This window comes from Lactuca serriola, chromosome 3 (genome assembly GCF_051521515.1).
Source record: "Lactuca serriola cultivar US96UC23 chromosome 3, Lser_US96UC23_V15, whole genome shotgun sequence".
In the NCBI taxonomy this organism is placed as follows: Eukaryota; Viridiplantae; Streptophyta; class Magnoliopsida; order Asterales; family Asteraceae; genus Lactuca; species Lactuca serriola.
Genome location: NC_136410.1, coordinates 122,719,162 through 122,791,250, shown reverse-complemented (window position 1 = coordinate 122,791,250; position 72,089 = coordinate 122,719,162). Strand labels below are relative to the sequence as shown.

General features: G+C 37.4%; 1 pseudogene; it reads left to right on the top strand.

The window, feature by feature from the left end:
• Positions 1-26,642: 26,642 nt before the first annotated feature.
• On the top strand, positions 26,643-53,917 carry LOC145095682 (large ribosomal subunit protein uL2mz, N-terminal part-like; annotated as a pseudogene).
• The last annotated feature ends 18,172 nt before the right edge of the window (positions 53,918-72,089 follow it).

Genomic DNA, 72,089 nt, shown 5'->3' with positions numbered 1-72,089 from the left:
GTGTCGGCTCCATGATGATAGATGAAGATGGATGTTGAGTGCTCGTTTTTCGATCAGTAAATGAATTAAAATCTTCTTTTATCCACAGATTTTAAAATTTAGATCTTTTTTTAACATAAAATGATAAATTTATGTTTATGAGTGTAATAGACCCAATATTTCCTAGTTGGTATTTTTTTCCATTAGTTGAGTTTTTGACTTGCCTTGCATTGACTCTTCATCTCTTATTCCATAACATGATGGGAGTTGGACTTTCTTATTATGAAGTCCAAAATTCTTATAGGAATTGACGGTTCATTAACTTTTTTACAAGCTAACCTAAGTTTCTTAGGTCCCCACCGCCTATTCTACAGGTTGATGGGAGTTGATTTTCTTTGCACGCAATCCAAAATATAGCACTACGTGCTTCGCATATGAATTGACGGCTTTGTCATTGCTTTTCATCATAAGTGCAACTCGAGATTCTTGAGTTCCCCTCCTCCTATTCAACAGGTTGGTGGGGATTGGACTTCCTCTTATGAAGTTCAAAAATCTATAAGAAATTGGTAGATATTATCTTATCTATACAAGATTGCCTAAGTTTCTTAGGCTCCAACCACTTATTCTACGAGTCTTGGTGTGAGTTGGACTCATCTTACAATGTCCAAATGGTTTCAACATGGAATTGACGACTTCAAAAGAAGATAAATCCATCACGTTGAATTAAAGGAGAAAGAAACATGTTTGAAATATTGACCATGTCTCTGTGTTTTCATCATATCCGGCTCCTCGTGACTCTGATTTAGGAAATTTTTTAAGATGTTCTGGAGACTAGACACAATTATCTACTAGTTTGAAGTTTTGAGTCTTCAGAGATTTGGTCATTTTCAAGTTTAGAATTGGCGTGGAATTTGTAGTTCGTTAGCTAGCTGTATAAAAAACAAAGTTGAAAATATAGTTTGAACTAAAGTTCAGAGAATATAGGCTAAAGTTGTACTATGCTGAAAGTTGAAAGCTAGGGGTAAAGATGCACAATTTATGAAAGTTGGAGGTTCATTAATTCCATTATGCACTATATAAACTGTTATTTAAGTGAACCATGGGAAGGGGTAAAAAGAAAAGAGAAACCTAATTGTTGTGATTTTCTTGACGCTACCATCTTCTTCATCTACATCGATTATCATCTTGCCAATTCCATCACAAGAACCACCACCTTTAATTAGAAACGAAAAAAAGGAAGAAGGGTACTTTTCTTCCTTTCATTGAGAATGCTTTAATTTTGCATTAATAATGTATCCGCGTAATTTGTATTTCTCTTTTGTTATTGATCAGTTCAGTTTTATGGAGTAGTAATTTTTTGGGTTTGGTTGACTAGGGTGAGATGATAATTTTAATGTAGTTTATTTTGTTTGATCCAGTTTTGTTGAATTCGAATATCATATTCAAATGTGTGCTTATTTTTAAAATATGATGTTTGACAAGTAATTTTGATATTTATCTAGCATTTGATCAACATTAGTTAGGGTTATTTTCCTTGTTTAAAATTTAATATTTACATATAATATTGATTTCAAGAGAAGCTTTGTTTGTGATATCATTTAAATATAAGTGTGTGGTTTTGTTATTTCGTTTTAACTTAACACAAACATATTTTAAGGAACTTCTAACAAAACCTTAAACTTAAAGATTTTTAAAATCGCGAACAACATAGAGATATTAGTGAATGCTTTTAAATAGAATCATGAGAGTGAGAGTTAATTGATAAATTTTATTGGTGTTAAGTTATTCGTTTCTACAGAATTGGTTTGACAAGTTAAATGAATTAGAAAACCCATTAAACATATATAAGTCAACTAAATCTCAGTTTTCTCATAATTTTTAATTAGTTGAATTTTTGTGTGCTTGTTTAGTCTGTTAGTTTAGTTTACATTATTACTTTGCAAAGTTTAGTTTACTTTATTTTAATAGTCCTTAGTCTATTTTAATAAAACGAAAACACTTTTTCCAGCAAATATCTAGTTCGCTCTACCTTAGGATAAGATAGTCTCTGTGGATTCGATATCGGGTATTATGACTATATTACTTGCACGACCTCGTATACTTGCGAGTATGCGTTTTCATCAACAAGTTTTTTTCGCAGTTGTTGGGGAATATTTTTTCTTCTAAGATAGAAATTTAGGTAGTTATCAAACACTTTAACATCTTGAATATATTTTACTTTGCTTGATTGAAGATTAAGATCACTTGAATTTGTGATTGATTGGGAGATTGAAAGAACTTTGACAGGGTTGAGGAGACTCCAGATTCAAGAAGAAATGTGGATAACGAAGACGAAAACAATAATGGAAACAAAGTTTTCAAAGAAACAAACCCGCCCATTGTCAGCGTAACAATTAATGCTGACAATATCAAATTCCACTACAAGAAAAACGCAATTTTGCTACGGAAGAAATCCGTTGCGAGGGTTTGCAACGAAAATGATAGTTCTGTCACAAATGTGACAACGGAATGAAATGTGTGGTAGATGGTATTCCGTAGTGTAATTCGTAGTAGGATTCTATCACTCAATCCGTGGTAGTTATTCCATCACAAATTCCGTGGTGGTGATTCCCTAGCAACTTCCGTGGTGGTCAATCCATAGTAAATTTCGTGGTGGTCATTCCCTAGTAAATTCCATGGTGGTGATTCCCTAGCAAATTTCATGGTGGTCATTTCATAGCAAATTATGTCGTGTTGAATCCCTAGGAAATTATGTTTGATGGCTTACTAGCAAATTCCATGGTCATGAATCCATAGCAATTTTCGTGATGTATATTATATACCAGATTCCGTATGGACCAATGGATAATTGATTTATAAATTATATCCGAATTAATTTGTAGTAATATATGAAAAATAAAAATAACAAAAAAAATCAAAACCATTATATCATAAAATAATACAATAATTAGTTATTACATCGAAAAAAGATAGTTGCTAATCTAAAATAAATATTTTGCAATAAACATATATCAACCTACTAGTTTTGTTCTTTTGTAAAGATATTAATAAGATCCAATGTCGTTTGATGTTGTTTTTCAAGATGCCCGACCCTTGCATGGTTTTCTTCTTGCTGAGCGTTCATTGTTTCTTTAAGCTCTTCGTTTTTTTGTGTTTGTGTAGCAACAAGCTCCCTCATTTCTTCTATTTCATCATTTTTTTTCCGGAATGTAAGATACATCCATTTTACCATTCCTATTTGGAACCGCCTGTGCAAAAGAGTCTAATCCATAAAGCCTTTTTTTTTATCATGACTACCAACAACAGCATAAAATAACTTGTACTCCTCAAATTCAACACCTTCAGCTTCCAACTCTTCCCGTTTTTCTATATAGGCCGCCTGCAAAATAAAATTAATATAAGTTAAAAGATATCAAATTTATGAATGATATTATGGACTAGCTATAATATAAAAGTTTAACACTGAAATGAATATTACATGAATTTGTCTATCTTTTTCATATTTGTGAAAGTGACTCCATCGTGATTCTCCGTGTGTGTATATAGGAACAATTAACTATGGGGTGGATCACGTCCTAATTTCCTCTTCTGCATAAATACCATATAAAATGTCAAATATACAGATTACCATATAAAAACATTGATACTATGTACCATAAAAAAATTACCAAATCAGAAGCTATCTTCAAATGACTTGCGAATCCAGCGTTACGTGTAGGTTTTGCTACTCCATCAGCCACACCGTTACACCTACTTTTCTTGTTCTTCATATGAGCTGGTTTAAAGCCATGTTTGTTTTTTTGGACTCTGCATGTTGAAGAGATATTGACCATAACTTTGTGCCGCTTTCCTTGCCCAAGCTTCCATCACCAGAGAGTCTATTGTTTCATCCCAACAACATTTTTTCTACACATTAACAATATAAACAAAAGTTTAAGTGTAAGTGTTTACCAAACAACAACTTATCACATATAGTTAATTACCTAAAACTCCTCCCAATATAATTTGTGCATTTCTTTTCTTACTTTTGAAGGGTTTTGAGCATTCTAACACTCCTAAGGTGTTCATTCAACCCTAGAAACCGTGGATCTATGTTTTACTAAGATATGTGCAAATTTGATTTTCCAAGGTTCTTAACTTAACTAGCATGGCATGGGGAACTTTGAAACATAATAGATAGTAGAAGAACATACCTTTTTGTTGCTTGGATTCCTTGAGAACCTTGTGATCCTAGCACCTCAAGTGTGATACGTCAAATGTCTCACACAACACCAAAACACTTGGAATAACCTTGAGAGAAGTTCACTAACACCTCAAAATCGGCTAGCCCTTTTGTTATATTCTTAGTGGCCGATTTTTCTTTCCATGGAGCTTCTTATATTGTGTGCCACATGTAGGGTTACTCCATGTAAACCCTAATGTGCATGGATTTTCTTATTCCATGATATGTGGTTTATAACCTCCATGGACTATCCATGGAGCACCTTATGCATTTTAGCCTAATTCCATAAACCATGGATCGTTATCCCACTATACAAAAATGGTTGATTTACACAGTCAACCCAAATATTTAATTAGTCTCCTTTTGGCAACTTAATTAATTCCAAATTAATTCTTGATCAATACTAATTAAGTAATATTATTAATATATTAGAACTAATAATATATTAATAAACCTAAAGTGTCCTTTCTCTCATTTAGTCTATCCAAGTATTGCAATGCCGTGCAACCAAAATGGACCATGCCAGCCCGGTGAAGTACATTCCAGAAATACTTATGAACTTAGACACCTAATCCAACAGTCTCCCACTTGGATAAGTCTAATAACCATAAATGCAAGAATGACTTCAGGAACCGATCAGCAATTGTAGCTCTTTCAAGGTATCGCGGAACTGAGATGATGATGATACGCCATTTAAGAGAAGTGATCATATAATCCTCTATTCTAGATATCAGCCGAGCAAATACACGGAACCGTGTCTTACTTATTGTCGAGCTGTTTGTTTCCCGGTTTCCGATTTGTTTGACATAGAACTAAATTGAACACATCAATTTAGTTCTAACCGGGCCCGGTACATAGGTCAAAATAATCATCGAGGGGCCCAGATATCACTTCTAATCCAAGAAGGAACAAATATACTTCGACTAATATGCTTATTCTACTACTAGTTTAATTATACACAAAGGCATATTTTATAACATCAAGTTACCAATGCGTTTTCATACAATCAATGTATAACCAACTCATAGTCAACAACTCATATCTCTAGGTTTGAAGACTTGTATGATATTACCATCTCACGATCACTCGAGATAAATTCCATGAAGTGATACAAGTGAGCGTGGGTTGAATCCAATACTTAGAACTTATGAGCACTCATGAGTGTTGTTGGGATTAAAACCCTAATTGAGATTTGATGAACAAGATGCGGAAAATAAGAACAAACACAAATATGAAGATTATGTCGAATGATCACTCGATTTATTCAAACAAAAGGAATAAATTACACTTAAAGCATAGACTTAAAGAATCTAACACTACATAAGAAACCTCACGTGCTGGCTACATTTTGCCTCCCTCTCTTAACCCTAATTGTGAATAATACATGACTATTTATAGGGAAAAGACAAGTCTTGGGCTTTTAACCTAGAATTCATCAAAGGGGCCCATTGTCATCATCCATGGAGTGCTTTGAAACCCTACAATCTCCCCCTCAAAGTATGGAATGGATGACAATGCTTTAACTTCCAAAACAAGCATCTAGCAAATAAAAAGATCTGCAATGAGGAATAGATGAAGCAATCCATGAATCTTGATTCTTCAATAGTCTTCCAACACGGGCTCTAGGATATATAAACCAAGCACTGAAGTAATGTCGTTAAACTTCATTTTTAAATGTAATCCCAAAGAATCTTCATGAAAACCAAACCCGCCATAAAAACCCATTTCAGAACAAAGAAACCGAATCACTTCTTGTCTTTGAAGAGCTCCCCCTCCAAGTCATAATGATCTTCAAATAAGCTAATGATATAAGTCATCAAAAAATATCATGTAACAACCCAAACTTTAAGATTCGAAATGCCGCTTGATCGAGAAAATACTAGAAGTCGGAGATATAATAAGTCCATAGCAGAGCTCGATAAAGAACTTCCGCTGTAAAGGATACTTCTCTTTAAAAGCGTTAGCAGAGCTCGATGAAGAACTTCCACTGTAAAAGCTACCTTTATAATTCTACCACAAGCTTTATCAAAGAAACTTCAACTTTGAAAAGTCACAAATCCAATTTCGAATGGCCATACCAAATTCTCCCCCGATTTATAATCAAAAACATGATTATAAAGCCTTCAAATGGTCATGAGAATGATCTTGAATGGATAAAATTTTACTATGCTCCCCCGTGACAAAATGATATATACAATAAAGTATAAAATCCAAAAAAAGTCGAGAAAATTTGACGTTATCACGAAAAACGACTTTCCGAACCGCCAAGACTTGGTGGAATCATTATTTTGCTGTTCACGAAAAAATATGAGCGTTGAAAAATCCAAAACTGTTCACCAGCCCTTAAAATTGCAAATTTTTCGAAAAATGGACTGAAATAGTCACTTGCTGAAAAACAGGGACTGAAATTGTAATTCTGCATCAATACTTCCCTTTATTTCTTACAAAATCTGGAAATCGTCCATAATCGCCATGTTGTGAAAACAATAGGGACCAAAAGTGTCGTTTCGTTGAAGTTTCAGGGACCATTAATGTAACTTGATATCTTGTTCCCCAATTTATGTGTGATAAACGAATGTGACTGGAACGTGATTACAAACGAATGTTCACAAGCGAAACTACATATACGATTCCAATATCTACTTTCGTTTCAAGCTCAAATAAACGAATCCAAGTTCGTTCCAAGTTCATTGATATAAAACCGAAACCATACTTCCGATTTAAGCCCCAACATTCCAAGCACAGTCTCGTTTTTCGTTTCTAGCACAAACACGCGACCAATAAATCGTTCCAGGTTCGTCGATTATACCCCAAAGAGAATCCATAAAAACGAATCTAATCTGAGGCGAATGTTCACAGGTTTAGCGTTCGCTCATTATTCACCCTGAACCACGGTCAATTTTGACTTTATCCTTTGACCCATCTAGTTTGAATCGGAAGCCAGAGTCCAGAATCATGATAAACAACAAAGAGACCGACTAACATTAGCAAATCGATTCAGCCTTCATATCCGATTACACTCATAAATGAGTGCACCGCTCATAACTCCAATTTTGACTTTTCTGTTTGACCATTCAAATTGAGATTCAACACAGTTCATCATATGACCCCAGAAATTACGTTCAACCAACACCAGGACAATACTTCATAGATCGATTTCATTCAGAGATCATCAATAATTTTAATGTTCAACAAGAAACGAATGAAATCAAATCAACAGAAAGAACGTGAACAAGAAAATCGATGAAAATTATGAACTTGGACAGAATCAAACAGAAATCAATTCATCATAATTGATGAAGACAAATCAATATCCTTTAGTCGATAAGGATATAAGCATCGATTATTAACCGTGATTGACCTTGAGAGAACAAACAAGTGGATGAACTGAGTAATAGTAATCGATACATAAAGCAGATGACGGACACCAGAACTCGAATATAATATTAGTGACAAAGATAACCTGGATCGACAATAGACATACGAACCATGAACAGTGACAGGATAGTTGGGCCAAAACAAAAGAAATTAATCGACGAAGCAACCAATTTATTTTGTACAACACAACTGATCAAGATCAGATCAAAAATACGAGCATGAAACAGATTGGATTAAAAGAAAATTACCCTGATGAACAGTAGATTCAATGAACAGTAGATAAAAAAAAACTTGATTTCAAACTACCAGAACACCAAAATCTTCAATAACTTGTGCAGAAAATTATCAAATCAAGAACCAATACTTCAAAAATCAATAGATTTTCAAAGACCCGCTCTTATACCACTTGGTAGGATTAAAACCCTAATTGAGATTTGATGAACAAGATGCGGAAAATAAGAACAAACACAAATATGAAGATTATGTCGAATGATCACTCGATTTATTCAAACAAAATGAATAAATTACACTTAAAGCATAGACTTAAAGAATCTAACACTACATAAGAAACCTCACGTGGCGGCTACATTTTGCCTCCCTCTCTTAACCCTAATTGTGAATAATACATGACTATTTATAGGGAAAATACAAGTCTTGGGCTTTTAACCTAGAATTCATCAAAGGGGCCCATTGCCATCATCCATGGAGTGCTTTGAAACCCTACAAGTGTTGTAGAAACTCTTGCTATGTCCAACAACTTAGAGATCTACAAGCCAACTCATGACAATCTTGATTCATATCTACTTCCAACATATGACCGACTGTGGAGAATTTGAATAATGTGATATACCATAACATAATTATTCTGGAAGTCAAAACATGCAAAATTGAAATAATAGTAAACGATTGACAAGAGATAGCAACACTTATACTTATAAATAAACAACTTTTATTTATCATCTAACGTCAATTACACTTTACAAATTTCAAAAGCTATCTAATTCTAAAACTAATATCATCCTTTAGCCCTATGCGCCTCGCATGCTGAAGATGCTTATCCCTACCCAGTCCCTTCATGAGGGGATCTACTGGGTTCTCATCTGATGATAGCCTCTTTGCTACGAGGAGCCCTTCTTCTATTCGATGTCTGATAAAATGGTATTTGCTGTTGACGTGTCTGGATCTTCCATGATCCCTTGGTTCCTTGGCCAAGGTAACTGCACTTTCACTATCACAAAAAATTTCCATAGGCTCCTTTATAGCTGGTACAACTCCAAGGTCTCCAATGAAGTTCTTTAGCCATATAGCCTCCTTTGTTGCCTCGCTTGCTACTATATACTCTTATTCGCAAATGGAATCAGCTACTGTCTTATGCTTGGAACTTTTCCATGTAATTGCTCCTCCGTTTAAGGAAAAGACCCAGCCTGACTGAGAGCGGAAATTATCCCCATCAGTCTAGAAGCTAGCATCACTATACTCTACAACTCTCAAGTCATCAATACCACCGAGGGTAAGGACCCAGTCCTTAGTCCTCCGTATTTACTTGAGAATGTTCTTTACCTTAGTCCAGTGAGCCTTGCCAGGGTTCCCCTGATATCTGTTTACCATGCTTAATGCAAAGGCCACATCAGGACGAGTACAATTCATATCATACATGATCGATCCAACAGTAGAAGCATACGGTACTTGACTCATCTCAACTACCTTAGCCTCTGTACTCGGGATCTGAGTCTTACTCAATCTGGTGTTACACTGGATCGGTAACTCTCCTTTCTTGGAATTCTGCATGCTAAACCTATTCAGCACCTTATCCAAGTAGGTACTCTGACTAATTCCAATTAGTCTCGTACTCCTGTCTCTCAAAATCCTTATCCCTAGGATATAGACAGCTTCTCCAAGGTCCTTCAAAGCGAAACACATCCTAAGCAAGGACTTTACTTCCTACAAAGTTGGGATGTCATTTCCTATGAGTAGTATGTCATCCACATACAACACCAAAAAGCTAACTATACTCCCACTAGCCTTGACATATAATCATGATTCATCTTCGCTCCTCGAAAAGCCAAACTCTTTGACTTTCTCATCGAAACAAAGATTCCATCTGTGAGGTCCTTGTTTGAATCCATAAATGGATTTCTCAAGCTTACACACTCTATTTGGGTACTTTATACTGACAAAACCATTTGGCTGACTCATGTATACATCCTCAGCCAACTTTCCATTAAGGAAAGCGGTTTTGACATCCATTTTCCATATTTCAGAATCATGAAATGCAGCAATGGCTAACATAACCCTAATAGACCTAATCTTCGCTACTGGTGAAAAGCTATCATCATAATCAACTCCCAGAGTTTGAGAAAAGCCCTATGCAACCAGTTATGCCTTATAAGTCTGTACATTACCATCCATGTCCTTCTTCTTCTTGAAGATCCATTTGCACCTGACTGTCTTACGATATGGTACATTGTCAAGCAACTTCCAAACTTGATTTTCATACATGGACTGTATCTCGCTGTCCATAGCCTCTTTCCATTTAGCAGTCTCAGGGCCTGCCATGGATTCCTTGTAGCTATTAGGTTCATCCAGACTTACCAGTGTGCTATCACTAATAAATGTATCACCTTCCACAGTAATATGGAAACCATGGTAATTCTCAGGTGCATTCTTACCTCTCGTGGAACGCCTCAGAGGTACAGACTCGTCAGTCGGATCAACAGGAGTTTCCTCCTCGGGTTGATTGCTAGGGTTTGAGGTTCCTTCACCACTTGACTCCTAAATTTCTTCAAGGTCAATTTGCCTCCCACGGTTTCCTTGGCTTATGAACTCTCTCTCTCTCTCTCTCTCTCTCTCATGACTCCCTTCCTTGCTACAAAGACCACATTATCACTGGGTCTGTAGAAGAGGTAAGTAAAGGATTTATGTGGGTTTCTGATGAAAATACACCTCTCACTTCGAGCTTATCATGATTCTCGCGCCTCATGAAAGCCTCACAACCTGAAATCTTGATGTGGTCCAGATTGGGAACTTTATCAGTCCACATATCGTGAGGTGTTTCGGCAACCTTTTTAGTAGGGACTAGATTAAGAATATGGGTGGCAGTCTCTAAGTCATACCCCCAAAATGAGATTGCTAGCGAAGCTCGACTCATCATGGAACGAACCATGTCCAACAAGGTTCAATTACGCCTCTTAGCCATACCATTAAGCTGTGGTGTCCTGGGAGGTGTCAATTGTGAGACAATCCCACATTCCTTAAGATAGTCAAGGAAGTCTGTACTAAGATACTCACCACCTCAATCAGATCGAAGCATCTTAATGTTCCTGCCTAACTGATTCTCCACTTCCAGTTTAAACTCTTTGAATTTTTCAAAGGTTTCTGACTTATTCTTGACTATGTAGACATATCCATATCTACTATAATCATCGGTGAAAGTCACATAGAAGCGGTTAGCATCCCTTGTGGCGGTTCTGAAGGGTCCACAGACATTAATATGTTTGAGATCCAACAGACCCTCACCCCTATCAAAAGAACCAGTGAAGGGTGACTTTGTCATTTTCCCAAGAAAACAAGATTCACAACTATCATCTGACTTTAGATCAAATGACTCTAAGACTCTATCCTTTTGGAGTTGGCCTATGTGTTTCTTGCTTACATGTCCAAGACGACAATGCCATAATGATGCTTTATCCAAGCTATTGGAAGAATCAATACACAACACATTATTTCCTAGGTTATCTACAACTAACACAGTTTCATATACACTATTACAAGGTAATGCTTTAAAATAAAGAAAGCATTAATACCACCACATTCATTATCAAAAGAAAAGGTAAACCCTTGTTTGTACAAACCATGAAAGGAAATAACATTTCTCGCCATTTCAGATGAGTAACAACATTTTTTCAAATCTAACACTAACCCACTACTTAGCAACAAAGAATAAACTCCAATCTTGGTGACAGGTGAAGCTTTCCTATTCCCCATGATCAAGTTTCTAATCTCATGCTCCACATTCTCACTTTTTAGTCCCTACAAATCAGAACATATATGAATACCATAACCTGTATCAAGGATCTAAGAATTAGAATAGGGTGAGTTATTAGACAATATAATGTAAATACCTGCATGGTTGGGTTTCACTTTCCCATCCTTAACATCTTGCAGGTACTTTGGAAATTTTCGCTTCCAGTGTGACTTTTAATTGCAATAGAAGCATTCAGCCTCTTTAGCATTGGCAGAAGGAGTGACAGAACCTTTCTTGGTTCCACTTGAAGAGGAGTCATCAAGGGACTTTCCCTTGGTACCCTTTGAAGGGTTCTTTCTCTTTTTTTCCTTTTCCTTTTCCGATTGCCAAGACAGTGGTCGCAGTAGGAGTAGGAGTAATAACAACCAACTTACCCTTAAGACCACTTTCGGCAGTCTTCAAGAGTCCTTGAAGTTTGTTGGGTGTAACTTCCTCCTTGTTCATGTGCTATGTCATTCAAAATTGATCAAAACAAGAAGGTAAGGAGTGCAAAATGATGTCAATTGCCAACTCCTCGGGAAAGTTCACATTTAGCTTCAGCAAATGGTCTACATACCTTTGCATTTTCTGTAAGTGGCCCTTGATGGGTTCACCAACCTTCATTCGGGTTGTTATCATGGAGGAGATGATGTCATACCTCTATTAGCGAGCACTTTGATGGTAGCGGTCCATCAAGTCTTGGTGCATATCAAAAGGGTAATAGTCCTCATAGGACTTTTGTAGCTCGACTGTCATTGTGGCCAACATGATACATGCCACTTTAGTGTCATCTCTCTCATGAGTCTGGAATTTAGCGATCTCCTCAAGAGTAGCAGACGACTCATTAAGTTCCTTAAGCTTGTTATCGAGGACATATTCCTTGTCCTCGTAACGAGTGGCCATCCTGATGTTCCGGATCCAATCCATAAAGTTGGAACCATTGACGATGACTCTCCCACAAAGTTCCATGAGAGAGAAGGAGCCAGTAGTGTTTGAGCCAGAAGCAACATTGTTGGAAGACATCTGAAAAAGAAAGACAAGTTTATATTATTTATAAAGATAGTCCTTAATAAGACACCCAAATGTAATATTATGGCTAGGACCCAACACAATATTTAATAACTTAGAAGAGGGATGTTGTAATCAAAGCTATAAAATATTTGAAGGTAAGTGAATGACGATTCACCAATTTCCATCATGAAAACACAAAATAAATTATTACGTTGTAATTGGTTTTGAAACTCCTAGATTCTTTTGAGATTCATTGAACTTTTCAATGGCATGTTTGAATCTCAAGTGTGCCCTTCAAGTTTTGTGACTGGGATGTTGGGGATCACAAAACAAGGTGTGAAGTAGCCATGCAAATTACTTGGTACTCTTAATGTTTATCACTCAACCGATATGCTAGTTAACCACACGCGCTCCACCGATCTATGATAAACCTTAAGCTACCCTTTTCTTACCTTGTTAAGTCCAGGTTAGTGTGTCAGTTAACCACACATGCTCCACTAACGACTTAAGCAAAGTGCAAATTGTAATTTCATGGGTTAGCACCTTATTAACATTTTCCTAAAGTAACTATGATTGAGAATTTATAAAAATATTTAGTTACTTTAAAGTCATCGTACTTTTAATGAGGATTCAAGTCATTTTCCAACCCATTCGGCAAACGACCTTCCACCAATCAAGGAAGTGGCGGGTGAAAGTGGACACCCATTAAGCTGCCATTTTATGGGCAACAACCTTATACCCCCCTTATAGACCGGCTTCGTGAATAAGGCCTACTAACGATAAAACGACTTGTTATTATATATATATATATATATATATATATATATATATATATATATATATATATATATATATATATATATATAAAGTATAAGGGTTTAATTTTAACTTTTAAAATTCTAGGGGTTGGAACTAAAGTTTTTAAAGTGACTTTACATGTTCCAAAACTTGAGGGCAAGTTTTGTAACTTTCAAAACTTTTCATCTTTCATAACTTCTGAGTTAATGGTTTATTAAAATGCGAGACTTTTCATTTTATGTAACATATGTGTTTATTAATGAACTTAAAAAGAATGACTTTTGGTAATCTATAACTTGAGGACAAATTATGGATTCCATTAAAACCCATCAAGATCAAGAATTAAACTAACAAACTATTTGCAAATAATTCCTATGATCTTCTAAACTCATAAGTTCATGAACATTCATATTAATAATTTCAAGAATCATAAATAACAAATACAAACTTGAAATTTTGATAATAGCCATTGTAAATGGATTACCATAACAATTACATCATCTAAAACAAGTTTTATAAGACCAAAACAGTTTAGGGTAATGTTTCTAGTCCATTTCCAGTAGCAATACTCGAAAAACTGCATCCCGGGCCTCCTACTCGTCGAGTGCAAGAACCTACTCGATGAGTAGGATGAATTATCACATGGACTCATCGATTCCCCCCATGAACTCAGCGAGTTCACTTAGCAGATAGCAGATTTTTGAGTTTTTTCAACAAGTTTGCATCAAGTATCAAGAAAACAAGCATACGCTCTGATACCATTGAAGGGTTTTGAGTAGTCTAACACTACTATGGTGTACATGCAACCCTAGAAACATTGGATATGTGTTTTACTAAGATACATGAAAATTTGATTTTTTAAGGTTCTTAACTTAACTAGCATGGCATGGGGAACTTTGAAACATAATAGTTAGTAGAAGAACATATATTTTTGTTGCTTGGATTCCTTGAGAACCTTGTGAGCCTAGCACCTAAAGTATGATGCCTCAAATGTCTCACACAACACCACATCACTTGGAAGAACCTTGATAGAAATTCACTAACACCTCAAAATCGGCTAGCCCTCTTGTTTTATTCTTAGTGGCCGATTTTGCCTTCCATGGAGCTTCTTATATAGTGCGCCACATGTAAGGTTACTCTATTTAAACCCTAATGTGCATGGCTTTTCATATTCCATGATACATGGGTTTATAACCTCCATGGACTATCCATGGAGCACCTTATGAATTTTAGCCCAATTTCGTAAACCATGGATCATTATCTCAGTATACAAGAATGGTTGATTTACATAATCAACCCCATATATTTAATTAGTCTCCTTTTGACAACTTAGTTAATTCCAAATTAATTCTTGATCAATACTAATTAAATAATATTATTAATATATTATAACTAATAAGATATTAATAAACCTCAAGTGTCCTTTCTCTCATTTAGTCTATCCAAGTGTTGCAATGCCATGCAACCCAAATGGACCCTGTCCACCGGGTCAAGTACATTCCAGAAATAGTTATGAACTTAGACACCTAATCCAACAATTTTTCCTCAAGTGTACCCTTGTGGATCTAGTCTTTGTAAAAAGGACCGACTAATAAAGTGTGCACAAGGGCCTGGTGGCGTTCGCCTACAAGTAATCATGTGATGTGTTAAGTTATGAATTGATATGTACGTGTAAACCAAAAGGTTATACATAGAAATAGTTGTAATTAACATTTAATTGGTAACTCATGTTTTTTTTTCAAACATGAACAGTTAAAACGTCCATCTAGTCCACAATCTTCAAAGGAATTGTTTTCACCTTCTACACTTTCCACTACAGATCCATTCATGGTTGGTTGTGTTGGTGATGAAATGGATTATGGGAAAAGTGGTGTTGATGGGGTATATTCTAGGGTAGGTGTTGGGATAGATGTATATGTCGAGGATGTGGTAGTTCCTTTACTTAAGGAGGGTGTGGTAGTTACTGTAGTTGGGGAGGATGGTAGTGTGATGCAGGTTTTGAGGTTGTGGTAGTAGATATAGGTGTTGATGATGTGGTAGTGGGTGTCGGTGTTGAGGATGGTTAGGGATGGCAATGGGTACGGGTATACCGGGTTTCGTGTTCCCCATCCCCATACCCGAATCCCGATCCCCATCCCCATACCCGACCCCATCCCCATCGGGGATTAGAAATCTATCCCCATCCCCATCCCCAATGGGTATCGGGGATCCCCAATGGGTAATCGGGGATTTTTACCCATTACAAAATTTTGAACTTTTATGAAAAATAACTCACAATTATATATTAACCAACAAAAGAAAAACTAACAGAACTAATATAAAACACTATAATCACTGAATGTCTTCAAACACGAATAATAACATTCAAGGTTATAAATTAAATCATTTTTTTTTTTGCAAAAAAGACATTAAAAGTCTTCCCAAAACTATACGTTTGATTATTAAAAAACCTTACTTTGTCTACTGAACATTTGCTTATGCATTATTAAAAATAAAAACATAAGTAACTATATATATCGGGTACCCATCGGGGCCAGTTTCGGGTACGGGTATGGGTACCCGACATGTAGAACCATACCCATCCCCATCCCCGCCTTTTGTATTCGGGTAGTACCCATCCCCATCCCCGTCCCCGGTCAACTCGGGTTAGGGTTTCGAGTACCCATCGGGTATGGTTTTTTTTGCCATCTTTACGGATGGTTTAGATGATGTAGGTGCTAAAGTTTTGTTTCTTGATGTAAGTGTTTAGGATTGTATTGTTCCAGTTTCTGAAGTTTTAGATGTATTTTCTAAGAACGGTGTGGATGTTGTAAGTGATGCTGAGGATGTGGTAGTCATGGTTGATGTTAATGATATAGGTTTAGGGGTTTTGTTAGTAGATGTTATAGGTCCTTTGGATGTGGTTGTTGGTATTGGGAAGTCGATTTCTTCTTCTTGTAATTGTTTGTTTATGAATTTTACTGCTGAAATCCTGTTGCGTTTCATAACCTGTGGTGCAATGAATTTAGTTGGCTTCACACCGGATGCTCCTTTTGCTTTCGAGTTCGACATCTTTCTTGCTTAGAAATTAACAAAAAAACTGTAGTCAATACCAATGTATTAAAGATGATAATCTACTGATGAGAAGAGAGAAATAAACAATAAAAATAAATTATATATAAAGGCATTACTACGCATTCAAACTACTGAATACAATCAAAACCAATTTACTTTTAATTTAAGATGATAATATACATGAAGATGATCGGAGAACAAGAAACGATCATCACGATAACAGTAAATTAAATAAATATAAATTTTAGATGAGTGACAACATATATCGCCAAAGTCAGTGCACTAACATATAATGAATAGAGATTTCGATCAATTAGCCGCCGGAGATGATGATTACAGAAAATGTAAACCCTATTTATAATCAGTAAACTTACCCTAGTATGCAGCCTAAGCGTGTGTAGGTTGGATGGAAAGGAATTACGAAATATTTTGAAGCTTCGATAATGAAAAAATCGAACTATGCTAATTACCGCTAAATATTTAGTAATTCAAATTTATTAAAGTAGTTCCAGATTGATAGATAGGGTATATACATCTAGCTAACGTCAAGAAAGAACATAGACTAACGAGGTGTTCATAGTATAATTTTAATTTAAAATTAGAAGCGAGGATTAACATTAATAAACTATACATCTATGCACTTTTATGTTTAAACCAAATTTTTTATATAAAAGACGTACGAGTCATGTCAATATATATGGTAGTTGTTTATGGCGTCATGGTATCACCCATGGATGACATATGGGTCATTGGTCAACATGGTAGTTACTTATGGTGTCCATGGATGACATATGGGTCATTGGTCAACATGGTAGTTCCTTATGGTGTCCATGCATGACAAACGAGTTATAAGTCAACATGGTAGTTTCTTATGGTGTCCATGGATGACCTATGGATCATTCGTCAACATGGTAGTTGTTTATGTTGTCCATGGATGACATACCGGTGATTGGTCAACATGGTAGTTGCTTATGGTGCAATGGTATCACCCATGGTCAACATAGTAGATGCTTGTGGTGTCCATGGATGACATACGGGTCATTGTTCAACATGGTAGTTGCTTCTGGTGTCCATGGATGACATACAGGTCATTGGTCAACATGGTAGTTACTTATGGTGTCCATGGATGACATATGGGTCATTGGTCAACATGGTAGTTGCTTATGGTGTCCATGGATGACAATCGAGTCATAGGTCAACATGGTAGTTTCTTATGGTGTCCATGGATGACATATGGATCGTTGGTCAACATGGTAGTTGTTTATGTTGTCCATGGATGACATACGGGTCATTGGTCAACATGGTAGTTGCTTATGGTGCAATGGTATCACCCATGGTCAACATGGTAGTTGCTTGTGGTGTCCATGGATAACATACGAGTCATTGTTCAACATGGTAGTTGCTTCTAGTGTCCATGGATGACATACAGGTCATTGGTCAACATGGTAGTTGCTTATGGTGTCCATGGATGACATACAGGTCATTAGTCAATATGGTAGTTGCTTATGGTGTCAATGGATAACATACGGGTCATTGGTCAACATGGTAGTTGGTTATGGTGTCTATGGATGATATATGGGTCATTGGTGATCAACATGGAAGTTGCTTATGGTGTCCATGGATATACGGGTCATTGGTCAGCAGGTAGTTGCTTATGGTGTCAATGGATGACATACGGGTCATTGGTCAACATGGTAGTTGCTTATGGTGTCCATAGATGACATATGGGTCATTGATTAACATGGTAGCTGGTTATGGGGTCCATGGATGACAGACGGCTCATTGGTCAACATGGTAGTTGCTTATGGTGTCCATGGATGACATACGGGTCATTGGTCAACATGGTAGTTGATTATGGTGTCAATGGATGACATACGGGTCATTGGTCAACATGGTAGTTGCTTATGGTGTTCATGGATGACATACATGTCATTGATCAACATGGGAGTTGCTTAAGGTGTCCATGGATGACATACGGGTCATTGCTCAACATGGTAGTTGCTTATCGTTTCCATGGATAACATACGGGTCATTGGACAACACGGTAGTTGCTTATAGTGTCTATGTATGACATACGGGTCATTGGTCACCATGGTAGTTGCTTATCGTGTCCATGGATGACATATGGGTCATTGATCAACATGGTAGTTGCTTATGGTGTCCATGGATCACATATGGGTTATTAGTAAACATTGTAGTTGCTTATGGTGTCCATGGATGACATACAGGTTATTGGTCAACATGGTAGTTGCTTGTGCTGTCCATGGATGACATACGGGTCATTGGTCAACTTGGTAGTTGCTTGTGGTGTCCATGAATAACATACGAGTCATTGGTCAACATGGTAGTTGCTTATAGTGTCCATCAATAGCATACGGGTCATTGGTCAACATCGTAGTTTCTTATGGTGTCCATGGATGACATACGGGTCATTGGTCAACATGGTAGTTGCTTGTGGTGTCCATGGATGACATATTAGTCATTGGTCAACATTGTAGTTGCTTATGGTGTGCATGGATGACATACGAGTCATTGGTCAACATGGTAGTTGCTTACGGTGTAAATGGATGACATACTGGTCATTGGTGATCAACATGGTAGTTGCTTATGGTGTCCATGGATGACATACGAGTCATTGGTCAACATGGTATTATGGTGTCCATGGATGACATACAGGTCATTGGTCAACATGGTAGTTGGTTATAGTGTCAATGGATGGCATACGGGTCATTGGTCAACATGGTCGTTGTTTATGGTTTCCATGGATGACATACGGGTCATTGGTCAACATGGTAGTTGCTTATGCTGTTCATGGATGACATACGGGTCATTGGTCAACATGGTAGTTTCTCATGGTGTTCATGGATGACATACGGGTCATTGGTCAACATGGTAGTTGCTTATGGTGTCCATAGTATCACCCATGGATGACATATGTGTCATTGGTCAACATATATCATATGTTCCGGTTGTGTATTAAAATAGAAATTGCTTTTTCTTTTAATTATGAATTTTGAACAAACGACCCACTACAAATAAAATGACATTTAGAGGGATAGAAAAAGTGCCACTAAAAATCAAAAAAAGTGCCACTAAAAGCCCCCCTGGACAATCAGCGGCACAAAGCAAAAGTGTCACTAAAAGAGCTCCCACTAAAGACCTTTAGTGGCACTTACTGGTTGTGTCGCTGCAACGTTATTGGGTTTTAGTGGCACTTTTTTTATGCCACTAAAGTACTTGCAGATTTTAATGGAACTATTTTTATGCCATTATTTACATGCTAAAATAAATGTTATCTTCATACTTTTAGTGACACTTTTTTAAAAAGTTGTTTTAATAAATTTAGGCCAATTTTTCATTAATTCTAAAAGGAATATAAAATAATAATAATAAAATTAAGATACAAAATGGAAACACAATATCATTATGTCAACTCAACCTTATCTAACAACAATACTTCCAATGTATATAAAATACATGTTTTTAAAAATCTAATAAGTCTAAATATTATGCTAGTACTTAAAGCATAATACTATCAACTAATACTTATTGGGGAAAAGCACAAAACTTGATTAGCCTCGAAATTTGTATTATTTCTCCTCTTGTTTATCCAACTTCCCAGCAATAGCCTATCATGTAACCATAATATATCATAAAAACATATATAATTATAACCAGTAAACATGACTTAAAAAGAAGAGTGACTCCTTTACATGATATAAAAAAACACTTGCAAAATTACTAAAATGCCTACCTTCCCTTCCTTAGCATGCTTTCAAAAATAATTCACAACTCCTGCAACCAAAATGATGAATCAAGAATATAGTCAAAACATATAAAAATTGGTGAATAATAGTTAAGGTGTATAATAACCGGCTGTACAAATTTTCTAAACATTGCTTTGCATTTATTGGGTACTTCCAAAAAAAACTATTTAATTGTCAAAACATATAAAAAAAATGAAGTCAGACCAATGTCACCATCCAATCCACTTAGACATCAAAATGGAAGTACCGATTCACATAAAAATGCACAAAGGTTAGAAATTACACCAAATGCACATCAATGTTACATACGATTTTAACAACATATATTTAAGATTTAGAATTTTGAAATAGCTTCAACTGTTTTGGCTTATCTTCAATATCACATAATGGAAACTAAATGATATTGGCCATCTTAGATATAAGATAAAAAAAGTTAATTATAGCAACTTATTGTGGTTATCATTACAGCAAATAAAATTAGACAAATTTACCATCAATAGGACATATTTACCCATGTACAATGAAGTTGACATATTTTCTGTTGTATAGTCAAGTTGACATATTTTTTCTTAGAGATTTAAGTTGTCACTTTTGAATCTTTCAAGTCTCATTACTCAATGCCATATCCTAAAGGCAACAATTGCTAGAATTCTGAGTAATCTTCCAGTTAATGAAAAAAAAGCTATGTAGGAATACAATATAGTTGGGAACCACAAAAAGAAGAAACAGAAAACGAAGAAACCAACTAGTCAATTAGATTCGGGTGTCATATCGATTCGTTGTTGGATAGAGAACAAGATGAAATTGATGATAAGCTATGTGGAGCTTCAATTGGTGACGAGATATCGAGATGGATTTAGTCTGCATTGAGCTTCAACCAATGACATGTCTGAGATTTAACTTGCAATCAACGACGAGATGAGACGTAGGAGCGACGAGGGTTTTAGAAACAAGAAGGGATTTTGTTTTTAGGGAATCTGAAATTTTCAAATGTGGTTTGAGCTTTGACCTAGGAGCACAAAAGGGTCGAAGAAAAAATTTTAGTTTTGATTGTTGGGTGGAATAACAAGCGGGCAAAAAATTAGAAGTAAATAAGTAGCGCTGTAAATTAGAATTCTCAATATCATACGGTGGCATATAAAAATAAAAATATAAAAATATGTGCCACTAAAAACCTAATATAGTGGCACAAAAGCAAATATGCCACTAAAAGATTGTGCCACTAAATGTAATTTTATATGTAGTGATCCTTACTAATTAAATATGAGTCATTGTATGTATGAGGACAATTTGGTAGTAGGAACCACCACCACCACCTAGATTTGAGGGATGAGCATTGTTAAACGGGGCAGTGACACGTGGATTGGCAAGTCTTGTTTCTTCCGCAGCAAGGATGGAATACATCACAAAAAAGGTAGGAAAAGGTTTTGCCTGTCGAATGATGTTGGCAAGGCCCTTATAGTTACTATACAATCCGTTGAGATCATAAATGACCACATCTATGTCCTTAAACTTTTCTCCTCAACTTTCAAGAAGATCAGTGAGTTTCTTGACTTTGTTACAATAGTCATGAACAATTAGTTCCCCCATGGTGGTGCATCGAAGCTTATTTTCTAACTACATGGATGTGGTTTCTTTGTTGTCATTGAAGATAGAGGACATTGATAAGTAGATCTTGTGTGGACATACGTGAGGAGAGTAGGCATTGGTGATGAGACTTTGGGAGATCATATTAAATAACCAAAATTTTACTAGATTATTGAGTTGCTCTCATTCTATGTCAGTAGGTGGTTTGTTTTGTGCATCATAGGTGATGAAATGAGCAGTAAAGAAGTCACCCTATGGATCATAATTATGACTGTTGATGTCCAGAATCAAGGGAACATAGGTCTTGATGTTTATTATTCTGTAAGCCTTGTGAGGGGGTTTAGAGGAGGTGTTATTGTCTTCTGGCATTGCAGTATGAGAAAAGGGATATCACGTTGGAGAGGGGGAGAGAATAATGAAGACAAGTGGGATCGGATAGGGTTTTTGGAATAGGAGTCTTTAATACCATGCTAAGCCATATTTTCCTATGAATGTAATATTCATTAATCGAATGTATAAATACAAAGCCGCTTAGGCCGATACATTCAAGGCTTACAACAATGGTATAACTAGAAATACATAATAAAAATGCAGTATAATGTGATCCACTAATAAAATTTTCCCTTTTGGTAGCCGATATTCTTACAAACATCTCAGTATTCAAAACATAGATTAATCCGCCCGATTTCCCATTTTGTTTTACAACTTCGAAATCAAAATTATTGTTGCTCCAAAGATAGTTTATGGTGTCAATTTTAATGTATTCTGTCATAATATAAAGTACTCCTATAAAAAATATTTTGTTTTCTCTGCATAATTCTGAAATCTAATTTCCATTAGCAGCACACCGCACCCCTAAATATTTACTTGGAGAATATTCGTTGTTTAACATGGTGTATACCTTTTCCTTTTTTGATTTCATGTATTATTTCATTATTATCTTGCATCACAAATCCTATCATATTGCCAATTTCCATGTTTTTCATTACTTCTTCGGGAGTGGGGCAATACCTTTGAGACAAAAGTAGAAGTGAAAATTTATGTTTTGCTTTTTATACTCTCCTTTACCCAGTGTATCTTAGATTTAGAGTGAGAAATTTCCATTGTGTCTCTTTAAACCCGAGATACTAATTGAACTTTATATTTTCCATGCTTGATTGTCTCATCCATTCTCCTCCCTTCAATTTGATTATATTTCCCGTATTTTATCTTTTCTACCTTTTTCTCCTTTTTTTGCTTTTCTCGAAACTTTCAAGTCTCCAAGGAGCATGTAGATGTTCTCCATTTTCAAGTTATTTGTATCTTTTTCATTCTTCGATTCTTATATATATTAATGTAATCTAAATCTATAGATAATGGAAGATCTATGTGACTTAGCATATCACCAATTTCTGAGTTTTGACCCATGATCTTTCGTTCTTGTTCCTCCTTTGTTACCTATATTGATTCCTTGATATGATTTGCAAACCTCCATGTGTTTTTCTTCCAGAACACTGATTGAGTTTTACATTTTTACGTCATGTGTAATATAACTTCTTCCCAATCGCGTATCCACTTTGGGGTTTTCCTATAAGGTTCAAGGAGTGGTGTGATCCATGTTATACTTTTATTTCTTCCACGTTGGTGCCATGTTACTTTTGCTACAACATACTAACATCATTCCATATAATGGGTTACGTCGGTTTGCCATTTATGCCAAACTTTTTCATGAAATAAGTTTTAACAATTATTTTTTAAACTTTTTTCCATTAATTTAAAATATGAAATACATAACAATAAATTAAAAGATTAACTTAAAAAAATAAAAATAAAAACTAAAAAACTTATAAGTAATACACTTTAAATGAAGTCTTCATCCGAAAATTAGCCTTTTAAGTCTTATACAAGTTCCACGTTAAGATCATCATGGTCAACCGTACAAATATGTTGTTTCAAGTCTCTATAAAAATCTTGATGTATCTTAACATTAAGTACAAATTATTTTCTTGTCATGCATTCATCACCCTACCAACCTATAGTGGTTCTGTTGATGGAATGATTTGTTTTCTTCATACTCACATATAATATTTCCTTCATCTTCTAGAATCATATTATGTAATATGATACACACACACACACACACACATATATATATATATATATATATATATATATATATATATCACCTCACTTATCTTTTTCTCATTGACAATCATAGTAGGTTTTTAGTATTTTCCAACGTTTATTAAAGCTTCAAATGTTTTTTTAACATCTTTTCCTCAACTTTTCGTGAGTTGTCTTTAAATCTAACCTATTTTTATAATTAGTACATAACGATGTATTAACAAAAACAAAATGCTCAATATATTATCTCATATATAAAATAATACATGTACTTGTAAGATTAAGACAATCCATGCACTGTAGAAGAATAAGGCAGTCACATTATATATGACGTTGAATATCGACGACATATTAGTAACATTGTTATCATTAAGCAAAACCATAGCATTAAAGAAGGCATACCACATACACAAATCATGTGAGGCCACAACTTCAAGTATGCTCATTGGATAGTCTTGATTACTTTGCAAGTATTGACCATGATATGCATTCGACCAATTTCTCCATTCAAAATAGAGACAATCCATGTTTCTTAAGTTTCTAGGGAAGTCATGTATGTATGTATGATAAGCATGTAATTTTTGGATATCATTGTAACTAGGTCTATGCAAAATATTGTGGTCCATATAAGTTCATGACATACTTACATGATTTATGAATGCTTTCTTGTGCAGGCATTATAAAATTCTCATGTAGTCTATTGGTGGATGGGGGAGTGGTGGCATATACTATCATACGAAGTGTGGTTGTGTATTTTTGTAAAGGGCAAAAACATAATGTACCTTTTTCCTATGGACATTCTTGTAAATATGAACACAATTCCATGAAGTCTTTCACTATCCACTCAAAACATACGTTTGTGCAATCGAAACTGTTGTAAGAAAACAATACCTTTGAAAAATTCATACTCGTCAAAATAATCATGCATGAGATGTTGGTGGACAACTTCATAGTCTTTATGTATATATTCTCCATTTTTCTAGCTCACATTTTCAGCTTCCTCCTTTTGTAGCTCTTCAGTGCTGCTAGCCGTTGTTTTAGAAGTGCACACCGCCGCCTATAGCACCCTATAAAAAATGCCTCGACGATGAAGATGAAGGCATTTGGAGTGAGTAGATAAGAAAATTTCAGTGTGGTATAATAATGTATTAGGTTTATATTTATATAGTTTAGGAACTGAATATTTTATGAATAAAATATATTTGTCATTGGTTTGATAAGAGAGAGAGAGAGAGCACCATGTTCCCCGAGAGAGAGAGAGAGAGAGAGAGAGAGAAACACTACAAGAAAATCACTTTTTAGCGGCGACGTTATTACCGGCGACAAGTACCTTTAGCGGCGACACTCTCTAGAGTCGCCGGTAATAGCGTCACCGCTAAAGGGTGATCACCCGAATCCGCGTCTTCCCCTTTCGTTACATCTACACTGTTCGATGAAATATCTAATCCAACGGTTAGGGTACCATTATCCCAACTAACCTAATACCGGTGACATATGTATCGCCCCTAAAGCTTAAAATTGTCGCCGCTAATGATGCACTAAAAAATGATCGGCTACCCTTCCCTCCAGATTGTCGCCGCTATTGATAATAGTCGCCGGTAATAACCTAAGCGTCGCCGCTAAAGGCTGACGCGGATAAAAAAACGCACGCAGAACTTCATTCTTCTCATTTTCTTTCTGTTTGCTGCCTCTTCTCCTTCGCGCCTTACACCTTCTACCGAGTTCTTCCTCAAATTTCTTCTTCCATCTTGATTTCTCCATATCTTGTGTCATATTAAGTGTATTAGGGATTAAGGTGTGATTCGGGACCAATTTCTAAGTGGAGTTCTTGAAGAAATTAAGGTAATTTCATTTGAAAATTTCTTTGATAATTTCCTTAATTGTTAATTTGTTTGTTAAAACTGAAAAAAGTGTTGATTAAATTTCCAAGTTTTGGTAATTTAATTTGTATGTTATCCTTGCAAATAATGTTAAAGCGATTTGTGACATTTTGGATGGCTCCTAGGTTTTGGATTTGTAGTTTCATCGGGTGAATAACTGTTTTTCCAGCTATTACCGGTTGATTTCCGTCACTACAGGTTCTATTATTTCATTTTTTTGTGAATTTGATATTTGTATATGAAAATTATGTGAAAATTGCCACATGTGAAGACACTGGAGGATATGAGGAAGATTCAGATTAGAATAGTTCTTATGTAATGTGTATTTGTAATATGTGTTTGTAATATGAACATTATTTGGATTTCTAGTTTAACTGGAAATGTGTATTACTATGTAAATGTTTATTTTTATGTAATTTGTATCTCTAATAAAAATTGTATTTGTGTATCTTATAGTTTTTCAGGAAATGATGAGCATATGGATTTTGTTTATGTATACCATGGTTGTTGTCATGGGTCGTGAACATGGGGAGACGGAGCTGAGACCCACCTATCCCAGGTGGTAGAGGTGCTGGTCAGCATGAGCAAGACGGTAAATCTTATTATGAATTTTATTTAATATTTTTGTTCAATTATTATAAATTAAATATCATTTCTAATAATTTTTAATTATATTTGTAGTTGACGAACGTGCCCGAAGGAAAGTTCGAGGAAAAGCAAAAAATATAAAACTTGAAAAAGCAATCTTACGGAACCAGGGGAAACTAATTAGCTTGCAATATGATAAGTATATCACATTTGACCCCGTAGGAGAGGCGAAAGACATGTTTTCCCGAGAAATTGGAAAAACAATGTGACAGATGGTTCCGTTTGACAAATGGACATGGAAAAAAGTTTTCCCTTCAATACAGGACACCGTATTACAACATTTAGCGGTAATTATTTATTATTTATTTTAATATATTTTATACGGTTAACTATAATTGCTTACTTGGTTAACTTATTTTTTTTTGTACACAAACTTTGATTTGGATCAGATGTACCAGGATGTACAAGCTAATCTGTTGACAGAGAGTTTTCAAGCAACTTTGTTAAAAGGTTATCGAGAACGTAAAGCTGACGCAAAAGAATATTTTAAGTCAGCTGGAGGGTATGATGATATCCCGGGAGCATTAGCCAATCCTCCGGAGGGTATGCTAGTTGATAACTGGGCGAAGGCAGTTGAGTATTTTCAAACGGACGAACACAGAATTGCATCAGAAAGGAACAAAAAAGTCCGTGAAATGCAAACAAGTGTGAATCGTGGGGGTTCAAGCTCGTATAGCAGTACTTGCTATAAGAAGCTACCGTACTATACATGTAATTATTTATTTAAAATATAATCTAATTTTTAAAGTTAAACAGAACCTTAAGAGAGTGGAAACGTTTCGCAAAGCTCATACCGATAAGAATGGTGTATTTGTTACAGCTGAGGCGGAACAACAATACGTAAGTATTTAATTATAATTTTATCATATAATTAAATGTTTATTTATACTGAATTATTACTCGCTTTTGGGAGTTACAGAATCAGTTAGTTGAAGAGTTGTTAGAACAAAATTAAGGTGAAAGTGAGTTAACACCCACACAAGAAAGAGCTGCATTCGAGAAAGTATTAGGAGAGCGACGTGGCCATATTAGAGGCATTGGCCGTAAACCTTCTGCTCTCCCGCCGATTCCACAGCCTTCACAACCATCACAACAATCATCACAACCATCACAGGTAAAACAATCTACTTTGGTTTTTGTCCCAAGTGCAAGAAATAGCAATGTACTTTGGTTTTCTATCTTAGTTTAAAAATAGCAATCTACTTTAGCATCATAAAATGCATGTTGAATTGGTAATTTTGGTTTCGTGGCGATTATTTGCTAAAAAGTTTGGTAATTTGGTTTTTATCCCAAGTGCAAGAAATAGCAATGTACTTTGGTTTTTCTATCTTAGTTTAAAAATAGCAATGTATTTTGATAGTTTTTGTTTATGTTTGACAATCTAACTTATAAGTTTATATATATATATATATATATATATATATATATATATATATATATATATATATATATATATATATATATATATATATATATATGTTGTTATTAATTATGTAGTTGGAAAATCTCCGTGCAATGCTCAGCGACCCGGCATGTAAGGATGAGCTTTATTCGTTTTTTCAATCCCACAATAATCAAGGAAACGATGGGAACGAAGATAGTGGTATGTAAGGATGTGTTTTATTTGCATATGTTGTCATGCTTTGCTACTTAGTAGACTGTAAAAATTTGGTTGTTTTGCTGCTCGGATATTATGACTTTTGACACTATTTGTAATTAGCGTCGACACTATTATTTTTGATATATAATCGAATATTGTTATTATCGGCGACACTTTTACCGGCGACATTATCACCGCTAACCAAAATCATTAATTAAAAAAAAATAAAAATTGTTATTACCGATGCCACTTTTATCGGCGACATTATCACCGCTAACCAAAATCATTAATTAAAAAAAATGAAAATTGATATTACCGGCGACACTTTTACCGGCGACAAGGGTCATTACCGACGACATGTTTATTAGCGGCGACAATTCACATTAGCGGCGACATAGTGATCAATAGCGACGAAGTAGTAGCGGCGACTCAGTACCGGTGACGCGTCGCCGCTATTAGTATTACCGGCGACTTTTGGGACTTTTACCGGCAACTTTTGTCGCTGGTAATGACCTTTTTCCTTGGAGAGAGAGAGATAGAGAGAGAGAGAGAGAGAGCACCACGTTGCCCTTGGCAGCTGAGCATGCCAACTTCTCGGTATGCATAAAGGCCACCTTAGCATCCGAAGATGTCATGCCATCCCAGTCCTCGTAGCCTAAAATAAATCAAGAGATTTTTTATTTTTGGTAGTCTAGAGAGTGTTTGGCAAAAAAAGATTATGATTATTAGCTTATTTACTTATAAGCTAATAAGTTAGAGAGAGTTAATTTATAAAAAAAAAAAAAAAAAAAAATTACTTTTAGCGGTTTGTCACCGCTATGGTTTGTTTTTATCCAAACACTTTTTTAGTTTATAAAGAATTTTTTTAGTTTATAACTGCAGTCAGCCTATAATAAATTAATAAGCGCTGTCGTCAAACACTCCCTTTAATTATTTAGTCAGGTGGTGTCCTCCCTCTTTGAGGTCAAGGGTTCAAGTCCCGTCGTGGACATAGGTTGAATAGTTGTTGTTAGCTTAGTAGTACATTGGATTTGCCGGTTTAAAAAAAGAATATATATTGTTTTGATATTTTTTTTGTTCAGGCCCATTATTCTCAAATAATTTATTATCTTCTCGATCATGTCGAGGCCCATTAGACATTTGATATTTCTTTTCGTTATTTACTGGCAGATGACTCTTTTACCCATTTCGGCACGTTATACACCAAGAACTCCATTCCTGATTACTTTATCAATTGTTAACGAGTATCCAGCCTTCTATAATAAATATATTACGCACATATTCTGTCACCTTCTTGGTGATGCTTCACAATCATCCTCGAATACCAATAGTGACTCTCAATCTTTTTCAATACCTTCCCTGTTACTCAATCGGGTTTGAAAATATTACATGCTAGAAATGGTGACACCCTGGAGAATGTCTTCAACCTCCTTTAAGGTGTTGATGTTCATTAGGACTTCAAAGGATTGGGCCTCTCTAGTTATTATATTGCGAAGCCCGATCAAGCTTTTATATGAGAGATCATCTTTATGATTCTTGTTTCCATTTCTTTCTTTTTCCTCTGTATTCGATCTGTTCGATACCTTTTTCCATCCTCATCAATTTGCTTAGCCCTCTCACAAGGTCTGCGTATGATGATTCTAAAGAAGAGAATATGATTGCTGAATTCTAAGTTACAAAGTGTTACATAAAAAAGTGGGTAAAGTACAACCATTGACATCACTAAAACGCTATACGCAATTCTAAATTCTCTTTAGTTATGTATTTTAGGTAATGCATATATTTTTATTGGTACGAGATACCCGTATGTTTTTGTTAGAATCTATTTTTGTTATAACCAGAACCGGAAACAGTAACAGTTTTGGATACCTAACATCATAAACAATACAAAAAAAATAACTAGACTATTAGCCACTACAAGTAAAAAAAAAAAAAAAAAACAAATCATGTAAAATATAAATTATGGATAATAATCGAATAGGGTGTTTTTAGGCCATCTCCTACTGCCTCTCCACCATCTCCTTCCAAACAATTGTTGGTGTACCTGTAACCATCATGCACTTGTATTATGTATAATTGACTTTATATATGTATTGTGGTAAACATCAGCTCTTTTCTAACACATCAGTTTCCTATATTAAGGGTTTTCTTTTCATTCAATCTCGAATTACTTCTCTCGCAATTGTATGTATTGATAAATTTTGCATTGCAATTCTATGTATAAATTTTGCATTGAACCCTAGCATCGTATGTGAACAGTGTACTTTCGTGCCCTCTCTCTCAACTACATGCCTTGAAACATTGAAAGACACAAGATGAAAATAGGTGAAAGCAGCTAACGGTTCCAAAAACTAAGAACCGAAACCGGAAACGCTTACAAGATTGTTCCTATTCCAAAGACACAAGTAATTAGTTCCACTATTAACCTAATTTTTATCAACAAAAAAATAATAAAATAAAAAAAAAGAATTTGCATGTGGGTGGGGTTGTCTATTCGCCAACGTCAGACTCCACGAGAGTCGTTATTTTTTTAAGAGCCACGTCTAGGGTTGTCTATCCGCAACACCTCATATATGATCTAGATAACAATCATATGCCTTCTCGGATAGAATTAGCTTTATCTCACCTTCTCCTTGGACAAGACTTATACCGTTTGTACCATGTCAGATCCTTTTTCTCCCTCATCTATGATACGTTCTATGGGAAATTTGAAAAGTTGCATCGAATGATAACGATACATAGTTGAAAAGGAAACTCGCTCCTTTATTGTCTGTTAGAGCATGATAAAGAAAGCTTGGTGTTACATGTGATTTCGAACACCACTATGACTTTAAGGTTCATCTTTTTTTTTTAGGATGGCTAACACACGTTCTCTAAATTGGTATTTCTAAACTATCTTTTTATTGACCAAGGGGACTTGAAACATCAAATAAGAGACATTTTTTCAAACAACTTTATACTACCGGGCCAAAAACCCTTAATTTTGCTGTTGGTTGATCAACTCTTGAAAGCTTTAGCATGAGAGCACTGTTAGAAATATGGTTTAGTGGCACTTGGATATCTGAGAATCGTGATAATCACTTTCAAATCGAAATATTTGGGTGGTACTCCCAAATCCTCAATTCGATAAGACTCAGATAAAATCACAGAGAAAAAAAAAGAGAGAATGAGATGGTGTAATTTCGTGAGTACCAGAAAAGTGACTAAAATTGGTTATAAACCTTCCTTATCTGAAAAATTGTCAAAACTGTCATATAACAGTTTTTCTCAACAGTAAAAACTATTATAAATCGGGGTTTTGTATAAGGATTAATGCAAACTCAAAACCAGGTCAAATATTCAAAATTTGTATTTTCTGATGTATTTTTTGATCAGCTTTATCCCAGCCAGGGGCTCTGCCCCTTGGACCCCACTCCCATGGGCGCTGCTCCCGGACCCCTGTTCGTTCAGGGGCTTCGCCCCTAAATGACAGTATACTTTAATACTTGATCAAACTTAAACAAGTGTGTACTCCACACCTTCCTTACTTGTTTAATATTTATCAAGATCATTTTTAGTCAACAAAGTAATCCTATTACACTTAAATAATATTGATGATAACAAATCACCAACAAATCTCCCCCATTTAAGTGTACCGAGGTATAAAACTTGTTTCCTATAAAGAGATGTCACATGCTTCCCCAATAACCAAAAACAACACTACAAGAATCCATGGTATTAGTGACGATGCCACTAGCGGGGACAACCACTATTAGCGGCGACACTCGTTAGAGTCGCCGCTAATAGTGGTTGTCACTGCAATTGGAGTAGCTACTAATATCTTTAAGAAATCAATCGGCGTTTAACCTTTCTGGTAAACCCTTGCCGTTTCGATTAAATCAATAGCGGTGCACCAATACCGAAGCCATGTGTCTCTGGTAATGGTCGAAAAAACCCCAAGTTTTTCTTTTCCATTTTTTCGTGTCGCCGCAATTTCCTAATTGTTATTGCTATTTCCTAAACATCACCACTATTAATTGTCTCTGCTATTGTTTATCGTAGATAAGCCTACATAACGATTGTCTTCATCTCTTTCTGTTTTCATTTGCCTCCTGTTTTTTTTCCCATTTCTTCAGTGATTCTGACTCCATCGAACGATTCAAGCCAAATACCCCCACATTGCCACTGGGAAGCACCCTACTTTGACATTACAAACGGAAGGAAAAGGAACATACCGACGATGTCTCTTTCCTCCGGTAATGGTAGTTCATCTCATTCATTATTTCTCTCTCTTTCTCTTGTAACGTTGATTTCCAGTATATATTTGAGATTAATTGCAAAAAAAATGTTGATTTCAGATCTCCTGAACTGTTTTTGTCATCGGCGATGACTAGCATCACCATAACACTACATGGTTGATTTTTGGCCACCACGAGACCCATTTACTTTCAGTTTTGTGATTAATTTTAAAATATGTGTATTTGAATATATTATGTGAAATTTGGCATAAGTGTGTATTCGGTATATGTCCATGTGTATTTAGTATATGTATGTGAGTGTTTGTGTATTTGGTATATGTATGTGAATGCATGTGTATTTGGTATATGTATGTGTGCATAATATATGTATATATGTGTATATGTATTAGTTTATTATGTACTTATATATGTATTTATATGCAATGTGGATTGTCGGTTTGTATAATGTGTGTTTGTGTGTGTGTATGTGTCTATATATATATATATATATGTGTGTGTGTGTGTGTGTGTGTATAATTGATGTATATTATAAAATCATGTTTCATGTCATTTCTTATTTCAGGGTCGTGGGTCGGTAGCTGATTTTTTAAAGGCTCTGAGCCTTAAGGAGGTAATGTTTAGAACACTGGATGGAGGCAATAATAGATGCGGGATCTTAACCTGTAAATTGTATTTTTGGGTAGAAAGGTAAAAAAAAGAGAAAGTCATAGGCTGGGGTCATGCATGAAATATCGATTTTTGCTAAAGAAGTTTTTAGTCCATTATATTTAGATAATATTGTGGGGCTCTTAAATACCTTTTCGTAGATATAAAGACCGTCAAAAACGGATTTGGAACGAAAACGTTATGACCGTTACAAGTTAGTAAGGTTTTGAGTAATGCAAAGTATGTTAGGCGTATGAGGTGTACGTTGGTTGTACTAGGCAAAACTGACCACGGAGGATCAACCTGGTATGTTGGGCATACCAGGATTTTGTTGGGTGTGTGCGATCAGAACCCAAACCCTAATTTCGGGGTGTTGAGCCCTATTTAAGCTCCTTAATTCCCCCAAATCCTTACCATTCTCAGACTCCACCTCTCCAATATCTTTCCTTGAAACCCTAATTGTAGTTTGAGACTTATAAGCTAAAGAAGTTGTTTAGTGCTTTGGAGTGTTCTTGGTGCATCTTGGAGAAGAAGGAGTTCATTGGAGAATTGTTGGTTGTGCTGGAGCTTGTACATCTGGACCTTGTTCACCTTGATCTTTCTTCTAGAGGTGTACATCTGGAATCTTGATGATGCACTTGTTAGATCTATCTAGTTTTGAGCGTTATTAGCTTTTGGTCACTTTATTGCATAACGTTTAGATGTTGAAATTTTGTGACCTTGTTCAGGATAAAAATGGAAACATTATCCATCTAAACATATATTGATTTAGATCAGAAGGTTGGAGACTTGGAATTAATGGATTAAGGTGAGAAAGATGCACTTTGGTCCCTTTGAGACTTAAAGACTACATCTTGGTTGTTTGGACCATCTTAATGGGTATAGTTGGAAACTTTATCCATCATGGAGCTATTAGGAAGCAAAAAAAAATAGATATTGGTCCTTTATATAATTTCCATGCAAGAATTGTGATGTCTTAATGCGTTAATAATTTAGGGTTTTAGCTTTTGGACATTTTCTATCCATGGAAATTCATAAAGGTGGTAACTTTATCACTTAAGTCGATGCTTTAAGTTTAGGTATGAGCTCTGCACAAAATACCTTAAGGTATTAAGTGCTTAACGAAAGAGTGGTATCAGGCCGCGTACACTGTGTGTATGTTAAGTACGTTAGGCGTACCCAACAGCCTTGGACTTTGACTTTCATTGACTTTCGTTCACTATTGACTTCTGAAAAAAGTTTGACCTTGGGTCAAACTTAAGGATTTTGGGATATAGTTAAGATTCTGTCTGGTTATGGTGTTAGTGTATTCACGGAGCATGTATGCGAAAGTTATAAATTTTTGAAGATTTGTAGTTTTACCTGCGTCTGGTGCCATGTGTCAGCACCAAGCAAAGCCATGGTGCCTACACAAGTTCACGACGTGAGAGGCATGTATCATGACGTGAGAGGCCCCTGGACAACCTATAAATAGAGCCAAAATTTACTTATTTCTTCACACTTTTGCATTCCTTTCTCTCCCAAACCCCCAATATCCCTATACCTTATTTGTGCACTTTCTAAAAGCTAGTAGCAAAGCTCTAGAATGCCACGAAGCCCCGAGAAGTAGGGGTTTGGTGTAGAAGACTTGCATGTGCAGAGTCTGGTTTCTCGTTAAACCACATATAAATTGAGTTATGCTTACGGTACTATAAGTATAACTTATGCTTAAGTTCATTATCGTTATTATGAACCTATAAACAAGATTTATCAATTATTCCAAGTCGTTATACTGATTGATCTACTTATCGGGATGATGTCTAGGCTGCATTTAGTAAGGTGTTTAAAGTGGGATTTCCAAACAGTATACTTTGTATACCAAATGGACCCTACCTCTGATAGGATCTTACCTGGTTGTCCCTTACTTTATAGATATTGTAGTAGACTTTGAATTAATGATGAATTTAGACTAATAATTAGTCACAATAAATATTAGACTAAGACTTAGTGATAATGATACTAGGTTTTGTCAAGGAAATGGCAATTGGTAGAAGCAAAGCGTTGTCCGAATTTTGAATCATCACTTTAACAAGTGAGTGCATGGTTAATTTCATCTTACACATAGATATGAAGTATTTCATATAAATTACATGTTATATATGCCTATTATCTATGTTCCTGATATCTATGTTGGATGAACGATTTATACATGTTTTACTTGGTTTAAACTTTATATGTATTTTATACCTACAAATTGTTGGATTTGGTGTCTAAGCCCATAACTATAATTGGTATGTAGTTGACCTAAGAGTAACATGGTCCATTAGGGTTGCATTCACCAGAACAATCTGATAGGATGGATATTCGAGAGGTGGTGGCACGACATGGGGTTCCAACATCGATAGTATTAGATCATGATTTGAATTTTATTTCTAGGTTCTGGAATAAATTTCATGAGGAGTTGGGTACCCTACTTCATTTCATCACCGCATACCACCCACATACAGACGAGTAGAGCGAGCGGATGATTCAGACATTCGACGACATGCTACGCACATGTGTTATGGACTTCGGTGGGAGCTGGGACACTTATTTTCCCTTGGCCGAGTATTCATAAAACAACAGCCATCACTCCAGTATAGGTTTGCCTCACTTTGAGCTTTTATGCGGGAGGAGGTGCCGGACTCCCATCTGTTGGGGAGAGATCGGGTAGAGAGTAATGGGGAGCACTGAGATAGTGCTCAAGACGACAAAGAAAATACAGAAGGTTAGACAGAGATTGTTGACAACCTAGAGTCATCAGAAGAGTTACGCAGACCGGAGACGTTCCGAGCTAGAGTTCCAATTCGGTGATTTTGTTCTTCTAAAAGTATCCCCATGGAAATAGGTGATCCGATTCAGGAAGCGGGGCAAGTTGGGCCCTATATACATTAGTCCTTTCAGAGTGATTGCTTGAGTAGGTAAGGTAGCTTATTGGTTAGAGTTGGATGCATAGTTGAGCTAGATTCATAACACCTTCCATGTATCCCAACTGAGGAAGTGTGTAGCCGACGAGATGACATTGGTCCCGTTAGAGGACATTCAGGTTGATGATAGCCTGAACTACATTGAGAAGCCAGTGGCGATTTTGGATAAGAAGGTGAAGGTCTTGAGGAATAAGGAGATTCCCTTGCATAAGGTTCAATGGCATCATTGGAAGGGATCCGAGTAGACTTGGGAGCTGGAGTCCGAGATGCGTGAGCAGTACCCAGAGCTGTTTCCGGAGAATAACTTCGAGGGCGAAGTATGATTCTAGTGGGGGAGAAGTGTAAAATTTGGACTCCCAGGCATAAATTTAAATTGTTTTATATTCATTTTGACAGGGCAATTCGACTAGTTAGAGACCCTAACTCGTCGAGTAATGAATGAGGTGGTCGTGTGAATTTTAGAATCAACTTGACGAGTCAGCTCCAACTCATCGAGTTTGTGTCCTCCAACTCATCAATTTGATTCTAAAATTCACCGTGAGAGAGATTGAGGCTAAGAGTGTGTGTTTTGGTGTATTCTTTGAAGGAACTTGAAGAGTCAGGGATTTGGAACAAGAAGGAGACCTTGGATCCGACATATATTATGTTGTAGCAGCAAATTTGAGGTATAAAGTCATTACCTTGATCACTTGTTTGTTAGATATCTCCATCAGGGAGTTTATGGCTATTTTTAGCATTTTCTTGAGTTATTGATTTTGAGATTACCTTGAAGCTAGGACTTCAGATCTGGACATTTTTAGGCCCTCTAGGCCTAAAGACTCGAGCTTTATCAAGGTTTGGCCACCTTCCATGCATTAAACCCTTTGTTGAGCTTATTTTTGGCAAACTTGGCCCTAGATAGCATGCATGGATGTAAAGCTTGTAGCTTTACGTGGTATTTCAGCCATTTAAGGCTAGATCTAGAGTTTGGGGCCTTAGTCTCGCTCAAAAGCGTCTGAATGAGTGATTGGGATGAAGGAACTCGATGAGTTGGATAGGGTTTTCCCCGTTATCCTCGACGCTGTACAAACTCGACGAGTTGGTGAGACAACTCGACGAGTTGAGTTGGATTTCTCGATTTTTCTGAGAACTGAAGGAACTCGATGAGTCGAATAAGTGCACTCGACGAGTTAGGTCAGCACGTGCTGTTTACTTGTGTGTTGACTTTCGTAGACTTTTAGGGTTGCGTCAAGTTGTGGACTTTGGAGACCATGGAGGGGTAAAATGGTCTTTCACCCTTTTCGAGAGGTAGTAAAGGAGTTAGCTTAACATCTTTGGAGTTGTTATTGTAAATTGTTTATTAGAAATGATTATGATATATGTAAGCGGAGTCTAGATCGGCCGTTGAGTACGAGACGTACTTGCTTTACTTACAAGGTGAGTGTTCTCACTATACTTACTTGAGTGATAATACCGTGTGACTGGAGGGTCTTATGTGCTTACTGAGTTATGTTATATTATGAATTTTATCTTTGTGATTTATGATGTATATTATTTTGTGCCTTATTGAGTTAGGATCGGAGGGTCCAAACCGAGTTGTGAGACCAGAGGGTCTTCACTGAGATACCAGACTAGAGGGTCCAATCCGAGTTGTGGTACCGGAGTGTCTTCACTTAGACACATGACCGGAGGGTCCTTATTGAGATATAGACATGAGAGGCTAATTATTTGTGTGTGGTATTTTGGGGAAGTAGCAAAGCTTTATGCTTATAGTGTTGTGTGAAATGTGTTTCAGGTACATCTCAGGATTACGGGAAGGCATCAGCTTGATTGTACACAGTATCTAGTTTATTTGTGTTTTGAGGATTCTGGGATATTGAGAAACAATTTATTCTCTTGTGTTTGAAACAATTTACAAAATTTGTTTGAGAAATGTTAAAGTTTGTTTTTCTGTGGATTTAAGAATGAAAATTTTATTTGAAAATTTAGAGTGTTACAGGGGAGTTAAGATCTGGATTCCTCTAGGCCGTCTTATTCATAAAGTTATCGAATTTGTCAAGCCTTGGCCTTCTCCTTACCCTAAAACCTCTTCCTTAGCTTGGTTTTCTCATTTTTGGCTTTGCATGCACGTAAAGTTTGCAAATTTACGTGGAAACTATACCCTAGGAAGCTAGATCTACAGTTTGGAGCCTTGGTTTAACTTAGAAATGTCCGAATGAGAAAAGTATTAAAGGGACTCGACGAGTTGCATAGTCAACTCGATGATTCGGATGAGGGTTTCCCGTATTCTGGATTCTGCATAAACACGACGAGTTAGTAAGGTAACTCGAGGAGTTGGTTAGGGTTTTCCCAACATATTGGAAACGGATTGGACTTGACGAGTTGTCTGGAAACTCAGCGAGTGAACTGGGATTTTCAGGATTCCTTGAGTTCTGAAGGAACTCAACGAGTCAGTAAGTTGCACTCAACGAGTCAGGTCAACATGGATTGTTGGCCTTGACCATTGACTTTGACTTTGACTTTGACCAAAGTTTGACCAGTTTGACTTTTGAGGGCATTTTGGTAAATTTGGTATTTAGGGGAAGTGGATCATTAGTTGTTGTAGGTGTTGGTGTTTGGAGACGTATTTCGGGAGTTTGACATTTCAGTTCCGATCGACATTGTGAGGTGAGTTCTCCTCACTATACTAATAGGGTCGAAGGCACTAATGCCGACCCTTTTTTGATTTGTATCCATGTTTATTGCATGTTTATATGCTTAGTGACCTGTTAGGTCGATATCCTGGTATATAGGATGATGCTATGTTAGTGACATGTTAGGTTGGTATCCCGGTCTATTGTATGATGTTAATATTAGTGATCTGTTAGATCGGTCTGACAGTTGTATATGCTAGTTTATGATATTATATTTTGATTGTGTATGTGGGGTTTGGTTGAGGCGGACCTACTTTGTGTTCTAGGCTAACATACCCAGGGCGGGCCAGATAGACTGCATGTCTTGGGGGGGGGGGGGCATATCAGTCAGGGCGAAGGCCCAGAGAACGGTCCAGACATGCTGAAGGCTATGTGAGGTGGACCAGAGATGCTGAAGTTTCTAAGAGTGGGCCAAACATACTTAAGGCCCAACGAGGGCGGTCCAGTCATAATGAAGACTCTATATGTATATTGTTTGTTATTATATGTTTATGGTTTGTATAGCATTGGTCTTTTGGGGAAACTCACAAAGCTTCAGGCATACAATTTTGGATTTTCTTTCAGGTACTTCAGATTTTCGTGGGAAGGCGAAGGCGTGATCGTTTACCTCCTCGCAATTTTATGACTTTGTTTCTGGGATACTCTTATATGAAGATGTTTTGAAAACATTTTTGTAATAAATATTGGTTTTTGAATGCTTGAAAAAGTTTTAAATTGGCTTGAACTTTATGAATGTTACATCTTGTCCTTATTTTTTAATTTTTCCTTTTTGGGTGCCTTGTGGATAGCTTACATCATCCACCAATGTTCACATAGATGCATTGCCACAAATCTTCCACCACTTCATAAATGCATTGCTAAATTTAATCCACCGATCGTATCCTCCTTCTTCTCCCTTTTCTCATATCATCTTCTTCGGTTCTTTATTACTTTTTGAAAACTACGGTTTTAAATCACACCATAGAAGGTAAGTTATATGGTTTGGCCACACCACACTTTGTTTTTAAGTACCTATCTCGGCATATCATACCATAGATTTTGTTTCCATGAATTGATATCATGCTTGTGTTGGAAAATTAAGGATCAAAGGTGTCTAAAAAAATATGGCTCAAAGAGATGAATGTCTTCCTAACACAAGGCAAAGTAATACCAAACATAGAACAAAAAGGTTCGTGTTTTAGTAGGTTTGATGTTTTGAATTAAACCTTAAATTACCATCTTTTGTTGTTTAATTTGAAGCTCTGTTTCATTTCTTGGTTTTAATGAAGGAAAAAGACATTGATCCAGAGGAACATGATGAAGTTAACACATAAAACTATTAATCAATAGAAGACTATTATGTTCTTCGAAAAAAGGAAAAATATATAATCTCAAAATATATGTTGTTCTTTCAAAACTGTAAGACCAAAACCAAAACCTTTAGTTTTCATCAGTTTATGTACTTCATAGATCTCGATTATGAGTAAATATGTATAAAGACAGTTCAAACAACAATTTTAACTTATACCCTTATGAACAAACTCGTCAAGAATTATAGATTTGGACCTTTTATTTTGATTTTCAATTATTTCTACTATTGTGGCATCCCCATTTTCAGGGCCATAAAAGAGCGATTTGTTATGCTTTGTTTTATAAAATTAGAGTAATCTTTTGATTAAAAGAGTTGCGGAATTTGTTCCCAAAATAAAATACGATAAAATAAAATTTATCAAGGCTTTTCTTAAGGAAATGTATTTTCGTTAAATAACAAAATCTCGGGATGTCATGTTCCGATATAGACCAAAAGCATAAACAATATAAATTAGACCTTACAACAGTTATTTATAACTACTGATCTATAATCCAAAATCTCTCGTCAAGTCCACCAACTTATACCCTTGTTCCATTACTTGTAGTGCCAAGAAAAGTGAGTGGGTCAGGCTTCGGAGCCTGGTGAGCATATAGGGTTTTCAACCCACAATAATATAGTTATTATATTTAATCATCAAACAATCAACCCAATTACCCATCCCCATTATCTTCGTTTAATCTCCCCTAAAGATATTATCCTAAGGGTAATCTTTAATATCATATTTACCTCTCATCCCCTTACATCTTATTTGTTCCTAAGAAATTTCCATAAGGATCATTGCCTACATCGCATAGACAATACTAATTCGGGGATCACTCCCTCAATATGTGTCTAATAAGGATTAGGGTTTCATCGCATGATTACGCAGCCACAACATCGCCTGGACTCGTAAATCATAATAAGGCTTTGACTATCATCGCATGAATATGTAGCCACAACATCGCCTAGACTCATAATTCATAATAAGGGTTAGACTATCATCGCATGAATACACAGCCTCAACATCGCCTGGACTCGTAATTCATAATAAGGGTTAGACAATCATCGCATGAATACGTAGCCACAACATCGCCTGGACTCGTAATTCATAATAAGGGTTAGACTATCATCGCATGAATACACAGCCACCACATCGCATGGACTCGTAATTCATCACCTATCTATCAACACTTAATTATCATCACCAATATATCCTCACCTATCTCTTATCACATTATTTCATCACACACCAACTATTTCATCTACCCATGTTCTACCTAACATATTTGTAGATATAAATTACATATATAGTTTAAATCATATACAAACCCGTATAAAACATTCATCCAACATCCATCTCAAATAAACAAACAATATATAAACACATAACACTTATTTCATAGCAAATACTTAATATCTATGTTTTAGAATAAAGTAACTACACACTCACACCAAACATATACTTAATACATTCAACCAATACTTGTATTAAAATCGTGTTATGAAAGGGACTATACACTCACTTGATTAGACGATGCTCGGACAATACTACGGCTTGTAAAAGTAGTATTCTTCGGTAGGTCTGGAAGATCTTCACACACCGGGCTTCTCGTAGGTAGTACTTCGGCTCGGAAACTCTTTTCTTATAGGGATCTTCGGGCTTCAGGACTTGCTTTGGGTCTCGGTATGATACCAGGGCTTCGGGGGGGGGGGGGGGGGGGGTTAAAATAGGGCTTATAGAGGGTATCGGGGGTGGGAGAGAAGAGATTGAGCAACAAAACTCGGCTGCCCCTTGAATTCTATTTATAGGGCCATTTTTCTAGATTCAATAGTCATCAGGTGCATCATCATAATTTGCGTGTGTCAGGCTCTAGAAGTCATAAATACTGAGTTCACGTCGTGAACTCTGACAGTTTTGGGGTTTCGCACCCCGAAATTCAGAAATTCATAACATTCTCATACGAACTCCGTTTTCGACCTTCTTTATTTCGACGAGTAGGTAAAAACAAGATCTACAACTTTCATTTAGACTTCATCGGCTAATTTTGAATTTATTTTTATTATATTATTTATATATTATTTTTAGTAGGCCGGGACAGGAAAAGTCCGTTATAAACTCGTAACTTCTTCATTTGTCGTCCGTTTTCGTCTGACTTTTCACCATTGGACTACAATCGACAAGATCTTCTAGTCTCGTTTAGATTGTTTTGGCTAAATATCGCTCGATCTCGTATTCGAACTTCGGACTGTACACTTCTAAGCCGAAACTTCGAAAAATCATAACTTCCTCATACGAAGTCAGATTTGGGCGTTCTTTTCATGCACGCTCTCGGTTTAACGTATTCTATGAGTTTTGTTTAGGTAGCTAAATCAAAATATCGTTCTATGATAAATTCACTATTTATGTCGCGCTGTGTCATGTCGGTTCTGTCGCGAAACTTTGACAAGATATAACTTCTTCGTTATAACTCGAATTTCGGCATTCTTTATATGCACGAAAACCTTGTGACATATACTAAAACATAGTTCAGATTAATCCTTCTACATAATCTTCCATCAAAAAGTCATTTTTGAAGCTCATTGTCTCTAAATTGACTAGCCCTTATCCACGGGCGTTACAATTATCTCCCCCTTAGGATGATTACGTCCCGGAATCATCAACGAAAATAGGACTTGCATAATGATTCCATACGTTATCTTTCCATCCTAGGTATTAATCGTAACTTATATGTCTCTTCGAATGAGTATCTTACTCTTGGACTTCTTAACCGCATGCAATGCTCAATCTTGCATCTGCTCTTCGTACTATGTTGGACTTTCAGTCACAACATACGAGTTACAAAATAAATCCTTATTAAGGACTCCTTCTTCTTCTTAAGATAAGTACTTTCCCTTATCTATTGTAACAGACCGACGGGTCATGTTCTGATGACCTTTCATCGTATGATGCAACGCTTTGACTCAAGTCTCTGAGAGTCAAATTCTAGAATGGAATATACCTTCCTTCATAGTCTAATGGGATCTAATCACATTTTTACATGTACCATTTCCAACTACAAGCTTCCTTAACAACGAGCGCGATGTTATCGATCACATTGATTTCGATCTTCTGACTTGAGTCAGATGATATCTCCAACTTGGTTCTATGAACCACGTAACAACCTCATCATAGTCGAACTCAATTTGATATGACCACTAGGGTTAGAATATCAATCATCTTCTTTGTAACTACCAAAACAATGGTAACGACATGCTTGAATAAAAACGGAATCAAGCACTAGCTTCTTGGTAACCTTATAACTTTCCCTGATCTAAGCGTGAGTCCTGTGCTTCTAGTAGTATAGATCTCTACTACTATTCACACCTACTCATACTCGTCCCAAGTATTGTCTCACACTCCCCAAGTCCTAAAATCACCAAACAATTTAACACATACGAATGTGTCCAATTAATCATACAAATTCTCCTAGACTCTACTAGGACTTCTTCCACGCGTATGATGGAAATTCCAGACGATGGGACAACTTCAAGAATATCACCAATCGTTCCATCATCCTGCTAATCGAAGGTATACTTCAGACGTACCGTACTCCTCTAAACGTTCCGTTATTTTATCAGGCATATTCTAATGGAAAGATACCACTCTTACGATATCTTCCGATAGGTGTCATTCACTATCATAAGCCTTTCATTTCCTCCGTTTACTCAATTCTTTATGAGTCTTCATCATAAAGTTTTGTACAACCAAGCAGACGTTCGGTGTACTTAGGCGAGAATTTAAGATAAGAAAGCTTTATTTACGATAGACGTATAAATCTCCTTATCACTCTAAAACGTTTACATGCTAGTTCTAATATCGTAGTCATATGCTTACAATCCTGAACACATAAGGTTTCCAGATCCGGTCGGCAACAGACCGTAGATCCGAACAAATAATATCATATATGTCAAACATATAGCATTTAGCACGTAAAAGCATTTTAGACATCTTTCCTAAAATATACTAGTGCTCGTGTCTAAAATATGGTAGACACTCATCTCACAATCATTTCTTAGCATTCTAAGTTTAAGTCTAGAAATCCTATATATTTCCTAGTTCGCTTAAACAAATGCTCTGATACCAACTATGACATCCCCATTTTCACGGCCAGAAAAAACTGATTTGTTTATGCTTTGTTTTATAAAATCAGAGTAATCCTTTGATTAAAAGAGTTTCAGAATTTGTTCCCAAAATAAAAGATGATAAAATAAAATTTATCAAAGCATTTCTTAAAGAAATGTATTTTCATTAAATAACAAAATCTCGGGATGTCATGTTCCGAAACAGACCAAAAGCATAAACAATATGAAATAGACCTTACAACAGTTATTTATAACTGTTGATCTATAATCCAAAATCTCTCGTCAAGTCCACAAACTTATACCCTTGTGCCATTACCTGTAATGCAAAGAAAACTGTGTGGGTCAGGCTTAGGAGCCTGGTGAGCATATAGGGTTTTCAACCCACAATCATATAATTATTCTATTTAATCATCAAAAAATCAACCCAATTAGCCAACCCCATTATCTTTGTTTAATCTCCCTTAAAGATATTATCCTAAGGGTCATCTCCTATATCATATTTATCTCTCTTCTTCTTACATCTTATTTCCTTATATGTTTGTTCCTAACAACTTTCCTAAGGATCATCTCCTACATCGCATAGACAATACTAATTCGGGGATCACTCCCTCAATATGTGTCTAGTAAGGGTTATGGTATCATCGCATGATTACGCAGCCATAACATCGCCTAGACTCGTAAATCATAATAAGGGTTAGACTATCATCGCATGAATACGCAGCCACAACATCGTCTGGACTCGTAATTCATAATAAGGGTTAGACTATCATCGCATGAATACGTAGCCACAACATCGCCTGGACTCGTAATTCATTACCTCTCTATCATTACCTAATTATCATCACCGTTATCTCCCCACCTATCTCTTATCACATTATTTCAACACACACCAACTATTTCATCTACCCATGTTCTACCCAACATATTTGTATATATAAATTACATATATAGTTTAAATCATATACAAACCTGTATAAAACATTCATCCAACATCCATCTCAAATAAACAAACAATATATAAATGCATAACACGTATTTCATAGCAAATACTTAATATCTATGTGTTAGAAGAAAGTAACTACACACTCACACAAAACATATACTTAATACATTCAAACAATACTTGTATTAAAATCGTGTTATGAAAGGGACTATACTCTCACTTGATTAGACGACGCTCGGACAATACTACGGCTTGTAAAAGTAGTATTATTCGGTACATCTGGAAGATCTTCACACACCGGGCTTCTCGCAGGCAGTGCTTCGGCTTGGAAATTCTTTTCTTCTAGGGATCTTCGGGCTTCGGGACTTGCTTCGGGTCTCGGGATGATACCAGGCTTTGGGAGGGGTTAAAATAGGGCTTAGAGAGCGTATCGGGAGTGGGAGAGAAGAGATTGAGCAACTAAACTCAGCTGCCCCTTGAACTCTATTTATAGGGCCATTTTTCTGGATTCACGTCGTGAATCTCAAATAGTCACGTCGTAAGTTCAATAGTCATCAGGTGCGTCATCGCAACTTGCGTCTGCTAGGCTCCAGAAGTCATAAATATTGCTTTCACGTCGTGAACACTGTATTCACGTTGTGAACTCTGACAGTTTTGGGGTTTCGCGCCCCGAACTTCAGAAATTCATAACTTTCACATACGAACTCCGTTTTCTACGTTCTTTATATCGACGCATAGGTAAAAACAAGATCTACAACTTTCATTTAGACTTCATCGGCTAATTTTGAATTTATTTTTATTATATTATTTATATATTATTTTTAGTAGGCCGGGACAGGAAAACACCGTTATAAACTCGTAACTTCTTCATCTGTCGTCCGTTTTCGTCTGTCTTTTCACCGTTGGACTACAATCGACGAGATCTTCAATTCTCATTTAGATTGTTTCGGCTAAATATCGCTCGATCTCGTATTCGAACTTCGGGTTGTACACTACTAAGCTGAAACTTCGAAAAGTCATTACTTCCTCATATGAAGTCAGATTTGGGCGTTCTTTTCATGCACGCTCTCGGTTTAACGTATTCTACGACTTTTGTTTAGGTAGCTAAATCCAAATATCTCTCTATCATAAATTCACTATTTACGTCCCGTTGTGTCGTGTCGGTTCTGTCGCGAAACTTTGACAGGTCATAAATTCTTCGTTATAACTCGAATTTCGGCATTTTTTATACGCACGAAAACTTTGTGACATATACTACAACTTAGTTAATATTGCTCCTTCTAAATAATCTTCCATCAAAAAGTCATTTTTGACGCTTATTGTCTCTTAATTGACCAGCTCTGATCTATGGGCATTACAACTATTCTAAGAGGTGATTGGATAGGGAAAAAAGTGAAAGCTTATAGTTTTTTGCTTATCCAGACCGCTATAAGCTAAGTTTAAGTGTTTTGATAGAAAACATTAAAAATCAGCTTATTGTGGTGGGGATAAGCTAAATAAAAGCTAAATAAGCTAATTTTGAAAACCTCCCCCCCTCCCCCCCCCCCCCCCCTTTCTTAAAGCATATTGTTTATAGCTGATAGCTTATTTCAAGTCCTTTTACTCATATAAGCTATTTTTTTACAATACTTAAATGCTTATCAACTGATTGCTTATCTCCACTGTTATAAGCTAATTCAATCACTTTTGCAAAAGCTGCTTTCTCAAACCGCTATAAGCTATAAACTAATTTATCCAAACACCCTCTAACTTATTATTTTTTATTAACTTTTAACTTGTGATCAAGAGAGCAGCATACGATATATGTATTTCCTTTTGTAGCTGCTATCATTTACAAGTTCTGCAAGGGTAATATTGAAATTTGTGGTTCATTTATGTGGATATTGAAGCTCTTGGTGTTGCTTTTACTGTTATGGTTATCAAGACTCTTCATGGTTTTTGTTTGTTTTAAAGGGTAACGTTTGGATATTTGATAATTATTGACAAGTAAAGTGTGATTTCACTATAATTGGAGACTGTCATTTTGATATTTAGCTGTTAATTATTGTTACATGTTCATGCTACCATTTCTCTTTGTTAGTTAAGTGGATGTTTGCAAGTTAGTATGGTTTAATTAGTAGTTTTGTATATGTATCAGATGTAAGATGATGAAGAAAGTAATGTTTTCAATTTGTTCCTCATGTAAAATGGTACTCCCTCCGTCCCAAATTGATAGTACACTTTTGACTTTTGAAGTCTTTTCTCTTCAACTTTGACCTTAAATATTTTTAATTATGTTATATATTACTTGATAAAACTTATGACAATGAAAAAAACATTTAAAATACAATCCATTCATATATTTTGCATCAAGAATTATCTATCAAATATAAAAATATTTAAGGTCAAAGTTAAAGAAAAAAAGCTTCAAAAGTCAAAAGTGGACTATCAATTTGGGACGGAGGTAGTATAAGAGAATGTGGTCACGAAAAAAAAAGTGCTTTTCAACTTCCTCTTTTACTGTTTTATTCTTTGTATCTTTTTATTTGTGTTTATTCATTCGATTTCCTTTGTGAATCTATTTTCAATTCTAATAAACCCGTTTACTGACAAAAGACAAACCGACTAATAACAGAAAACAGTAATATATATATATATATATATATATATATATATATATATATATATATATATATATCAGTGTTGCAAATATCGGCGTAGGCGGCCGATTAATCGGCGCCTAGGCGCTTGGCGGTCCTCCACCGTCGACGTTTATAGCTAATCGGACCCTATTATCGGACGTGGTCAAAATCGGTCAAAGACGGAGATTACCGGGTCTAGGCGGGTCTAGGCGGGCCTAGGCGCCCTAATCGGTAAAAAAAAACTTGAAGGGAAAAAGTGTCAAATTGTTAGAATTGTTGCTAGGGTTCTTCTCACTCCATCACATTCATTTCTTTTCTTTTTTGAAATTCTCTCTGTAGTATGAAGGAATGTAAGAAAGCATGAACTGAAGCTTCTAAAACAACGCGATCTTCTTCTTCGATGTCATATGTCCCTCCTCCGACACCGTCTTTTTCTTCCATTCACGTCGTCGCAGTCTGTCAGTCGTTATCCTCGAAGCTAAACCAGTCTTCGCCTTCTGAAGCTTCTATAATAGTCGCCGCCTCCTGTGTGTTATATAGTTATATAGCAATAATCAGGATGGAATCATCGATCATGGAATTCCCACATATCCACAGCCTCATGCTATTGAATTCCCTTAACATTCACAAAGTTCCAAATGCAGTAGACAACAGGTTGCAGGTCCACATCTCTTCTTGATGCTATTGGAACCCATTGTTCATAACACTTTTTTCTCCCCATTTTATGCAAACTTGGATCCAAATGCAATTGTTGGTAATTTAGATCTAATGTATTAGGGATCAAAAGGGTTTTTGTAATCATAGTATCATGTTATAATGTTATATTTATTAATTTTTAGTAACTTTTAAATAGATATAATGTTATATTCTTTGGATTAATGTTTTATTTATTAATTTTTTAATAATTAATGGTCCCCGATTTATCCCCGCCTAGCCGATTAATCCCTTGACCCCAGTCCACATCGAGCTACCATCGAGCGATTTCTGCAACCTTGATATATATATATATATATATATATATATATATATATATATATATATATATATATATATATATATATATATATATAGGGAGTGGTTCAAATAAGAACAAAAAAAGATTAAGAACTCTAAAAACCATTTTTTTTTATTATTAAAGACATTTTGGATATATCAAACATTAATTTTATATGAAGAAAACTCTAATTTTCCCAACTTCACAATCGGCTGCTAACAACTGCCATCGGGCCACCTCTAGACTATCACCGGAATGTTGTCAGACTAACAATAAATTCAATTATATTTTTTTGTTCGTATTCACAGTTTAACAGAACAAACACTATAACTTCAATTTCTCTAGGAATACTTTGAACACAAAAATCATTTCCTTTTTGCAACCAAATATACAAAAATGTAATAAAATAAAGAGAACTATATCTTGATAAATTCAATTCTTTCTTATATTTTAGATCTCTTTAAAAGTATTCTTTTATAAAATATATTTATAGTTCAAAATATCATATTCATAGTTTAAATAAATATATTAATTCACTCATTCATATTTCAAAACAAAAATTTATACAAAATTCATAACTTAAGGCAATCTATTCATATTTTAATATACAAAATTCACAAATTACAGCATAAATATTCACAGCTTAAAACACAACATTCACAACATAATAAAGAAAAAAACTACATTCATAGCTTAATAAAAAAATACATTCACAGCTTAATAAAGAAAAAAGTTACATTCACCAGTAGCAAAGTCTAAAAGTCAAATTTGGATTTAAAAAAATAGAAATCACAGTTTAATACAACATTTTAGAGTTTAGACACTCATTTACATATTCACAACTTAATAAGACTACTTCAAACACTCGCTAACAGCTTAAAAAATAAGTTCAGACATCCATTCACAACTTAATAGACTAGTTTAGACACTTATTCGTAGTATTCACAACTAAAAACATACATTCATTTTATTATGACATTTCATCAAACACCTTCAATGCAACTTGTTTATAAATCTAAGACTCTAACACAAACCATTGATGCCACTACCGCCAACATCATTATCTTAAAAATCAAATATGGATACAAAAAAAAAAATTAGAATTTACAATATAATTCAACATCCAGATACTAATTTGGAGCTTAATACATCAATTCATATACCATTCATTGTTTAATACACCAATTTATATGTCGTTCACAATTTAATACAAAAATTTGTACACCATTCACTCTAGCAAACGCCAAAAACGATATTTGGATAAAAAAAAATCATATTTGGATATTTAATACAATCATACATACACTAATTTTTAGTTCAATATATCAATTTGCTTTTAGTTCACAGTTGAATACACCCGTTCAAACACTAATTCACAGTTTAATTCACAAGTTCTAACATTTATTCACAGTTTAATACCTCGGTTCTGATACTCACTCATAATATTCACAACTTAACGTCTTAGTTCTTACTTATCTCATTAGGCATTTCAACAAACACATTGTATCTATATGATTTAATAACCTTTTCTACTTCAACAAATTCAATTCTCAATAATCCCTCACAAATACTCCAAATTAAATTGACATAAATGAATTATACTATTTAAGTGGCCAACTAATTAATCAAATAACTTCCGAATTAAATATTTTGTAAAAAATATAAATTAATGAACTCTCTATTTAACTAGCGTCATTCACCGGTTAAGCACACTTGCACTAATTTCTTTATAACTAAAGCTAACAAAAGCATAAGCCAAATCCTACCAATAGAAAAGGAAGAATTTATAATAACAGTTTGAGGATGCAGAAAATCATGAGCCATTAAATCCATATACTAATAAAAGAGTAGTTGTTTTGTCATGTGTCACCATATTAGACATCTTAATTAATATGATGCCACTTGTCAATCAATTAATTCTTCATTTCAAATTTATTAGACCTCCTAATTAATATGATGTTACTTGTCAATCTATTTATTTTCCGTTTTCCATTTTAAATTTTATATTATTGTTTACATTAGTTCCCAAATAAAAGTTATCCGATACAAATTAAAAATTAATTTCACATACTTATTTGAATCAACGAATATAATTTTACATAACTAATAAAAATATCTCTTAATTAATATTTTATTTAAAATAATTGATTAATAACTTTGAATTTTTACAATAAAATTTTAGTTAATTTTGTAACCGTGGTTCCCACGGGTTATAAACTAGTTCATAATAAATTAGGTTGAAAATTAGTAAAAAAAATTAAACACAACAACTTGGGATCATGATCTAGAAACTTGATCTACTTTTCTTATTTTATTTCTTGTAATACTCCATTGCATCATTTAACACTTACGTAAACATTCTATTGAGAATTTTTATTTAATAAACAATTGAAGTATATATATATATATATATATATATATATATATATATATATATATATATATATATATATATGTGTGTGTGTGTAAACTACATCACAGTTAAAGAGTTTAATCGAATTACTTACTTGTCGTTTCTTCTCTTTCAAAGTTGTAGTAAAGTATCAGGTAGCAAGATCCAAGCATTATTCCTAATAGAAAATAAAATCCACTTTAGTCTTCCATTTAGATCAGAGCTGTCAGAGTATGGAGACTATGGTGAAGAAGAGGATTCACAACAGTTGAGGTTGCGACTGGAGGAGAAGGGCGGTGGTGATGGATTTTGACCAAACCTAAGAGTAATTCCCGACGACTAATAAATTTCAGTCTAAACTTCGATTTAGATCCAATTTGTTGGAGGAGAGAGACGACGGTGAATAAGAAGAGGGACCGCAATGGAGGTTGCGACCGGCGGAGAAAGGCTGTGGTGGTGGATATTGGTGCAAGAAAGGGGAAGGATGAGATTTGGGATTTTCTGGAAAGATGAAGAGAAAGAAACAGAACGAATGGGATCGAACATATAAGATCAACTAAAGAAATTAATTTTAATTTATTTACAGTAATGCCACCGATATATATTAAGTGATTTAGAGTGGTTCTTAGGGTTCTTAATCTTTTTTGGTTCTCATTTGAACCCTTACCGATATATATATATATATATATATATATATATATATATATATATATATATATATATATATATATATATATATATATATATATATATATCTTTACTATATTATTAAGGATATTGTCTATTTCTTGAAATTTAAGAGGTACTACACCTACTGCATAATATACAATCAATTTATTCATACATTTTAATACTCCTATCACATTTCCGTTTTACAAATTAATTGCATTAAATATTCACATTTTCGTTTGACAAATTAATGGCATTAACATTGACGTTTCATAAATTAAATAAAAAAAGTAAACATACTATTTTTCTCCTCTGTCCTCTACATTCGCATTTTCCCTCAAACAAATAGCAAAAACCCTATTTTGAAAAGTCGATATCGCACCTCATCCGCCTAACTCATTGTCATCATCACCATCGGTAGTGAATCACCACCCACTCTCCAACCTCGCACCACTCACCGTATGTATATCTGATCGCCGTCGTCGCCACCTACTGTGCTCTTGCAACACTTTTTCAGTGACAAGAAGCCACCACGCTCTTTCTTTATCTCCTCTACCCTCTACACTCGCACCACTCGCTTGAGATTACTTTGAGGATTAGCAACTTTCAGATGAGATCCAAGCACTCTATCGGCCGTAATTTTTTTTAAATGCAAATTAGAAGTTGAAATTGTCATGTTCAAGAGAACATGACAATTTGAAAAAGGGGCTCAATGAAGATTGAATTTGATGTCGGAATTAATGTGCAAATACAGATTCTTTGTTCTAGTTTTGATGTCAAGCCTAGCTCTTTCAAATTATTATATGTTCAAGTGTCGTCTGTGTGTCTCTAGCCTTAAAACCCACGTCTATATAAGGTCAAAATGCTTAAGGGTATCGGTAGTCACCTAAGGCAAAGTTCTGTTTTTGAGGTTTCAGCTTTGTTGGGATATTGGATCTCTCAAAGTGTTAATTTGGTAATAGTAATGCCGAAAACACGTGTTTTATGAATTGCTAATGAAACAGGTGACTTTTTGAATTTGTTTGCTTGTTGCTCTTCTTGTTGAACCCTAACTTCAATTTTACAATAAGAAACAACCTTTTTGACATCAGAAGCGAAACTTTCTTTGGCATTCCTAGGCCCTGGTATACTCTTTTAAATAAAAAGAGATGATTTTGTTCATGTACATTTCAGTAAACACTTATTTGTACATGTAGAAATGCAAATATATTGAAAGAATGAATCATATGCTGATAAAGTAAAAAGAAATTGGTATTTAAAGCTGCATACTTTCAATTCAAGATGGATAATCAGTACCAGAGAGATGTTATTTCCAACTTTCTTAATTTGATTGTAGAGATGTGGTGCTTAGGATTTGAACATTACTGATTATATTGTTATCTGAAATTCATCTATGATTTATCCAAATAAAAACAGTTTTACTGACTTTATCATATTCCTACAGGTGCTCAAAATGTGAGCTCTGAAAGACCACTTAGGCAATTCGTTATAGGTAAAGACAAGTCAGCAGGTAGAAATTCAAAGGGTCGTATCACAATTTTCCACAGAGGGGGAAGGGCAAAACGGTCACAAAGAACAATTGACCTAAAATGCAACACTTCATCAGTAGGTGTAGTTAAACAAATCGAATACGACCCAAATCGCACTTCACGAATCGCAGTGGTCAGATGGGTCGAAGGGGCAACTGTCGACCGCCCGAAAAAAGTCAACTCCCTCCAAAAAAACTTCACCCCACCCCCAAGATCCTACCCTCCATCTCCATCAAAGGTCAGTTTTCATTCTCTTCAATTCCAGGAATGTTAGAAGACAAAAAGGTGGAATCTTTAAGGCCTAAAACAGATGATGTAGCGGTTGGACTTTCAAAAGGTAGTAGGACCTTGAGTAGTCAAAGTCAAAGTTAAACGGGGATCCACATGAGAAATGTTAAGGATGTTTTATTGTTTGCTTTTTCATCTTCAAATGGGAAAAAAAGACATGATGCTCCTTCTTCGTTTGTGAACGTGTTAGGTGTTCCAAGAATGGCGGTGATAGGGGCAAAACCGGAATTTTTTGTTCCAAGAATGAAAGATGATGTGAAAGAGAATGAAAGTCGATTACTTAATGAGGTAAAAAGGTGGGATAATGATAGTGGTGTGTGGAGGGCATAAGATGAAACGAAAAGCAATTGTTTCTTGGGGGAGTTTGAGACAAAGGGGGATTTTAGGGGTTGTTAATGAGTCAGAGTCAAAGTCAAAGGTGAGAGAAAGTGAAAAGGTGGAAAAAGATGGGAAGTTTGGAGTGGATTGAGCTCGTGTGAGTTATATATTGGGTACATAAGTGTCGATTTATCTGTTACCTAAGTGTCGATTTATCTGCTACCTGTCTGTTGTGACAAAAAAGCAACATAAATCATAATTATACTGAAAAAAAACAAATATTTAATCGGGTTTGTAATCAAGAGTGTACATTTATATATTATTATTTTAACATTTTGTAACAACGCAAATTTTTCAAACAAATTTTTCATTTTTAAAATTAAAGTATTTTCATTCAAAACAAGGCATAAATAAATTAAGTGTCATATCAAATACAAATTGTATAAATCCCAAGATCATAAAAGCATCCTTCAGTGTGTATCGATCACGCCGGCGCCATCCCACGGTCCTCGCTAGTACCTGAAACACATACATGACAACTGTAAGCATAAATGCTTAGTGAGTTCCCCAATATACAACTTACGCACATACGCCTTTCCAGGCCCTGACCTTCCGGTCATCAACACAACGCCTTCCGGCCCATAACATAATCGCCTTCCGGCCCATAACATACATAGCACATATAACAAACAGCTTACCACACATAGCATACATATCACATATCATATCTGACCTTCCGGTCACACAGTCAACTCTTCCGGGTACAGTATAGTGAGAAGACTCACCTCGTGAATGCTGAAAGCTAGCGAATCCTGAAATCACTCGTGCACAATCCGACGAGCTACAACCTCCCTATAACATCACATATCTCTCATTAACACTTATATCTTCTAAGTGTGACTATCCCTAAGAAGTCAGACTTAGGTCAACTCTGGTCAACGGTCAACGATCAACTCGACCGGACTCGGCGAGTACCATGGCGACTCGGCGAGTCTAGACGTCCTCCAACTCTCTGGGGTTCCCTATCTACTCGTCGAGTATCCTCCTTGACCCGACGAGTTACTCCTGGAAGAATCGCGGGGCCACCCCGACTCAACTCGCCGAGTCTGAAGAACAACTCGACGAGTCCCAGTTAATCTTCAAGCTACTCGCCGAGTCTGCTCATCGAACTCGGCGAGTCCATGCCATGCAACCGCTCAAACTGCATCCTAAGGTCAGAACTGCTTCGACCATTCCTAGGTCTGACCTTCCTAGGATGATCCATCACGTGAAGTCCTCATTTCAGTGCTCATGATACACCATGTGATTCATAATTTACATTTTGACCTAAGGCATAAGGATTCCAATCCAAAACCTTCATCAATTCCCGAAATGCATAGACATGGGACATTCTGGACCTCCAAAGGTCTCAATACAGGGTTACACTCGTTTAGGGGACTAGGGTAACAGTCAATCTAATCACACAAGGGTTCCATAAACCCTAAATCCATAAATACATCAATAAAGCAGAGCATACACGAATTCTTACCTGGATGATGTATTCTCTGTGTCCCCAACCCTCAGAATGTGACCCCCTTGCTGCTCCTTTAGCCAATCTCTTCTCTTCCTTGCACAACCACTCTTCTATAATCAACAATGGCCTATGATTCTTGCTCCAGATGCACACAATCGATTTAGGGTTCTTCTCAGAAGGCTAAAATGAATAATGACGGCCAATAAGTCTCCTTTATACGTCCCAAACCTGAACGGTTAGGGTTTTCGCTAAACAGCGTAGACTCGCCGAGTCCATAACTGGACTCGTCGAGTCCAGTCGTGAACCTGCGACCAATTCTGCGATCCTACTCGGCGAGTCTAGGCTCCAACTCGCCAAGTCCCCTCTTAAATCACCCCAAAACATAATTTAATAATACCTGAGATTTCGGGCTGTTACAACTCTCCCCCACTAGGATTAGACTTCGCCCTCGAAGTCTCACTCTGCAAATAGTTCCGGATGCTGCTCCCGCATCTCACGTTCCGGCTCCCAAGTCATTTCCGATCCCTTACGGTGTTGCCACTGAACCAACACCAGAGGTACCTCTTTGTTCCTCAGAACCTTGATGTTCCGATCCCTGATGGCCACTGGTCTCTCGGCATAATTCAGGCTCGCATCCACCTGAATGTCCTCTAATGGAACCACTGTCGACTCATCGGCTATGCACTTCCTCAATTGCAACACATGGAAGGTGTCGTGGATCTGTCCCAACTCCGCTGGCAACTCCAACCGATAGGCTACCCGGCCTATCCTTGCAATCACACAAAATGGCCCAATATACCGGGGCCCCAACTTGCCCCTCTTCCTGAATCGAATCACTCCCTTCCAAGGAGAGACCTTCAGGAGAACGAAGTCGCCGACTTGAAACTCAAGCTCGGATCGGCGCCTATCTGCATAACTCTTCTGTCGGCTCTGGGCGGTCAATAACCTTTGTCTAACTTGCTGAATCTGCTCTGTCGTCTGAAGCACGAGCTCTGTGCTGCCCATCACTCTCTGTCCCACCTCTCCCCAGCAAATGGGGGTCCGACACCTCCTACCATACAACAGCTCGAAAGGCGGCATACCAATGCTCGAATGATGGCTGTTGTTGTAGGAAAACTCTGCTAAGGGTAAATACGCATCCCAGCTACCCCCGAAGTCTAACACACACGCTCGAAGCATGTCCTCCAGCGTCTGAATCGTCCGCTCGCTCTGGCCGTCTGTCTGGGGATGGTATGCGGTACTAAAATGCAATTTAGTACCCAGCTCCTCATGGAATTTCTTCCAGAATCTGGAAGTGAAGCGCACATCACGGTCTGAAACAATCGAGATCGGCACTCCATGCCGAGATACTACTTCTCTCACATATATCTCCGCCAACTTCTCCGCTGAAGAACTCTCGCTGATGGCAAGGAAGTGTGCACTCTTCGTCAACCTATCCACAATCACCCAAATTGCATCAACTCCCCTGGCAGTTCTCGGCAATTTGGTGATGAAGTCCATAGTGATTTGTTCCCACTTCCACTCAAGAATCTCCAATGGCTGTAACTTGCCATGCGGTCTCTGGTGCTCGGCCTTAACCCTACGGCAGGTCAAGCACCTCTCAACGAACCATGCCACGTCCCTCTTCATACAGGGCCACCAATACTCCTTCCTCAAATCCAAATACATCTTTGTAGCACCGGGATGGATCGAGAATTTCGACCTATGAGCCTGTTCCATCAAAGTAATACGCATACCGCCCACGAATGGTACCCAGATCCGACCCTGAAACGTCATAAGCCCTCGCCCATCCTTAACGAACTCTGAAATTAACCCCACAACCCGCTCCTTCTTCTGCATTTATGGCCGCACAGCCTCGGCCTGTGCCCCACGAATAGCATCCAATATTGGAGTCATCACCGTCAGTCTCAAACATACCCCTCGCAATGGAGTGCTCTCCGCCCTGCGGCTCAATGCATCGGCTACCACATTAGCCTTGCCCGGGTGGTACAGGATCTCACAATCATAATCCTTGACTACATCCAACCACCTCATCTGACGCATATTTAGGTTGGGCTGATCCATCAAATACTTCAAGCTTTTATGGTCCGTGTATATCGTACATCGAACCCCATACAGGTAGTGACGCCAAATCTTGAGAGCGAACACTACTGCCCCCAACTCTAAATCATGCGTGGGATATCTCGCCTCATGAGGCTTCAGCTGCCTCGACACATAAGCTATCACATGACCCCTCTGCATCAACACTGCACCCAGTCCCGCAATCGATGCGTCACAATATACTACAAAATCTTCCATCCCTTCCAGGAGAGCTAATACCGGGGCTTCGCACAACCTTTGGCGAAGTGTCTCAAAGGAGGTCTGCTGCTCGGGCCCCCATGAGAATGCAACACCCTTCCGGGTCAATCTGGTGAGCGGCACTGCGATCTTGGAGAAATCCCTAATGAATCTCCGATAATACCCTGCCAACCCAAGGAAACTCCTGATCTCAGAGGGTGACTTCGGCACCTCCCAACTCATCACCGCCTCAGCCTTGGCCAGATCGACCAATATCCCTTTCTGATTAACCACATGTCCTAGAAATTGGACCTCCCGCAACCAGAAGTCACATTTAGAGAACTTTGCATAAAGCTTCTCCGACCTCAATACCTCAAGGACCTCCCTCAAATGCTCCTCATGCTGCTCTCTAGATCTCGAATACACCAGAATGTCGTCGATAAATACAATCACTGACCGATCCAACATCGGCCTGCATACCCTGTTCATGAGATCCATGAACACAGCCGGGGCATTGGTGAGCCCGAAAGGCATCACCACAAACTCATAATGCCCATATCGTGTCCTAAACGCTGTCTTCTGGACGTCCTCATCCCGCACTCTCACCTGATGGTACCCTGACCTCAGATCGATCTTGGAAAACCAAGATGCTCCCTGCAACTGATCGAATAAGTCATCGATCCTCGGTAACGGATAACGGTTCTTGACCGTCAACTTGTTCAACTCCCGGTAATCAATACACATCCGGTGTGAACCATCCTTCTTCTTGACGAACAGAATAGGTGCTCCCCACGGTGAACTGCTCGGCCGAATGAATCCCTTCCCCAACAACTCCTGGAGCTGCGAGGACAACTCTTGCATCTCTGGAGGTGCAAGACGATAAGGCACCTTAGCAATAGGCGCGGCCCCCGGAACCAGGTCAATACCAAACTCTACTTGTCTCACAGGAGGTACTCCCGGCAGCTCCTCGGGAAAAACATCTGGAAACTCACGCACCACTGGGACCTCCTCCACTGACCTCGGTCTCTCGGAAACCTCCCGCGTATCCATCACATACGCCACGAAACCCTTACAGCCCTGCTGTAGACACTGCCTCGCCCTAGCGGCCGAACAAAAAGCAGATCCCGAACGGGTACCCTCGCCGTACACCGAAAGAACTCCCCCACTATGGTCTCGTATAGTCACCAGCTGACGCTCACAGTCGATGACAGCGCCGAATCGGCTCAACCAGTCCATGCCCACGATGACACAGACGTCACCCATCGCAATAGGAATCAGGTCAATCGGAAACTCAACCCCGAAAATCTCTAGCACACATCCCCGAAGAACCTCCGTGGCATAAATCAATTTCTCGTCAGCTATAGAAACTCTCAAGGGTCGACTCAATGACTCACGATTAACGCTGATATGCTGACTAAAGGCTAAAGATACAAAGGACCTACTCGCACCTGAGTCAAATAACACTAAGGCAGGCACAGAGTTCACAAGGAAAGTACCTACGCATATAACAACATAAGCATAACATCTCGACATTTAAATCAATACATGAATTACAACATACCTGCCACGACATCGGGCGCAGCGCGGACCTCCTCCGCAGTCAGCTGAAAGGCTCTCCCACGAGCCCTCGGGGCCTCGACCTTCACCGGTCGAGTCTCAGTAGTCCTGGCAGTAGGTGCAGATCCCTGACGAAGCTGAGGGCACTCGGCCTTCCGATGGCCGGTCTGGTTGCAATGAAAGCAAACCATAAACCCCTTAGGGCACTCCCTAGCAATGTGCCCATCCTTGCCGCACTTGTAGCAAGCACCGGCTCGACACGCCCCATCGTGACCCTTGCCGCACTTTCCGCAAGTGCGACTCTTCGAACCTCCCGTCCTCGAATCGGCGGACTTGATCCGCTTGGCTGCCGGCTGAGACTGAGCCGGCCGCCGGTCTGCCTGCTGAGACTCGGCCTCCTCCCTGGCCTGAGTCTCCAACTCGATCTCACACTTCCTGGCATTCGCCTGAAGCTCAGTAAAAGTATGATAGGTGGAGTTTGACACAAACTCCCGGATATCCTTCCTCAAGACACCCAAGTACCGGCTCATCCGAGCCTGCTCTGTGGACACCAGCTCGGGGCAAAACATCGCCCTCTCATGAAACTTCCGCGTGATCGCCGCCACCGAGTCAGTACCCTGCTTGAGGGTTAAGAACTCCTGAACCAATCGTTCCCGCTCCACCGGGGGAACGTACTCATCCCTGAACATGGCAGTAAACCCCTCCCATGTCACTGCTGTAGTTTCTGCCAAAGTGAAGTTCGCCGTCACGAACTTCCACCAGTCCTTCGCTCCCAGACGGAGCTGGTTCAAAGCGAACCGTACCCTCAGGTGCTCCGGGCATGAACAAGTGTAGAATCACCCCTCTATATCCGCGATCCACCTCATCGCAGCAATCGGATCCTGCGTCCCATCGAACTCCGGTGGCTTCGTGTTGCTGAACTCTCGGAACAACAACGAGTCACTCCCCTGTGGCCTAGCAGCGGCCATAGCTGCGGTAGCTACAGCGGTTGCAGCCTCAGTCAATGCGGCGTACCGCTCATCAAACGTCTCCATCAGGGTGGTCTTAATAGACCCAAACATCTCCGGGATCTCAGCCCGGATCACCGCCGCTACCTCCTCGTGAATCATCTGACGAATCTCCTCGTCACTCACACCGCTCGTACTCGCTCCGTGGCGTGGTCTAACCATGATGTCTCTGAAATACAACATAAAACTATCAGAGACTCCATCGAGTGTAATCGCACTCGATAACGCAACCCTACTCAGTCTCCGATATCCAGGGATTCTTACTTGGGCCTCCCACTGACCCGGTGCCTTCGGTAGTACGGGCCCAATACTACCGACCACACCGCATCAGCATTCATCCCAAATCTTCCTCCCCAAACCCCGGATAGTGAGTACTCTACTTCTGCTATGCACTATCTACTCGCACACTAACAAAGCATCTCGTATCGGCAAATTTCCCTAGACTAAGGCATCACAAATCAGGCCACTCTAGTCCTATCATGAATACCTAGTCTTCTAGCATGCATAACAATTCATATCATATAATATTGTAAGGTATTTTGGGGATCTTTACCGTTCGGGCGCTGACTGATCGTACACACTGCTTCTTTCTTGCTTACCACAAAACCGTTTACAAAACTTTATGCCCTTATTTAAAAAGTTTCCTCAAATCCTCGGTTTGAGTTCAGTTACCCCCCGAAGGTGCACCCGAATCCCTCAAACCAAGGCTCTGATACCAATTGTAACAATGCAAATTTTTCAAACAAATTTTTCATTTTTAAAATTAAAGTATTTTCATTCAAAACAAGGCATAAATAAATTAAGTGTCATATCAAATACAAATTGTATAAATCCCAAGATCATAAAAGCATCCTTCAGTGTGTATCGATCACGCCGGCGCCTTTCCACGGTCCTCGCTAGTACCTGAAACACATACATGACAACTGTAAGCATAAATGCTTAGTGAGTTCCCCAATATACAACTTACGCACATACGCCTTTCCAGGCCCTGACCTTCCGGTCATCAACACAACGCCTTCCGGCCCATAACAAACATAGCACATATAACAAACAGCTTACCACACATAGCATACATATCACATATCATATCTGACCTTCCGGTCACACAGTCAACCCTTCCGGGTACAGTATAGTGAGAAGACTCACCTCGTGAATGCTGAAAGCTAGCGAATCCTGAAATCACTCGTGCACAATCCGACGAGCTACAACCTCCCTATAACATCACATATCTCTCATTAACACTTATATCTTCTAAGTGTGACTATCCCTAAGAAGTCAGACTTAGGTCAACTCTGGTCAACGGTCAACGGTCAACGATCAACTCGACCGGACTCGGCGAGTACCATGGCGACTCGGTGAGTCTAGACGTCCTCCAACTCTCTGGGGTTCCCTATCTACTCGTCGAGTATCCTCCTTGACCCGACGAGTTACTCCTGGAAGAATCGCGTGGCCACCCCGACTCAACTCGCCGAGTCTGAAGAACAACTCGACGAGTCCCAGTTAATCTTCAAGCTACTCGCCGAGTCTGCTCATCGAACTCGGCGAGTCCATGCCATGCAACCGCTCAAACTGCATCCTAAGGTCAGAACTGCTTCGACCATTCCTAGGTCTGGCCTTCCTAGGATGATCCATCACGTGAAGTCCTCATTTCAGTGCTCATGATACACCATGTGATTCATAATTTACATTTTGACCTAAGGCATAAGGATTCCAATCCAAAACCTTCATCAATTCCCGAAATGCATAGACATGGGACATTCTGGACCTCCAAAGGTCTCAATACAGGGTTACACTCGTTTAGGGGACTAGGGTAACAGTCAATCTAATCACACAAGGGTTCCATAAACCCTAAATCCATAAATACATCAATAAAGCAGAGCATACACGAATTCTTACCTGGATGATGTATTCTCTGTGTCCCCAACCCTCAGAATGTGACCCCCTTGCTGCTCCTTTAGCCAATCTCTTCTCTTCCTTGCACAACCACTCTTCTATAATCAACAATGGCCTATGATTCTTGCTCCAGATGCACACAATCGATTTAGGGTTCTTCTCAGAAGGCTAAAATGAATAATGACGGCCAATAAGTCTCCTTTATACGTCCCAAACCTGAACGGTTAGGGTTTTCGCTAAACAGCATAGACTCGCCGAGTCCATAACTGGACTCGTCGAGTCCAGTCGTGAACCCGCAACCAATTCTGCGATCCTACTCGGCGAGTCTAGGCTCCAACTCGCTGAGTCCCCTCTTAAATCACCCCAAAACATAATTTAATAATACCTGAGATTTCGGGCTGTTACACATTTGCACAGTTTGACATAACCGGGTTTGTAATCAAGAGTGTACATTTATATATTATTATTTTTATTATACTGATAATTGTTTATATGTAGTAAACTATTTGTGGAAAAGCATTAATCGTCTCTACAATTTAATTTTTGAATAAAATATCCGCAATATCCGCACCCGGCGTTTGGCGTGGGTAGTAAATAAATGAATAAAATAATATAATAAAATTTAAACATAAATAAATAAAATAATAAAAATAATAACGCGAGGCGAGGCCCGGATTTATTCTTAGTTAGAAATTAAAACTATGTATTTTATTAAGTTTTGTTTAAATACTTTTATATAATTTTATTTGATCAATAATTATTAAAACTGAATAGAATAAAAAAAAAAAAAAAAAAAAAAAAAAAAAAAAAACTTTACCAATAAGAATTGGGACACTTGGCAAGTTGTGATCGTGAGTTTTGTTCTTCATATGACCTCTTGCTAATATTGATTACAACCAAATCGATGATATGTATTTATTTTATTTTTCTCTACATAAATAACCGATTGCCGACCAACCTATCAATAAACAGTCATACACCATTTTCAATCAGTCACTATTAAACACATGTTGTTATATATGAAGCGAGAGGTACAAGTGGCATCTTATTATCTATTTTCTAACACATATTTTCCAGTTACGTAGAAATCAAGAAATTAAAATGCATCATTTTCCTATAATTGATATAGGATATCTTGGTTGTTATAACGCCGACCTTGATTTTATGATTTCAAAGATTTTATTTAAAAAAATATCATAATATTACAAAGATCTATTTCAAATAAGATTTATTGTGGGATCTTGGGATCCCAACTAGAATTTTAAGATCTTAACGTGATCTGATCCAATCTATTTTGTTATTATATAGTCAAAGCTTCAAAAATTAGTCTGTTCAACTTGAAATCGAGCACGACAAGCAATAAGAAACCTCATAGAGCATGATCACCATTTCCACATTTCATCTTGATTTAGAGAGATTACAATCATGATATTTTGTTTGTGATTTTAAGCATTTATAAATGTAGATCATAATGATCTTGTTTTTTTTTGTAAATAAGATGTTTTCTTTCAAAATATTACCGTTTGTAACAATAAAAATTATAGTTTATGTTAAAATTGGTAAAGTTCACTCTATACCGATACCTTAATCGGCATCAAGTTTGAAAAGTATATTGCCCATCGAAGACGATACAAGCAAATTTGAATATGATTTCAATTTTTGTAGGATCTTTCGATCATGATTACGATCCGATCTTCCAATTATGATTTTACAATCATAGCTTGTCGATAATTAATCTAATAACTATGGTTAGCATCATAACAACCCAAAAGATATGGCATACAAACTTAAATGAAATTCACCGCATCTAGGTTTGTTTTAAAACAGGTAAAAATATACATGGAGAGTAGTCGGCACTTATCAAAACAAGGACCACCCTAAAATGAATAAGTGCATACAATATATATAGTAAACGACACTTACTGTAATGTGGTCCACCCTAAAAACAGATAAGTGTAAATAATGAATGAACCCATTTTAAAATAACTTTCTTTTAAGAGAGATTTAAAAAACTCAAGTGCAAACAAGCTTGTAACTTGTCAGTGATTAATCAAAAAATCATTGGTGAGATCGTATCTAACCAAAATCCTGATTTACAGTATAATTAGTAATAGTAAAAAAGTTCTAGATCGTCGGATCAAATACAAAGTATCATCCTTCTAAGGCAAGTAACTATCAAGACTTACTCATGAGCTATTAACGACTTTAAGAGATACATTTATCGACGGTTAACTAATTATGTTTGACCATAAAGGATAAATCTTTCTTATCATTAATTGTGAATAATTTGGGCTGATTCAAAACATGTCATTCAAACTGAAGGAGTAGGAGAAACGATGAAAATCATCACACAAATCAAGGAACAAAAATATAAAATTGCTACTGCCTACCCTAGAAGATCACTGTAAGCATGAGATGGAAGAACAAAGGGCACGTGGAAAAATTCATTGGATGTTTAAAGATTCCAACCTCCACAATCCAAATCTTGAAACACATAAGTATCCAAATTTTCTTTGAAGTTAGAAAGTAGTTATGTATTTGACTGCTTTACTAGTTTTCCAGTTAAATTACCATGTACATAGGTTTCAATTGCATTGATTTTAAGAAAATCAGAATTCCAAACTTTATGTTTAACACTTGAAATTAGTTTTCAAATTTGCCTATAGCTTGGAATTAGGTTTCCATTGACATTAATATGTACTTTGAGAGTAACACAAATCTTATATGTTGAAGTCTCGAAATTCCAAACTCGCTTAACTCGCACCCAAAAAACCGAACACGTTTAACACAAACCCAAAAAAGAAAAAAAATTGTATTGTATTTACGTAGTAAAAAGGTGTGCTATCCCTGAAATTTTGTTTTGGATCCGTCACTGTCCACAACCTTAGGATGGGTTTGAGTGATCTTCTGGTCACTTTTGGGATAAAAAAAAGGTGTGCACGTGAGTTTCCTTTGAACCAGGAACAAGTTGACCAAAATAAACTTATAAGAAGTTAGGGTTTAGGATTTAGCTTGAGTAACCCTTGGTTTTGGATATGGTTGGAAATTTTCCATGAAGTCCTTTCTAAGTTCTAGATCTAAGAGTATTAGCCTTGATATGTAGGGATTAAGTGCTTAACTCAAAAATGAAATCTATGCTGTTTAGCACGACACGACCAAGGATACGTCGCAAAGTGAGAGTCAAATGACTTTCTGAAATACTCCACAATTACATAGAGATTCGCCTATCACTCAAGAATTTAAGATACAAAAAATGACCTAGCATGCATCCCTATTTATAGTTGAGGGATCAAACCTAAAATCCTAATTGGCTATGCTTATTGGCCTATAGGCCCATGAAAGGTCTTAACCAATTACAATCTGTCGTTTAACATCTTCTGGAACATACATCAATGTCATACAACCCATGAGCATCAACACCACACATGATGGAGCACCTTGCTACATAGTGCAACATCATGATGTACAAGTAATGCATCATGAACACTTGTAACGACCCAATTTTCACACCCAAAAATTTAATTTAAATTAAGTGGTTTGTAAAACATTTGTAATAAAACATCATCCGATCATATCATTTCATAAAACATATCTCGTGTCTGAAAACCAAAACATGAAAATAATAATAATGTCAGAGTATAATCCCAGAACATCTCATATTGCGGAAAACCAATGTGTGTGTATGATGTGCCGCTACCGCGCCATCTCCTTCCCCTTCGCTGAAGAGGTACCTAAAAACAAAACTGTAAACTGTAAGCACAAAGCTTAGTGAGTTCCCCCATCATGTTACATACCAAACAATCAAATCACATACATACTGCCAGGCATTTTTGGGGTGCCCGACCTACCCGGTACGGCCATTCTGGGGCGCCAACCTACCCGTACGACCATTTTGGGGTGCCGACCTACTCATACGGCCATTCTGGGGTGCCATCCTACCCGTGTCAAGCCATTCTGGGGCGCTGACCTACCCATGTCGAGCTATTCTGGGGTGCTGACTACCCTTCGGTCCTAACAACCGAACCTCGGGGACTATTTCACCCCTACTACTTCCATCACATATATCATAACATAATCTATTGTCAGACATATCTAGGATGTCCGATCTACCCTTCGGTCCTAACGACCGAACCTCGGGGACCTTTCCCCCTCCTACTACCTCTATCTCATATAACATATCATGCTAGCAGCTAAACATATCATAACGTACTGTTAGGCATATCTAGGTTCCTACCTACCCTTTCGGTCCTAACAACCGAACTCTATCACTATCACATATCATATCATGCTAGCATATAACATATCAGGTAGTAGCAACACAGATGAATATCACAAAGACAAACATTAACATACGATCCCTACTGGTGGGCCGGCATTGTGGCCGTAGACCCACCGTTACTAGAAGGTAACTCACCTCGTAGTAGCTGCTGAACTGTGCGGGAATCCTCTGACTGTTTCTGCGGTTGCTCCGGAAATCCTCCGGCTAAAATTCCCACAAAACACTTAGTCAGAAAACTGACATCTACTCTTAGGGTAAAATGACCATTTTACCCCTGACCAAGTCAAAGTCAAAGTCAACTTCTAGTTGACCTGACTCGCCGAGTTGGCTCGCCAACTCCCCGAGTCCCTATCCTTCCATTAGACATCATACCCGTCTCTACTCGTCGAGTTAGGCGATGACTCGACGAGTTTTCCTTCTAAATGAACATCGAATGAATCCTCATCCGACTCGCTGAGTTGTATGAACAACTCGTCGAGTTCATCATCAACTGATACACAGGTCCTGTCCTTGACTCGCCGAGTTGTATGAACAACTCGTCGAGTTCATCTTCATCCTTAAGAAGATTGCCTTGGACTCGCCAAGTCTGTTCATGCATTCGCCGATTCCCATGAATTTACAGAACAATGGCTTAGTACAGAACGTTGGGTCACCCCTTGGGACCCCTTAAAACCTTTCCACACTCATCTTGGTCCTTATAAACCTCAACTGATATGGGACAGAACCTTGGACTCGCCGAGTCCAAGAACGGACTTCGTCGAGTTGGTCACATTCACTCACTGAATCCTCGATTTCTGATGTACAACCCTTGATCAAAAGGTAGATCTATGCTTCTACAATCGATCTAGCACGTAAAGTTACAACCTTTACATGCTTGCATGGGACTTTAAGCTCAAAAGGTCCTAAAACAAGCTCTCACAATGCATGGGGCCTTCTTTGAGTGCAAAAGCCACTCCTTTTCTGCCTTGTAACCCCTCTAGGGACCTAGATCGGAAACATCAACCTCAAACCATGCTTGCAATCATGGTTGGTGACCAAAATGGCTTAGAAAAGCCCTAAAACTCCACAAAATGGGATCTATCAAAAGAGCAAGCAAGGAATAGACTTTATACCTTCTGAAGTCTGCAAATGATGCTCAAAACCGAATCCTTTTAGCCTCCTCTTGATCCTTCAAGCTTTTCCTTCCTTCCTTGGATCACAAAAGCACCAAAATCACTCCAAATGCCTTAGATTGCTTCAATAACGGCTAGGGTTTGCTATGGGGGTCTTCTGGGAGCAAATGGGACTAAGGAGGCCGAGTTAAGGTGTTTAAATAGGGTGCAAACCCTCGGATTAGGGTTTTTGCCCAAACAGGGTCTACTCTCCGAGTCCGGGACCCAACTCGCCAAGTCCACCTCTTAAGTCCCGTGTCCCTTCCCGCTTCTACTCGGCGAGTTGGACCTTCAACTCGCCGAGTCCAAGTCCAAAATGCAAGGTATAAAACAAGAGAATACGTACCAAGAACCAGGTGCTACAACACTAATGGCCCAAAAACCATCATGGTGGCACAAAATGGTATAATCCTTGAGAAATACCAACTTTTGAGCGTCGTTGGGACTTCATAGCATATTTGGATCATCGATGACCAAAATGGTCCATGTTGCTCCATCATGGCGCAACAGTAATATGGATCGTGCAAGTTACTTCAAGTGTGGAACAAGAACATCAGTATTTGAACAAAAACACCACCACGACACAATAAGAAAATACATGGTATCACAAGAGCATGCATGGCACAAGAGAAATCCTCATGGTGCAAGAGGAATACCCCTTTGCGCAAGAGGGATCCTCATGGTGCAAGAGGAACCCCTCATGGCGTAAGAGGGAGTATCATGGTGCAAGAAGATGTTCCATGGTGTAGGAGCATCCTTCTTGGCTCATCCCTTTAACATATGACGCAACAAGGTCTCCATGTTGCTCCATATCACTCCCTAGTGCTCCAAACCTCTTCTAGGTTCTCCAAAACACATTATATATGATTTGTTCAATTGGCACTTGATCTGTTCCATTGTGAGACGATCCATTACTTTCTCAGATGATCCGTTTCTTTTTCACATGCTCCATGAACCCCAATTGCTCCAAATGATCCATGAACATGATCCAAATGCTCAACTCATATATAACAATCTCTGCCTTGACTTGAGTAACCTATGAACTCCACCTCAAACAAGAACTTCCTCTCCCTTCCTGGAATTCGTCCCTGAAGGGACCTACCTCCTACGAACATAAACCAAGTCCAATCAAAGCTTGAACTTCTATGTAGGTAACAACTTTGTCAACATATCTGCTGGGTTGAGCTTGGTATCAATCTTCAGTATTTAAAACTTGTCTCCTTTAATAATATCCCGAATGAAAGTCATCCTGACATCAATGTGCTTCGTCTTCTCGTGATACACATGGTTCTTAGCAAGAGTCAGAGCACTTTGACTATAACAATACAAGTCAGGTTTCTCCACCTTTAGACAAAGGCTCTGAATAGGCCCTTGCAACAATATCTCCTTTTTATTACTTCCGTGATGGACATGTACTCAAATTCAGTTATTGAAAATGTAATGGTATCTTGCAACATTGACTTCAAACTAATGGTACATCCGAATAAAGTGAATATATAGCATATCTATGACATGCGCTTCAATAAGCCACCATCATAATCAGAGTCAGCATATCCCACTAAGTTACTCTTTGTGTTAGCTCCATACACCAAGCAAATAACAGTCGTTACCTTCAAGTATCTCAAGATCCACTTTACAACTTCCCAGTGAGTCCCTGCAACCGAACACTAATTAGCCAAGAAAATGATGAAGAACTTGAGCCTTAAACATCAAAAATGAATTTGACACTGAATTGGCTCTGATACCAATTATAGAGTCCCAAATCCAGGAACCAAGCCAGTGATCAAACAATTTGATCAAGAAGATGAACAATCAAGCACCAGAACAGAGAAGAAGAATGAATTAATCAACCAATGCACATGTATTATAGTTGGGCCGGAAACACGTCAAGTACACCTTGACAACACACACATACACTGTGAACACTTTCTGATAACCTCACTGACACATTCTGACAAACTCCTATATATAGGTACAAACCAACCACAAACAGGGTTCACGACCATGAACAGGTTCACGGCCGTGAACACCTACACGGCCGCAAACAACACCAAAACACAAAATAAAAGACCAAGACCCTATTAAGACCTATACAAATAGTTTCCTAGCCCAAACCACATAATTATGTCCTAACAATAAGTAAAAAGATAAACAATAACCAACATAGCACATGTAATCATCATAGATCTACCAATCTAACAAATCACTATAGCATACCAAATCCTACACACAAGGATACATACTATAGTATAAAGTATAATGAGAAAACTCACCTTGCAGTCTAGCACATAACAGTACTACTCTCACAAATCCAAAAACCGGTACTACATGTCATGTTTACCAAAATCAGGGACCAATCTGTTAACTACAACCCAAAACCCTCAAATTGACATAAACACAAACTTGGTCAAAAAGTCAATGGTCATAGTCAAAGTCAACAGTCAAACGTTAAAAGTCTCACAGCCGGCTACAACATTGTGGCTAAGCTTCTGCCATGTCTTGGTCGCCTCAGGACAAAACAGTCGCGGAGACTGTCTGTCAGCATATCATGGAGTTTAATGATCCACGTCGTGGAAACTGGTCTGAGCTTTTTAATGTATTATGCTCATAATCCTTCAAGCTAAAAGCCTTTCTCACACCCAATGGATCATAAAACTTGATGATTTATAGATATGTATGCCCAATGAATGTCTTAAACTCTATCTAGGTCAAAAATGAAGAAAATAAGGTCAAAACCTCATGCAAGGATTTAAAACTCAATCATTCTTTAGATGATGTGACATCCCCAATTTCAGGACTAGAAAAGACCGATTTGTTTATTCTTTGTTTTATAAATCAGAGTAATCGTTTAAAGAAAAAGGTTGCGGAATTTATTCCCAAAACAAAATATTATAAGAATTTATCAAAGCATTCCTTTAAAGAAACGTATTTTTATTATTTAACAAAATCTCGGGATGTCATGTTCAATATAGACCAAAAGCATAAACAGAACAATTTGACATTACAACAGTTATTTACAACTACTGGTCTATTATCCAAAATCTCTCATCAAGTCCACCAACTTATACTCTTGTGTCATTACCTGTAATATAAAGAAAACTGAGTGAGTCAGGCTTGGGAGCCTGGTGAGCATATAGGGGTTTCAACCCACATTGTTATATCATATATATATACATATATATATATATATATATATATATATATATATATATATATATATATATATATTATTTCACTATATACAAGCAACTCTTATCCCACCCCATCGATCCTCATAACAACACGATCTAAACTCTCGTATCTAAAATTTTCCTCTTTACCTGATCCCTACTCACAGATCTAAAACTAACCTTTTCACCTGATTCTTACTCACAGATATAAAACTACCTGATCCATTTTCACAGATCTAAAACTAACCTCCTGATCTGATCCATACTCCCGGATCAATAATTGTACCCAATCCATACTCCCGAAATAGGGACAATTAACTATACCTTAATCCTGATCTGATCCATACTCCCGGATCAATAACTGTGCCCAATCCATATTCCCAGACTAGGGACAATCAACTTAGTCTTAATCCATACTCTCGGAGTAATAACGAGTTTTATCTCTTTACCTGATCCATACTCCCGGATCTAAAACTAACCTCTTGGTCTAATCCATACTTACGGATCTAAAACTAGCCTCTTGATCTGATCCCTACTCACGGATCTAAACTAATCTCTTGATCTGATCCATACTCACGGATCTCATCTACCCATGTCCTGTCCAACATATTTGTAGTTACAAAATACATATACAGTTTAACTCATTAAAACCTATATAGTTCATGCATTCCACCAACATCTCAAATAAACAACAATATATAAACACATAACATGTATTTCATAGCAATACTTAAGATTTATGTGTTAGAAGAAAGTGACCACACACTCACTTGATCAGAAGATGATCGGACAGCACTACGGCTTGCAGAAGTAGTATTTTTCGGTAGATCTGAAAGATCTTCACAAAAACCGGGATCCTCGCGGGCAGAGCTTCGGCTCAGAAACTCTTTTCTTCACGGGATCTTTGGGCTTCGGGACTCGCTTCGGATCTCAGGATGATACCGGGGCTTCGGGGGTTAAAATAGGGCTTATAGAGAGTATCGGGAGTAGGAGAGTAAGAGATTAGCAACCAAACTCGGCTGCCCCTTCAATTCTATTTATAGGGTGAATTTTATGCACTCACGTCGTGACGTCGTGAGCATAGTAGTTCACTGCGTTTGTCACTCGTCCACTTGCTCTGGAGGCTCCAGAAGGCGTCAGAAGTCAGTTCACGTCGTGAACCCTAACAGTTTTGGGGTTTCGCGCCCGAACTTCAGAAATTCATAACTTTCTCATACGAACACCGTTTTCAACGTTCTTTATATCGACGCGAAGGTGAGATCATAGTCTACGACTCTCTTTTAGACTCCATTAGCTAATTTTGAATTTAATTTTAATATATTATTAATATATTATTTTTAGTAGGCCGGGACAGGAAAACTCCATTCGAAATTCATAACTCCTTCATCTGAACTCCGTTTTCGTCTGTCTTTTTATCGTTGGACTACTATTGATGAGATCTTCAATTCTCATTTAGAAAGTTTTGGCTAAATATCGCTCAACCTCAATCTCGAGTTTCGGGCTGCA